The sequence below is a fragment of the Erythranthe guttata genome, chromosome 3, assembly GCF_056151865.1.
Source record: "Erythranthe guttata isolate IM_541 chromosome 3, IM_541, whole genome shotgun sequence".
Classification (NCBI taxonomy): domain Eukaryota; kingdom Viridiplantae; phylum Streptophyta; class Magnoliopsida; order Lamiales; family Phrymaceae; genus Erythranthe; species Erythranthe guttata.
Genome location: NC_142535.1, coordinates 4175811 through 4247899, shown reverse-complemented (window position 1 = coordinate 4247899; position 72089 = coordinate 4175811). Strand labels below are relative to the sequence as shown.

Sequence of the window (72089 nt, the reverse complement as noted above, 5' to 3'; positions counted from 1 at the left end):
AAAAACCGTAGGAGAAAATTCCCTCTACAATATTCAAGTCGTTCTTCATCAAATTCAAGTCGTTCTTCATCAAATTCAAGTCGTTCTTCATCAAATCGAGGGCGTTCTTCAACAAATCAAGATCGAAGGAAGATTGAAGGGCCAAATCCATCAAGAATTCCAAGATCTTCAAGTCAAAGTCCGTCAAAGTTCAACAAATCAAGATCGAAGGAAGATTGAAGGGCCAAATCCATCAAGAACTCCAAGATCTTCAAGTCAAAACCCGTCAAAGTTCAGCGTTTGATCCGAGATTCAAGTCGCAAGACCCTCGGAAGACGTTATTCAAATCCAAATCAAATCCGGAGAAGATCAAGTCAACGACCCGTCTCCGAAATTCAAAGTCAAACACATATTGTTCTTGAGAGAAGAATCAGAGGATTAAATTAGAGTTTGTAACCCGCAATATTTATTTTTAATTCAATAAATTATCTTTGTGCAAGTATTTTCTTGTTTTTCCAAATCGCACATAAGAATTTGTTGTTACAAATTTTGGCACGCCCGGTGGGACATCTCTACCTCTCATCTCTTCTCTCTCTCTCTCTCGAAGATCCTCGAAGTGTTGCAGTAACTGCTCTACGTTCGCAATGAAGACTGCTACTTCTGATTCATTAAGTGTGGGCTTAGTTACAATGAGTATGGCTAAGAAGCTGCAAGCATCCTCAGAGACTAGCTCGGCGCCCCAAACCATTCAGAAAGGCTTACCACCTCTTGTCAATACAAGCGCAGACGTGGAAGGTTCAAAACAAGAGATTTCACAGCCCACGCCTCGTTCAACATCAAGCTAGTCAGAGGTGGCATCCGTCATGACAACAAACACTACAACCATGGAAGAGCAAATTGCAAGTTTAACAAAGGCCATTGAGGGACTCGCAAAGCATGTTCAACAACGAGATTCTCAAATTGCCAAGTTGATCAACAAGATGGACAAAGCCGATGCTAGTCAAGTTGTGGAGAATCAGATAGAGGCTCAAGACAAAGTCGAGAAATCCACAAAGCAACATCCAGTTGAAAACGAGAAGGCTCCAGCTCAAGAACTTCAAGTTTCTCCAAAAGGGATGATTCATGTAGATCAAGTGATGACGCTGATCAGTGGAACCATCAAAGACAAGTTGCAAGGAAGCTCGAAGTCTCCATCAACCTATGTCAAGCCATACACGCAAAGGATTGATGATCCAAGGATGCCAATGGGCTATATACCTCCAAAGTTTCAACAATTTGACGGCAATGGCAACCCCAAGCAACATGTGGCACACTTCGTCGAGACTTGAAATGATGCCGGGACGTACGGGGATCACCTCGTCAAGCAATTTGTCTGATCGCTCAAAGACAATGCGTTTGATTGGTACATTAATTTGGGGGCAAACTCCATTGATAGTTGGAAGCACTTAGATGAAGAATTTCTCAACCGCTTTTACAGCACTCGAAGAACAGTCAGCATGATTGAGCTCACAAATTCCCGTCAATGGAAGAAGGAACCTGTCATAGACTACATCAACCGTTGGAGAAATTTGAGTCTTAATTGTAAGGATCGACTGTCTGAGACATCAGCTATTGAACTGTGCATCCAAGGAATGCAATGGGGACTCCGATATATCCTTTAAGGAATTCAACCTAGAAGTTTTGAAGAGTTGGCCACTCGAGCACATGATATGGAATTGAGCATAATTGCAAATGGAGTTAAAGAACCTTCAATCCAAAAGTCACACCAGCTCAATAAAGAACAAGTCGAAGAAGAACAAGAAGATCATGAGGATGGGGGCAAGTCTTTTGAAGAAACAACATCCTATGCAACGTGACAAGTAAAATCAAATGAAGCACTCCTTGACACGAGTTTAAAAGGTCTACATGTCCAAATCAAATGAAATACTCATTGACACGAGTTTAAAAGGTCTACATGTCCAAATAAAACGAAGCACTCCTTGACATGAGTTTAAAAGGTCTACATGTCCAAATTAAATGAAATACTCCTTGACACGAGTTTAAAAGGTCTACATGTCCAAATCAAATGAAATACTCCTTGACACGAGTTTAAAAGGTCTACATGTCCAAATCAAATGAAATACTCCTTGACACGAGTTTAAAAGGTCTACATGTCCAAATCAAATGAAATACTCCTTGACACGAGTTTAAAATGTCTACAAGTTCAAATCAAATCAAAGCTCCTTGATACGAGCATAAACTATCCAAATCAAATCAAGGCTCCTTGATACGAGCATAAACTATCTACATATCCAAGTCAAATCAAGGCTCCTCGATACTAGCATAAACTATCTATATATCCAAATCAAGTCAAGGCTCCTTGATACGAGCATAAACTATCTATATATCCAAATCAAGTCAATGCTCCTTCAACACGAGCTTAAACTGCAAATGTTTCTCCTTGTCCACATGAGTATAAACTGTGCACGACATCCCTCGAAAGGATATATTTTGAACTACGTTATGATTTGATCCCTTTAAAGGGTACGTAGGCAACTTAGAATCTCTCTAAGTGCAGTCATGATTTCAAAAGATATATGTGTTTTGCTAGATCAAGCTGCAATTGAAGTTGAGCAATTATCAAGACTCATTCACTCCAAGATGCATTGTCCGTGAACAAGTCTCGAGGGGGCATTTGTAGACGCATAAAATTAATTAATTTGTTAATTAAATTAGCCAATTAAATTGTGTCTAAATTAAATTATAATTTATCTTCCAAAATAAGTTATATAGATAATTATCAATTAATTATTGGCCAATAGGATTATTTCTTCTCTTCCAAGTTATAAGAGATAAATATCAATTTAAAGAGAGCCAATCAAACCGCGCCACATCATCAAGAAGACTTTATGTAGGACTCTTATTCTACCACTATAAATAGGGACCCCCCTACACAATTCAAAACACAACTCAAGAAGAAGAAAAACCGTAGGAGAAAATTCCCTCTACAATATTCAAGTCGTTCTTCATCAAATTCAAGTCGTTCTTCATCAAATTCAAGTCGTTCTTCATCAAATCGAGGGCGTTCTTCAACAAATCAAGATCGAAGGAAGATTGAAGGGCCAAATCCATCAAGAATTCCAAGATCTTCAAGTCAAAGTCCGTCAAAGTTCAACAAATCAAGATCGAAGGAAGATTGAAGGGCCAAATCCATCAAGAACTCCAAGATCTTCAAGTCAAAACCCGTCAAAGTTCAGCGTTTGATCCGAGATTCAAGTCGCAAGACCCTCGGAAGACGTTATTCAAATCCAAATCAAATCCGGAGAAGATCAAGTCAACGACCCGTCTCCGAAATTCAAAGTCAAACACATATTGTTCTTGAGAGAAGAATCAGAGGATTAAATTAGAGTTTGTAACCCGCAATATTTATTTTTAATTCAATAAATTATCTTTGTGCAAGTATTTTCTTGTTTTTCCAAATCGCACATAAGAATTTGTTGTTACAAATTTTGGCACGCCCGGTGGGACATCTCTACCTCTCATCTCTTCTCTCTCTCTCTCTCGAAGATCCTCGAAGTGTTGCAGTAACTGCTCTACGTTCGCAATGAAGACTGCTACTTCTGATTCATTAAGTGTGGGCTTAGTTACAATGAGTATGGCTAAGAAGCTGCAAGCATCCTCAGAGACTAGCTCGGCGCCCCAAACCATTCAGAAAGGCTTACCACCTCTTGTCAATACAAGCGCAGACGTGGAAGGTTCAAAACAAGAGATTTCACAGCCCACGCCTCGTTCAACATCAAGCTAGTCAGAGGTGGCATCCGTCATGACAACAAACACTACAACCATGGAAGAGCAAATTGCAAGTTTAACAAAGGCCATTGAGGGACTCGCAAAGCATGTTCAACAACGAGATTCTCAAATTGCCAAGTTGATCAACAAGATGGACAAAGCCGATGCTAGTCAAGTTGTGGAGAATCAGATAGAGGCTCAAGACAAAGTCGAGAAATCCACAAAGCAACATCCAGTTGAAAACGAGAAGGCTCCAGCTCAAGAACTTCAAGTTTCTCCAAAAGGGATGATTCATGTAGATCAAGTGATGACGCTGATCAGTGGAACCATCAAAGACAAGTTGCAAGGAAGCTCGAAGTCTCCATCAACCTATGTCAAGCCATACACGCAAAGGATTGATGATCCAAGGATGCCAATGGGCTATATACCTCCAAAGTTTCAACAATTTGACGGCAATGGCAACCCCAAGCAACATGTGGCACACTTCGTCGAGACTTGAAATGATGCCGGGACGTACGGGGATCACCTCGTCAAGCAATTTGTCTGATCGCTCAAAGACAATGCGTTTGATTGGTACATTAATTTGGGGGCAAACTCCATTGATAGTTGGAAGCACTTAGATGAAGAATTTCTCAACCGCTTTTACAGCACTCGAAGAACAGTCAGCATGATTGAGCTCACAAATTCCCGTCAATGGAAGAAGGAACCTGTCATAGACTACATCAACCGTTGGAGAAATTTGAGTCTTAATTGTAAGGATCGACTGTCTGAGACATCAGCTATTGAACTGTGCATCCAAGGAATGCAATGGGGACTCCGATATATCCTTTAAGGAATTCAACCTAGAAGTTTTGAAGAGTTGGCCACTCGAGCACATGATATGGAATTGAGCATAATTGCAAATGGAGTTAAAGAACCTTCAATCCAAAAGTCACACCAGCTCAATAAAGAACAAGTCGAAGAAGAACAAGAAGATCATGAGGATGGGGGCAAGTCTTTTGAAGAAACAACATCCTATGCAACGTGACAAGTAAAATCAAATGAAGCACTCCTTGACACGAGTTTAAAAGGTCTACATGTCCAAATCAAATGAAATACTCATTGACACGAGTTTAAAAGGTCTACATGTCCAAATAAAACGAAGCACTCCTTGACATGAGTTTAAAAGGTCTACATGTCCAAATTAAATGAAATACTCCTTGACACGAGTTTAAAAGGTCTACATGTCCAAATCAAATGAAATACTCCTTGACACGAGTTTAAAAGGTCTACATGTCCAAATCAAATGAAATACTCCTTGACACGAGTTTAAAAGGTCTACATGTCCAAATCAAATGAAATACTCCTTGACACGAGTTTAAAATGTCTACAAGTTCAAATCAAATCAAAGCTCCTTGATACGAGCATAAACTATCCAAATCAAATCAAGGCTCCTTGATACGAGCATAAACTATCTACATATCCAAGTCAAATCAAGGCTCCTCGATACTAGCATAAACTATCTATATATCCAAATCAAGTCAAGGCTCCTTGATACGAGCATAAACTATCTATATATCCAAATCAAGTCAATGCTCCTTCAACACGAGCTTAAACTGCAAATGTTTCTCCTTGTCCACATGAGTATAAACTGTGCACGACATCCCTCGAAAGGATATATTTTGAACTACGTTATGATTTGATCCCTTTAAAGGGTACGTAGGCAACTTAGAATCTCTCTAAGTGCAGTCATGATTTCAAAAGATATATGTGTTTTGCTAGATCAAGCTGCAATTGAAGTTGAGCAATTATCAAGACTCATTCACTCCAAGATGCATTGTCCGTGAACAAGTCTCGAGGGGGCATTTGTAGACGCATAAAATTAATTAATTTGTTAATTAAATTAGCCAATTAAATTGTGTCTAAATTAAATTATAATTTATCTTCCAAAATAAGTTATATAGATAATTATCAATTAATTATTGGCCAATAGGATTATTTCTTCTCTTCCAAGTTATAAGAGATAAATATCAATTTAAAGAGAGCCAATCAAACCGCGCCACATCATCAAGAAGACTTTATGTAGGACTCTTATTCTACCACTATAAATAGGGACCCCCCTACACAATTCAAAACACAACTCAAGAAGAAGAAAAACCGTAGGAGAAAATTCCCTCTACAATATTCAAGTCGTTCTTCATCAAATTCAAGTCGTTCTTCATCAAATTCAAGTCGTTCTTCATCAAATCGAGGGCGTTCTTCAACAAATCAAGATCGAAGGAAGATTGAAGGGCCAAATCCATCAAGAATTCCAAGATCTTCAAGTCAAAGTCCGTCAAAGTTCAACAAATCAAGATCGAAGGAAGATTGAAGGGCCAAATCCATCAAGAACTCCAAGATCTTCAAGTCAAAACCCGTCAAAGTTCAGCGTTCGATCTGAGATTCAAGTCGCAAGACCCTCGGAAGACGTTATTCAAATCCAAATCAAATCCGGAGAAGATCAAGTCAACGACCCGTCTCCGAAATTCAAAGTCAAACACATATTGTTCTTGAGAGAAGAATCAGAGGATTAAATTAGAGTTTGTAACCCGTAATATTTATTTTTAATTCAATAAATTATCTTTGTGCAAGTATTTTCTTGTTTGTCTAAATCGCAGATATGAATTTGTTGTTACAGTTGCGTTTTTCAAAGCAACCCGGTTTTATTTCGATATTTAGGGTTGACTTATGTGAAATGACCAAATTACCTTTACAAAAGAAATATTAAAAAAAATAACTAAAAAGGACACCAAAAGAGTTCCAGAGGATATTTTTGACTTTTCAAGTCAAAAAACACACTTGTACTCTCACAATCCGCCCGTGCATTACACAATAAGTGGGATAATTACACTTTTCGTCCCTATACTTTACCACTTATTTGTTTTTCGTCCCTAAACAAATTGGAGTGACATTATTCATCCCTAAACATGCCATTTTTCTGCTATTTTCGTCCCTCTGTTAATTTGGTTGGTTAGTTTGGACGGAAAATAACAAGTGCTTCGCACATGATACGTAAGAGCCAACATGTCTCTTCAAATTCAGATTGCATCTTCTTTAGAACATAAGCCTTCTTTTCCAAATTGCCAATTTCTTCAATATTACACCTAGGGGTGTGAACGAGCCGAGCTCGAGCCGAGCTCGCCTCTTTTGGCTGGCTCGAGCTCGAGCTCGAGTCTATTTTGTCGAGCTCGAGCTCGAGCTCGAGCTCGTCGAGTTCTTCTTTTTTTGGCTCGAGCTCGAGCTCGTGTTAATTTTGTCGAGCTCGAGCTCGAGCTCGAGCTCGAGCCCAATCTCTTTTTTTTTTTTTTTTTTTTTTTTTAATATTTTTTAATTATTATTTTATTATTAAAAATTATTTTTAAAAAATACAAAATAAAAACTAAATTGTGATTATATATTTTTTTAATATTTGTATTTATTTCTATAATATTTTATATTATTATACATTATTTAAATAAAAATAACATATAAAAAATAAAAAATAAAAAAATAATAAAAAAATAATAATAAATCCGGCTCGCGAGCCGGCTCGCGAGCCGGTGAACAACTAAAATTCGGCTCGAGCTCGGCTCGTCAAAAAGCTCGAGCTCGCGAGCTCGAGCTCGAGCTCGAAAACCTCGAGTCCGAGTTCGAGCTTTTTACGAGCCAACTCGTTGAGCTCACGAGCCGGCTCGACTCGTTTACCACCCCTAATTACACCTCTTTGGACTCGTAAATAGCCTCGATAAGGCCCAAAAGATAATTTTTTTCCATCATACGAATCTGATGCAATGCAATTTCTACTTTGAATTAATATATTTGGATTTGTTGAATGAAATTTATAATATGTTAAGCTACTCAAGAAGAATTATTTGTTTTGTTACAAATTAAGGATTTGCACGATTTGCAATTCTTAAAACTTTAATTTAGATTGCCTACCCTTATTAGTCATTATCTCCCCAACTGACGTTACCTACTCATTTGAACAAAAAAAAAAAAAAAAGAAAATTGTCATGTCTGGTGTAGGGGATATTAAAAAAAACTGATGTAATTGCATGTCTTCTATATTCATTAATTCTAAAGTGCGTGTACGCGCACATATTGCAAAAGGTTATTTCACTGTATGTTTTGAGTTTAAACATGGAAATTTCATGCAAAGTCATCCGAAAATTGTATCGTTCACAGTCAATTCTGAGAATTTCCTCTTAATTAGGTGGGAATGGGTCTCTTGCATGGTGGTGGCTCGTTTGCAAAGTTGAAATGGGTATTTTGGGAATATGCATGGTGGCTCGTTCTCTCTAGCAAAGTTTAGAGTTGAGTTTTGATGGGTGCCAATGCATGGGTAATTTGAGTTAATATGAGTTGGTTTCACAAAGCATATCAACAGCAGGATACATGTATGTGAGTGGCCACGTGAATTAATCGTCCATGTCAGCAACATATATTGAGATTTTCAGGTTCACGTCAGATTTTCCATCCAAAGTATCAGCAAGAATTAACGGCAGGACGAAAACTGCTTAAAAATGGCATGATTAGGGATGAATAATGTCACTCCAACTTGTTTAGGGACAAAAAACGAAGAAGTGGTAAAGTATAAGGACGAAAAAGGTAATTATCCCCACAATAAGTTCTTAGGAGTTCTTGGTAAATACATAAGGGTCTTTTTAGCAATCAGAGATTATATATGGGTAGTTTTTGTAAAGAATGGAAAAATATGTGAGAATATTGAAGAGTACTGATTCTTCGTCCGCCGATCCACACATTTACGTCGCAGCCAACAATTAGTGCAACTTCTGTGATGATAATTTGAAGGAGAAAACAGAGGAGCTACCACTACATCCATAAAATCGCATCTCCCCACTTCATCTTCAACACTGAGAAACCCCCTCACTATGGCGGTTGTAATTTTCTGAAAAGTCCAACTAAAATCGACTCTGCACAATAGTGGATTTAATAAATAAGGAGGACACTATTCACTCTGTGCAATATAGTATATATTTAATAAATGGAAAGGACAATATTCACTCTACGCAATAGTGGACTTGACTTTGCCGTCATCGTCGACAACTCCGATATGGGCGAGAATTAGGCTACAAATACTGTAAATACGAAGAGTTTCAAAGCCAACATCAGCCACTAAACAGAGGCTCCGGCGCTCTGGCGATCCAAAATTTACCCGAAAAATATGCAGTAAATCAAGATTGATTTGCACGTAATGTTGAGTTCATATAGATCAATTAGTATTTCCAACTCAAGCCACACAATACTTTTGCATCTTAAAATGGTTCAAAGATTTTCGTATATACTCTAATTCAGTGCTTCTATACATTTCTTGATAAACTATTATGTCTGCCTAGTAAAGGAGAACAAACAAGAATAACTAATTTTACAAAATTGTGATCCTCCTAAACATGTATATCAATCATGTGCTGCTCAAACGAGAAGTTAAATCAATAAATGACTCTTCACTGCAAGGAATAGTGATTCCACCCATCGGATGGTGGAATCCAAATGCTTCTTCGGCTTGAAATAGCAATTCTTGAAACAAAGGATGGTTTAAGTACGATAGTGGAATAACAAATCGCTTCTTCTCGCCTTACCCAACATAAACAGCTAAATGGCCTTTTGGAACTTCAGCTAATCTTCTTTCGTTGGATAATGACCTTCTCAAAATTTGACGGATTGCCATCTTAGCGTGAAGTGAATTTTGCTTTGGTCAAGTAAAAATAGAAACTCTTTAAGAGGTTTTTGAAATCAAGAAACTAGAGTATTTTGATCAGGAGTTGTTGTTTGTAATCAAGAAACGGTGTTGTATATATAGGCTAGAAAGAAATGATGTATTCTTCATAAATCTACACAAGTGATGTGGTCAACATAAATGTCGTTGCTGTAAGAAACTCGAGAAAACATACGAACATGAAATCACATGGATTTATCTTTAAAAAATGAAATGAATTCAAGCCAACAAGAATTTGTGTGATAGAAAATGTTGTATCCTACCAACTCTGGCAACACGGCCCCTTAAACCATCATCTCAACATCTCTATTTATTTCGATATATCTACTAATTAGGCCATCTTATCCTAAATGCCCCATTCAATTCAATGTGACGTTTTCTTGCTGGTGGTGTTAGGTATGATATGTAATTCATTATGTTGCTCTAATTTATGGACAAAACCATGTGATTTTTCATGTGCTTTTGTTTCTCTAACTTCTCCAGTAGCCAACACATATCCTCTGGCCTTTTCATCACCACTCAATCCAGCTAATTTGGATATAGCATTTACAACTTCATCTATTTATATGTTTATACGACACATATCTAAATTCACAACCACCTTTCAACTTCTCATAGTTCACTTGCTTCATAAGACTCTCATAAATTACTTTATTGTCTTTCATCTTCCGCTTCACAAAGATTTAATTTAACAAAGAATCAATGGCTATTCACAAAATTCTTAGGCGGTCTTTATCGGCCGAAAAAAGATGATCAACGGAAGTTTCAAAAGGACATTTGGCTGTTCACATCGTAGAAAGTGAAAAGAAGCGATTTGTTATTCTATTATCGTATTTGAATCATCCTTCATTTCAAGAATTACTATGTCAGACTGAAGAAGAATTTGGATTCCACCATCCAATGGGTGGCCTTACTATTCCCTGCAGTGAGGATTTATTCGTTGAGCTAACGTATCGCTTGAGCAGAGTGTTCTTAGAGCATATAAATTTTATTAGCTAGATTCTTTACATATTTTGTAAACACGGAAGATACTTTGTCGGATACAAAATGTATTCCCGAACAAATGAATCGTAATACATTAATACATGGATGCCTTATCTTCTTACAAATTTTTATCAATATTTATAGTTCTGCCATCATGAATACATGGTTCTCTTTGTCGACAAATACCATATTTACTAAACTTGAACTTAGACCTTGCAATTTTGTCTTGGAGATAGTACATGTTGAAATTTGTGAAACTACCATGACAAACGGCAATAAATCAAATAGTTTCATAACTTTTCACCAGTGAGGATATTGGAATAATCACATCTTCAGAAGGAATCCGAGGTGAACAAGTTCCACCAATCTCAAATGTTAAGTGTATATTTTTGCACTTTAGTCGTACCTTTTAATTGGGGCGTTTGGTGTGTTTTATTGATAATTGGTGCTTAAAATGTTGATTTATTGTATTTTAGGCACAAATTGAAAAATTGGATAAGTATTAGGTAAAAGCTGCAATTTTGGAGAAAATATGGGCGAAAGTCCAGACGGCCGTCTGATAAATACACTTAAGTCTCAGACGGCCGTCCGAGAAACAGAGGCAGTCTCTGGAATTGAGACGGCCGTCCAAGTTTTAGTACATAATCCCAGACGGCCGTCCGAGAAGACGTAGAAGCGCAGTAAAGGAATTCTAATTGCACAAGGAAACTACCTTCTTCTCCAAGTTTCCCACCCTATATAAGACCAAGTCAAGCACACAATTGGGGATCAATCTTCTTACGCAAATTCAAGAGCAAAGAAGATCAACGAAGATTCAAGCATAGTTTTTCTTATTTAATTTATTTATTTTATTTTCTTTATCATAAGAGTTACGAGTAACTAAGCCTTTAGTTTCTAGAATTTTATTTCGAACCATATGTGGGATTTATGAACCCAATTCTATGATTTTATGCAAGTTTTAATTCCGGATTATTTCTTCTACTTGATTTATTAAGTTCATGAAACTGGCCACCTTACGTGCTTTTATGTTATTGTTAATCACATGAATCAGAAGATCGGGTTAATAATTAGAACTGTGGTAGAAGAGCCTTTGTTTATTAACATTAGTTGTGTTCTAGAATTAATTGCGCATGAATACAGTAATTGAATCTAGAGTATTAGAATCGTAATACACGCGGAAGCGGGTTATGATTAATATAGCTTCTCAGGTTAATAATCCGAGTTAATTACTTGCATAATTGAAGGAATTTAGGAATTAATAAGCACATAGGGAAATAATAAAATCCTAGGCTGGTTTACTTTGATTAAATTTTCGTCTAAATTGTTTTCCTGTTTTTGCCTTTTTAATTTGTTTTAATTGCTTTAGTTTATTAATCATTTTTCGAGTGTGTAGGGTGAGCTTTATAGCAATTCGTAGAATTTAGCGTCTAGAATTAGATAATTTAATATTCTCTATGGGATGGATACTTGGACTTAAAAATCCACTTTATTGCTTGTACGATACGCGCACTTGCGTGTAGGTATTTCCACCGACAAGTTTTTGGCACCGTTGCCGGGGAATGTTTTAATTATTTATTTTTATTCTAGCTCTAAATTTGAACAATTTTCACGATCCACCCAAATTAATTTTTATTTTTATTTTTATTTCTCGTTTTTATTTTTTTAATGTTTTTTTTTTTCTCTTTGGTTACATGTCAGGTTACAATTTTTTAGCAACTCAAACGGGATATGTGTTGAGTGTAGATTTTACACTCGATACGTTTACTTTACGTGGATCTTTTGTTTAGATTTAATTATATTTGTGCTTTAATTGATTGATTTTGTGTTTTATAGGAGAAAAACGAGGATTAGTTGTCCATGAAGGAAAAAAGATAAAAAAAAAAAGAAAAAGGAAAAATTTGCAAATAAGGAAATTAAATCAAATCGGAAGAAGGAATCTTGCCACAGCTTTGGCAGTGTCCACCATTTCTAGCATATCTCTCCCATGGAGCTCCAAATCAGCTGATTTTGGCGGCATTGGAAAACTAATTTCAAGGGCTACAACTCTTATTCACTCAACATTCCAAAATTCGGACTCCAACATGGCAAAAATCGAAGAAAAAATCCTGATGGGGGAAAGTGGCGGGAATTGAATTCTATTAGGTTTCCACTACTTCCTTATCAAGAAAAGCCTATAAAAGCAACAAGTCTCTACACCATCAGAACGAAATTTTACACCATAAAACGCCACGAACGAAGATGACTCAAACATAGTTTTTCTTATTTCATTTATTAATTCTATTTAGTTTACCATAAGAATTATGAGTAGCTAATTCTTTATTCTAGGATTTTATTTCGAACGCTATGTGGGATTTATGAACCTATTTCTATGATTGTATGCGAGTTTAATTCTTGATTATTTCTTCTACTTGTTTGATTCAGTTCATGAAACTGGCCACTTTATGTGCTTTTATGTCATTGTTAATCGCATGAATCGGAAGATCGGGTTAATAATGAGAACTGTGGTAGAAGAACATTTGTGGTACTAACATAGGAATATAGTTAATCTCTTAGCTAGCCATTATTGAGATTTGTGGTTAATGTTGTATTATAGAATCAATTGCGTAGGAATACAATAATTGAATCTAGAATATTAGAATCGTAATACACGCGGAAGCGGGTTATGATTAATTTAGCATCTTAGGTTAATAATTCGAGTTAATTACTTGCATAATTGAAGGCATTGAGGGACTAATAATCACATAGGGGGAAAAATAAAATCCTAGGCTTGCCTTCTCTGATTAAATCTTCGTTTTTATTTGTTTCTTGCTTTTGTTCTTTTTAATTTGTTTTAATTTCTTTAGTTTAATTTAGTTTTTTAATCCTCTTTCGACTGTGTAGGGTGGGCTTCATACCAATTTGTAGGATTTAGCGGCTAGAATTAAATAATTAAGTATTCTCTGTGGGATTGATACTTGGACTGAAAAATCCACTATTTGTAGGATACGTGCACTTGCGTGTATGTATTACAACCAACAAGTTTTTGGTGCCGTTGCCGGGGAATATTTTAATTATTTATTTTATTCTAGCTCTAAATTTGAACAATTTTCACGATTCACCCAAATTAATTTTTATTTTTTCGTTTTAATTTTTCTTAATATTTTTTTTTCTCTTTGGTTACATGTCAGGCTACAATTTTCGTGCACCTCAAACGGGAAATGAATGGCTTCTGTTTGGCGAATACCTCAAAATACCTATGATATGCCGCTATTTTGTTCAATATGTGGTGGGGATCATTACACTAACCAATGTTGGTATGCACCAAAGACAAATAATTTCATAGATAATACCAGAGGTTATTGGAACACATACACAAACACGTACGAACAAAGCATTCCGAGCCAAGCTTTAAATAATTTTCAACACCGAGAGCCGCACTTTGATGATTTTCAAACCTATTATGAAAGGCCACGAGAACCCACTATTGAGGAGTGTTATAGGAAATCCATCCTTGAAGAATTTATGAAAGAGATCAAGTTCAAGATGTCTCTTGAAAATATTCCAAACGATATCGAGAAGGGTTGCAACAAAGAAAATCCGTCCGAAACATGTAGTGAGAAAATATCGATGAGAAGGAAAAATAACTTATGAAGACGTTTAAGGATGATGAATATGAGAATGCAATCGAGCTAAAATCCAAAGGTGTCTCAGAACAAGAGAAGAAGGAGATGGATGTGGTTAGTGAAAATATTCAAATTGTGGATCTTATCTTTGTTCCTGACGTAGCTTTGAAGGCATCAATAGAGGTTGATGAGAAGACGAATGTGTTTGAAGTGGAGGTTATACGCAGACTTGAGGTTTTTGTGTACCGATTTGAGGGGGCGGCTGATGAACATCCCATCTTGGCTTCATACCCATTGATTACAACCAAACAAGACTACAAGCTAAGGTGGACTCTGACATATTGCAATCATATCCTTGCATTGGTTCCAATTGAAGTTATAAAGCCAATGAATGGATGCGCAATCTACAAGGCTTTGGATTGGACATAACAATTTCAAGAAGCAAGTCTGGATGAAGACTTAAAATTTAGCGCTTCTCGGGACGCAACCCGAGCATTTATCGTTTTTTTCCTCATATTTTTCGTATTTTAAGTTTTTTTTTCTTAGAATACATATAAACTTGCAATCTAATAATTTAATCATGTTTGAATTTTTAGGTCGAAAAACAGACACAAAAAGCCCAGACGGCCGTCCGAAAATCAAGCCAAAACCCCAGACGGCCGTACGGAGAAGTTACGACGAGTTGTGAACCTTCTGGAATTGAGACGATTCTAAAAAATAGTGCAAAAGTTCAGACGGCTGTCCAGAACACCCCCGGAATTTTTTTTTTCTTCCGAAAAATTGAAAAAAAAAAGGTTTGCTTGAAAGAGGAAGAGATGGAGGAGTGCAACACGTGGAGGACATTTCGACTAATCAAGGTGTATTCTATCCTTAAACTTCGTTTTAATTACCTTGAGGACAATGTAGATTTTAAGTTTGGGAAGGAAAAACACTTTTTATGTGCTTTATATGTTTTAGATTGCATGCTTTAGGATTTTTTTTCTTTTTAGTCGTTTTTGTTTATTTATTGTTTTCTTAAAAAAATGTTTGGGTTGAATGCATTAATGAATTTTGATAATGAAAGATGGACAATGTTTGATGATGATATTACATGCTTTGTGGTAGCTATACTTGAATTTCGTTGAGCTTTTGATTGAAAGTAATTTATGAGTGAGTCATTGTGGAGAATCATGAATTATGTGTTGCATTTGTTAAAAAATTTGTTTTATTAAAAATGGAGTTAATTTATGCTATATCATATGATGTTCGGTTTTAGAACTCACCTGAGGAATTTGCAAAGTGAAGTATTGAGTCGTTGAGTGATTTGGGCCTTCTTAGAACCGTTTGAGCCTTTCAAGCCGACCTTTTATTGAAATTTTTCCTAGAACCTTGATTGTGCCTTGGAGAAACGGTGTTCTTTCTTTTAGCCAAAATAAAGTGGGTAGATTAGAAGGATATTTCTTGATAAATTATCCCTTGGAGTTTGGTTGAAAATTTGTTACGTTTTTCTTCTTCTTGTCAAATAAAAATATAAGTATATATATATAAAAAAAAGAAGGGAACTAGAAGGGAAAAGGAGGACATGCGCAAATATTCGAATAAAAACTCGAACCATACCTCAAGAGCAAAAGTGGAGACTTTTGAACTCTAGAGAATCGAGTAGGATAATTAGTCCTTAGAGGTGAATAAGCGATTCGAAAAGCCTAATCTTCAAATTTTGGCGAAAACACCTCGATTCAAGAAAGAAAAAAAAAAGCATCTTTCTTAGTGCAACTATATATTCAATAATGAGAAGATCGAAAGGAGAAGAGTAGCCACTTATACCCATATTTCCTACCTTGCACCAAAGAGCCCAACAATTGAAAGCCAAAAAGTCTCAATAATCCCAATAGCTCAATTATTCGATATTAGCGGAGTAGAGAAATTCGGTGAGTCTTTGGAGTCAAATATTATTATGTAGGGGTAATATGCATGACACCCCTTAAATCAAACCTAATTAGATTTAAATGACAACCTCAATTAGAATATTTGAACTAAATCTTTAGTTCAAAATAAAATTTTACATACATCCTTTTATTTTCTTTTAACCCCAAAATACCCTTAATATATACCTAATAAACACGTAATTTCCTTACTCTCTCTTGCGCCGCCACACCTTCTCCCCTTCTCTCTCTATCTTTCTCTTCTTCTTGTGCTACAACTATATTATTCCACCCACCATCGCCTTTTTACTCTATTTTTTTTTTCTTTTTATGTATCTTTAATTTGGTATATCTGTTTTTGATGTTTTGAAATGGAGAGCAACAGATCTGCAACCAGCGGTGGCGGCAATTCCGGAAAAGCTTTGCGCGGCGGTGCTACGAACCTCGACTCGCCTAGGTCTGGTGTGGAACGGGCGATTGCATCAACGTTTGTTCGTCTGGTTATGGGGCAGCAGGGAAGGGTTGCTGATTCGACATCTTGTTGCACGTTTCGACAACGACTAGGGCTGGTTGTGAATTCATGGTACGTGTGTGTCTAATTTTTTACGAGGCGATGACGGCTCAACGGTGGTCGGTCTTCGTCTGCTGGCGGCGCTCGGGTTTAAAAGGGTGAAATTAGAATTTTCAAAATGACTAAGGTCGTCTACAGGGTCTGGCGGCGTTGTGAATCAAAAGATCGGGGTAGGGTTCAAGAGGGCGTATCTAGGGTTTCAGGATGACAATAGTTGTCTACGGATTACTACAAGTGACTATGGGTTTCTACGGATGACTACGGATTACAACAAGTGACTAGGGTTGCTACGGATGAAAATGATATACGTATATAAAGAGTGTGCTATGAAGTTGGATACATGACTTAGATGACTATAAACGATTACGTAACTATGGGTGACTATATTGTGATTCATATTCTGCATTTATCGATAAAAATCAACTACATAGTTGTTAAAAATATACAAATAAAATTAAAAAAATATGAAAATATTAATTTTCAATATTATATCAGACAAATAAAAAAATACAAAAAAAAAATGAAAATGTTAAATGTAAAATAAAAAATAATAAATGCAATGTAAATATTACTTGGTGCATATTTCATTTTTTGAATAGAAGGGCACTTTTGGAATGAAATTTATAAAGGATGTGAAGCAAAGGTTTAGTTTGACTTGTCATTTAGTTCAAATAAGTTTTGTCACCAGGGACCTATATCTTAAGGCCCCTATTATGTATGTATAAATTTTCTCTATTTTTAGATTACAAATATTAGATGCTTGAAGCGATAACATGATTTTTGGTTAATGGCAATGGTAAGCAATTAACTTTCTTTGAATTTTAAGCTTGTGAATATTCGAGAAGTGTCATAACAATTTGAAGTTCTAAAAATGTGAAGTTGACCATATTAATTTATATAATGTGATGCATTTATTGATTTCGTGGCTTTTCAAGTTGCTAGATATTGCTTGAGGACAAGCAAAAGTTCAAGTTTGGGGGTGTGTTGAGTGTAGATTTTACACTCAATACGCTTACTTTTACGTGGATCTTTTGTTTAGATTTAATTATATTTGTGCTTTAATTGATTGATTTAATGTTTTATAGGTGAAAAACAAGAATTATGTGTCCATGAAGGAAAAAAGATCAAAAAGAAAGGAAAAAGTTGCAAATAAGGAAATAAATCAAATAGGAAGAAGGAATCTCGCCATAACTTTGGCAGTGTCCACCATTTATAGCATATCTCTCTCATACGACCTCCAAATCAGCTGATTTTGGAGGTATTGGAAAGCTAATTTCAAGGGCTACAATTTTTATTCACTCAACATTCCAAAATTCGGAATGCAACATGAAAAAAATCGAAGAACAAATCCTGATGGGGGAAAGTGGCGGAAGTTAATTTCTATTAGGTTTCCACTACTTCCTTATCAAGAAAAGCCTATAAAAGCAACAAATCTCTACACCATCAGAACGAAATTTTACTCCAGAAAACGCGAAGAACGAAGATCGAAGACTCAAACATAGTTTTTGTTATTTCTTTTATTTATTCTATTTTGTTTATCATAAGAACTACAAGTAGCTAAGTCTTTATTCTAGGATTTTATTTCGAACCCTATGTGGGATTTATGAACCGAATTCTATGATTTTATGCGAGTTTTAATTCCGGATTATTTCTTCTACTTGTTTTATACAGTTCATGAAACTGGCCACTTTATGTGCTTTTATGTTATTGTTAATCGCATGAACCAGAACACCAGGTTAATAATTAGAACTGTGGTAGAAGAGTATTTGTGGTATTAACATAGGAATATAGTTAATCTCTTAGGTAGCCATTATTGAGATTTGTGCTTAATACTTTGTTCTAGAATTAATTGCATAGGAATATAGTAATTGAATCTAGAATATTAGAATCGTAATACACGCGGAAACGAGTTATGATTAATTTAGCATCTTAGGTTAATAATCCAAGTTAATTACTTGGGGGAGTAATAATCACATATGGGGAATAATAAAATCCTAGGCTTGCCTTCTCGTATTAAATCTTCGTTTTAATTTTTTGTTGCTTTTGTTATTTTTAATTTGTTTTAATTGCTTTAGTTTAATTTAGTTTGTTAATCCTTTTTCGACTGTGTAGGGTGGGCTTGATAACAATTGGTAGGATTTAGCGTCTAGAATTAAATAATTAAGTATTCTCTGTAGGATCGATACTTGGACTTAAAAATCAACTTTATTACTTGTACGATACGTGCACTTGCGTGTAGGTATTACAACCAACAATATGAATGGCTTCGGTTTGGCGAATACTTGCAAAATACCTATGATATGTCGTTATTTTGTTCAATATGTGGTGGAGATCATTACACTAACCAATGTTGGTGGTATGCACCGAAGGCGAATACTTTCATAGATAAAACCAATAGAGGTTATTAGAACACATACACCAACACGCCACGAGAAACCACTATTCAGGAGTGTTATTCGAACTCCATCCTTGAAGATTTTATGAAATCCACTCAAGCATCTATCCGAAGACTGGAGATACAGTTGGAAGAATTCAAGTTCCAGAGGTCTCTTGAAAGTACTTCAGACAATATCGAGAATGGTTGCAACAAAGAAAATCCGTCTGAAACTTGTAGTGAGAAAAATCCTTCAGACCTAAAAAATAGTGTCGATGAGAAAGAAAAAGAACTTACGAAGACACTTAAGGATGATGAATATGAGAATGCAATTGAGCTAAACTCCAAAGATATCTCGGAACAAGAGAAGAAGGAGATGGATATGGTTAGTGCAAATATTCAAATTGAGGATCTTATCATTGTTCCTGACGTGGCTTTGAAGGCATCAATAGAGGTTGATGAGAAGACGAATGTGTTTGAAGTGGAGGTTATACGCGGACTTGAGGCTTTTGTGAACTGATTTGAGGGAGCGGGTGATGAAGATCCCATCTTGACTTCGTACCGATTGATTACAACCAAAAAAGACTACAAGCTAAAGTGGACCCTAACATATTTTAATCCTATCCATGTATCGGTTGCAATTGATGTGAAAGATCTCATGGATGGATTGGACATAACATTTTCAAGAAGCAAAGTCTGGCAGAAGACTTTAAACTTAGCGCTTCTCGGGAGGCAACCCGAGCTTTATTGTTTTTCGTATTTTTTTAATTTTACGTTTTGTTTTTATTTTCATAGGCATGCATATTAATTTTGAGGGTCGAAAACGTGGTCAGAGGGTCCAGACGGCCGCCTAAAAATATTCTCATATCACGGGACGGCCGTCCGAAACACATTTTGAGCGAAAAAATAAAAAATTACAGATTTCTTTCCCTCAAATTCTCACACCCCAAATACAACGATTCCGACTAAATCAGGTGTTCTTTATCCGTAAAATTTGTGCTAATTTCGTTGAGGGCAACGAAAATTTTAAGTTTTGGGGTGGAAAAACATGCTTCTGTGATTATTTGCTTTAGTTGCATGCCTTAGGTTTTTATTTTAGATGTTTTATTTTTCTATTTTTATTGCTTTTATCGTTTGGAAAAAAATTAAAAAAAAAATTGCTTGAGTCTAATGCATCGATGAATTATGATGATGAGAGATGATCAATGTTTGATGATGAGATTTCTTGTTTTGTGTGATAAGGATTATATGTTGTTTAGCTTTCGATTCAACGGAACTTAGAAACGAATAATTGCTAGGAATCACACTTTGTGCATTGCTTTGGTTGAATGTTTTGTATTTTGAATTTTGGAATTAATTTGTGTTATATCTTGCTATGTTCGGTTTTAAAACTCACCTTAGGAAATTTATGATACGAAGTATTGAGTAGTGAGTAATTTGGGATATGATTTGGGCCTTCTTGAAACGTTTGAGCCTTTCAAGCCGACCTTTTTATCGAAATATCCTTAGAACCTTGATTTGAGCCTCGGAGAAAAGATGTTCTTTCTTTTAGCCAATGTGTATAAGGTAGAATGGATGGAGAATCTTGAAACATTATCCCTTGGAGTTCGATTGAAAATTTTTATGAGGTCCTTCTTCTTCTTCTTAAAAAAAAAAAAGAAAAAGAGAAGAAGAAGAAGAAGAGACTAAAAGGGAGAAGTAAATACTAGTTGTTGAATTGTTTTTGAAAGCTAACTCGATTCATTGTCTTAAGAGCAAAAGTGGAGACTTTTGAACTCTTAAGAATCGAGTTTATTAAAGTCCTTAGAGGCTAATTCATTGATTCAAACGCCTATCTTTCAGATTTTGACGTAATCACCTCAAGTCAAGAAGAATAGCCACATATACCAATATTTCCTACCTCGAACCAAAAAGCCTAACAGTTGAAAGCCAAAAAGCCCAAATGATCCCAATAGCTTAATGTTCGATATTTGTAGAGTAATATAATTTGGTGAGTATTTGGAGTCAAACATATGCATGTAAGCATAAATTCTGTCTATCTTTAATTTACAAATATTGGATTCTTGAAGCAATTGTATGATTTGTGGTTTTTGGCAATGGTAAGTGACTAAGTGCTTTTGAATTTTGAGGTTGAAAATGCCTAAGAATTGTCATTATAATTACAAGTTCTGAAAACGTGAAGTTGATCATTAATCTATGTAATGAGATGTAGTAGTTCAGTTATTTGCTTATGAGTAGATTTTGCTTGAGGACAAGCAAAAGTGCAAGTTTGGGGGTGTGTTAATTGTATATATTTGCACTTAATCGTATCTTTTAATTGGGGATTCTGGTGTGTTTTATTGATAATTGGTGCTTAAAATGTTGATTTATTGTATTTTAGGTACAAATTGAAGAATAGGATAAGTATGAGGTAAAAACTGCAATTTTGGAGAAAATATGGGCGAATAGTGAAGAAGTCAAAAATCTGAAGAATTTGATAACACCGAGAATATTTGGATGATATAGATGGATAGATTAGATGTTATCTTGATGGCAAGAAGGCTATTAGAGCAACTCCAATGCTAGATATCAAAATTGAGTTATCAAATACTCATTTGATATTTGAGAATTATTTTAATATTGATTTAAAATTCATCTACTCCAATCATGGTTATCAAATTAATTATCAATTGGAAGTTTATTGATGGTTTTATTTGTAATTGCCACATGTCAACTTATGATTGGATAGTTAGGAGGTTACATTTTTGATAACTAAATTGTCAGCAAGTAACCCAAAAGGTGAATTATCAAAATGGAAACCTCTTTTGATAACTCCATTGGAGTTAAAGATTTTTATTTTTAAGTATGTAAATGGGGGTTAAATGTTTGAATACTCTATTTGATAAAACCATTGGAGTTGCTCTTATATAAGTACTATGTTAAGAATTTTACTGTCACACTCCACCTAATGTCAAGGTCAAAAAAGGTGAAAGCCAATGAAAATATTAAATAGAATTTGTCTTAGTACAACAACAATGTTCAAGATGCTTTCACTAGCAAAACTTCATTGGTAGGTCGACGAGAAAACAGAGAGAGAGAGAGAGAGAGAGAGAGAGAGAGAGAGAGAGAGAGAGAGAGAGAGAGAGAGAGAGAGAGAGAGAGAGAGAGAGAGAGAGAGAGAGAGAGAGAGAGAGAGAGAGAGAGAGAGAGAGAGAGAGAGAGAGAGAGAGAGAGAGAGTTCATAAACTCTATTCCTAATGGTATTGATCCTGCAATCATGATGCGAGAAAAAAATTAACTAGTCTATGTTCCTTAGGGTGCTTTTGGATGGGACGATTAATTGAGGAGGTATTTCAGATCCGTAACAATAAACTCATTGTACTTGTTCGGACATAGAGATTCATTGTGGATTTCAAATCCAGAGTTCTCATTTTTAGTTTTTAGTTTTTTAGCAATTGTGGTGAATTTCAAACCCTTTCCTAATTATAACCGTTTCAAATCCTCCCCAATTGAATTGATTTAAAACCATTCATTTCAAATACCTCAATCTAAACACAACCTTAATGAAATTTGGTCTATCCTTATAAGCATGAATATAGTTCAAAGATGCTTCTCTATTTCAACTCATTCATCATTCAACAACAAACTACAAAGAGAACAAAGTTCAATAAATCCCATTCATAATTAACTTCTTAAGTTATTAAAAACAAGGAAAATAGTACAAAGGACCATAGTGCATCAAAAACTAGTTATGTTGGATTCATAAATATTTTTTACCGTTGTTGTGTTGAGCATTAGAGCATTGTTAACGATGCTTCCGCTACCTCCACCCTCCAGTAAAACTTTTTTGGTTGGTCAACAACAAAAGGAAAATGAGAGAAAATTCATAAACTTTGTTGATCATGAAAACTATGATTTCACAAACATGGTGCAAGAAAAAAGTTTACATTGTTAGAAAACTGGTTTAACCACTATGTCGCTGACGAAAAAGAATATTGTTCGAGATGCTTCTCTAGTGCATCTACATATGTCTTCCATCTTCTGTCTTTGGGGAGGCAACCAACTCAATAGTATCCCTTCCCAAGGTGAAAATGAGGTCCCGAGGAAAAATCTCAAAGAAAGGAACGACCTCTTACGCGACAACCGGCAACAAAAAATAAATAATAAAAAATAAAAAATAAAAAAAATGAAAAAGAGAGAGGAATGAACTACGCTCATAATTAACTTTAATAGTTATTAAAATAAGAAAATTAGTGAATTAAGAAACAATGAAGGTGCAAAAGGCGACAAATTTGTGGCCGTAAATGTTTATAAACAACAATATTTCGTTCTACATTTAAAGATCAAAGACATATTCGTTTGGCATTTTGCTTACAAACTCTCTATCTCTACCAACTTTAAAAGTATGAATGTTTTTTGTTTCTTAACATTTTTTGTGCTTGCTATTATGCACCTTATAACAAAGTTATACCGTCAACTAGTTGGGGTACTCAATTGTGTAATAAAAAAATGAAAATAATAAATTAACATAGCTTATAATGTAGTTTAAATATCAAATGTCTTTTCATGTGCTATATTTATATGAAAGTGAGAGTTTATTTTATTCTTATTGTAATTTTTTCTACATATTGATATTTTTGATGTAATTTAATTTTGTATAAAATTACATTTGGACAACTTTCCACTGATATATTATAAGCATATATATTAATTTTTTTTTAAATAAATCATTTATTTTAGGGAAAGTTACAAATAAGCCCATCATGAGCTACTCATTCATAAAGTGGCCAAGACAAAAAACTATTTTATAAAAAAATCCGGGTTAATTGCATTTCGCCACCTAGACTTTGCCCGTTTTTGCACTTTACCACCTTCTCTAAAAAAATTTGCACGGTCGCACCTAGACATTCATTTTTTACGCACATAACCACCAGGAGGGAATATTCTGGCAAATCTTTCCACTTTCCGGCGCACGCACGCTGCACATGCCAAAGTATATGGGCTTTTTCGTCTTTTCCTTTAACATCCTTCTAAATGCCCTAGCAGTCGTTGACCTCCCCCATTTCATTTCAATTTCACACCTTCCCAAAAAATCCTCTTTTCTATCTCAATCTAGGGCTAACATTGTCGACGATAAATTGCAATAATCTGAAGATCTTCTTAACTCTATCATGACTTGGAAGTTAAGGGAGGGTAGTGACGAGGACGATTTTCGAAAAAATGCTCCAGAATACGGTATGCGTTCTTAGAATTCATATTATTTGTTTTTTTTTTTAATGTAAATAGTTGTTTGATGTATTCAATGTGGTTGCACATGGGGTGTTCTTGGATTTGTTTATAATATACTATAGTGATTTCTTTGTTTGTTTATAGTTTTTTCTTTATTGTGTGGACCACATTGGTTTTCTTGTCTCCCATATGTTTATGCCAACTTACAATACATGTTTGGACCACATTTCGGTCTCCCACTTTGATTTTAGCATGTTTAATTTTTTTTTTCTTATTACCACATCAAACAGTTTTTTATTAGATTCACATGTTCGGAAAATGTGTTTTATATATTTTTTGGCAGGCCGCAATAGTGATTATTTCACAATAGTAATGCACCATTCTGGAAAAATTATGGATTTAGGTAAGATCTGTTATGTGGGTGAGAAAGTTAGTTATTTTGACTACTGTTGTTATGATGAAATGTCAATGACTGAAATAACTGAAATGACAAGGGAATTAAAATTGGAAGATTGGGAAGATTTCTATCACAGTAGAAGTGCATTACAAGATTGTAGTGTTCTTTATTTAATGGAGCATGAATATGATGCTTTGGAATTAGTGAACTATCTTGACAAAGACAGAGCCACTACAATTTATGTGAAGCACCTACAAGCAGTGTTCTAAAAATCGGCCGAGGCGGCCGATTAATCGGTCTCCGAGGCGGAGGCGGTCTAAAACCTTTACGATTTTAGTGTAAAGGTTTGAAAAATCGGTTTTTTGCCAGTGAGGCGGTTTTAGGCGGTCTGAGGCGGTCCGAGGCGGTCCGAGGCGGTCTGAGGTGGTCAAACCTTTAAGGCGGGTCAAACTCGGTGGCAAAAATCGGTTAAAAATCGGTTGTTTTTTTTTTTTTTTTTTTATAATTCAAAATAAAAGTTGGATTTTAATAAAAGAAAATATGATTTTATGCCTTATTTTGTTTATGTTAATTATTATTGTTAAAGAACTAATGATGTATGCCAAGAATGTTCAAGAATAAATGTAAATTTAAAAAAATAGTTTTTTTTTAATATATACTTTATAAGGATATTTATGTATTATGATCTTATAATTATTAAACTTTTATTATGTTATTAGGATATATAGATGATGGAGATATAACTATGTTTAAATATCTTTTTATATATATTTGGAGTATTTATAAATTATATTTAGAAATATATTATATTAAATTTTAAAAACCGATTTATTTCCGATTTATCACCGATTAATCACCGCCGCACCGATTAATCGTGAGCCGGTGCCTGACCGACTCGGACCCGATTACCGCTTTTTACAACCTTGCCTACAAGTAATAGAAGATGAAACTGAAAAAAGTCAACCTGATTCCTTTGATTTAGATAATCTTCCATATGTAGATGAAGCAGTAGGGTATGTGGGCGATGTTGATGAAGTTGATGACTTAATGATGTGTGTGAGTCTGATGTGCTTAAATTTGAGGTTCTTGATAGTAATATGAATGTGAATCATATGACTGATATTTTTGGTGATAATGATGGTTTGTTTGATGATAATGAAAGTGGTGGCAGTGATGTTCAGTCAGTTGGAGATGATTCAGAGCCCTCTGACTTTTTGGTTGGTAGTGATTTTTTTGCATCAGATGATGATTTTAAATATGATAAAAATATTGATCATGGGGTAGAGTGGGGTGGACTTAAGTCAGATGAAGAAGCTGAAGAACCTAGAAGGTCTAGGAGATTAAACAAGGGGAAAGAGAAAGTGGTAGAAGATTAGATTCATGAAACTGCCAAGAAAGATCAATGGAAACACCACAACTTTCCAGTTTTTAATCCAAAGATAGACATGGGTGATCCTAACTTTCATCTTGGTGTTTGCTTCAAAGATGCACAGAGTTTTAGAGATGCCATAAGACAGCACTCCATAGTTAATGGTAGGGACATAAAGCTGAGGCTTAATGAGAAGTATAAGATTCAAGCGATATGCAAACATCCAAGTTGTCACTGGCTAGTCTATGCTTCTCAAATGAGAGGTTAATCAACCTTTCAAATCAAGACAATCAATGCAGTCCATGAATGTAAACGAAAGGAGAAGGTGGCTTGTGCAACTTCCAGGTGGTTGGCCACTAAATATGCAGACAAAATAGTTACTGATCCAAGATGGCCATTGGACTCTATGATGACTGTGGTCCAGAATGACTGCAAATTGTTATAGCAGACACCAATTATACAGAGCTAAGCAAAAGGCAATAGAGAAGAGTACCGGGTCTAATATTGAGCAGTATGGACTCATATGGAGGTATGCTCAGGAAATTAAAAATTCTAGTCCTAGGACCATTGTTAGAATCAAATGAAGTGGTGCAACAGATCAACTGAAGTTCGAAAGAATTTACATTTGCTAGGATGGATTGAGAATGGGTTTCTTGATGGGTGTAGGCCAATCATCTTCTTAGATGGTTGTCACTTGTCGATATATGGTGGGATTCTTCTATGTACAGTAGGGATAGATGAAAATAATGGCATGTATCCCTTTGCATATGCTGTTGTAGAAAAGGAAAAGAAAGAAAGTTGGTTGTGGTTTATGAATTTGCTGAAAGAAGACTTGAAGATTGAGGAGAGTCAGCACTGGACCATCATGAGTGACAAGCATAAGGGGTTATTAGATGTTGTGGAGGAAGTTCTGCCTAACAGTGAGCACATATTTTGTGCCATGTACTTGTACTGTAACTTCAAGGTATCACATAAAGGATTGGCACTCAAGAACATTCTGTGGCAAGCTGCTAGAGCTTCAAGAGTGGTAGATTTTGAAAGAGTGATGAGAGATTTGGCCTCCAAAGATAAAGATGCTTTCAAATGGCTTGCAGAAAGGCCTGCTGCACATTGGAGTAGAGCTTTTTTCAATACAAATTCAAAATGTGATACACTTTTGAACAATATGTGTGAAAGCTTTAATGCAATGATTCTAAGGCCTAGAAATCTACCAATAATTGATATGTTGGAGGCAATCAGAAAGACCTTTTTGAAGAGGCTACATGTGAAGAGGGATAAGATGGCAAGCCACAACGGTGACATCTGTCCTAACATTCAGAGACAGATAGAGCTGAAGAAAAAATCAATGGAGTTCATAGCTAATTGGAATGGTAAGGATCAGTTTAAAGGTGATAATTGCTGTGATGATAGATTTAAGGTGCATTTGGGGGATAAAACTTGCAGTTGTAGAAAGTGGTAAATCTCTGAAATTTCTTGTGCACATTCCATTTCAGGCATGTACTATCTGCGGAGAATACCTGAAGAGTATGTTGAAATTTTTTATAAGAAGAACACCTATATGACAGTGTACAACCACTTACTTGACACACTTGAAGGAATTGAATCTTGGCCTGAATCTGGAAAGCCACCCTTGCTTCTTCCAGACATAGTGAAGATGCCAGGCAGGCCTAAACTGCACAAAAGAAGAAGGCAACCAGGGGAGATCAATGGTCCAACGGACATCCCACCACCAGTTGCCAAAACAATAACAAAAATTGAGAGTTTGGGTAGATAAGGTGTCATTATGACATGTAGTTCATGTCAAAAGAAAAACCACAATGCAAGAACTTGCCCCTTGAAGAAGGCAAGATGTGTAGTTAATGATAAAGGCCAGGTATATGCATAGTTTTCAATTATTCATTATTTTATTGAGTAAGTTAATTGTTAACTAATGCAGTTGAATTTGTTTCAGTGCTAGAGAAAGAAGTCAAACACACAAGCTACTGTTACTCAACAACAAAGACAAACTGTGACAAAACAACGAAGTCAAACTACATTTGCACCTCATATAGAAGTTCAAACAAGTAATGCTATTAACAGAAAGGTACTTAGCTTTTGTGATTTGTAGCCAAACTACTGTTTCTATGTTAGTTTATGATTTTGTGATTTTTTTTTATTTCTTCCATTTCTGTAGAGGAAGCTTGTTTCTGACATTAACCAGACTCAAGAAAGTGTAGCTGAGCCTTCACACTTTTTCAAATCATCTTCACACTTCTTCAACTCATCTTCGTACTTATTCAACTCATCTTCGTACTTGTTGATCTTCCTAAGTAAACCAAGAATTATGTTACGAGATCGGTCACACATTGAAGGGTCAATCCACAAATAGTATTTGCAACCACCCCCAATTAGCTGGAAAAAACAGAACACGTTACAAGAATTCAAAATCAGCAAATCTCTTCCATGGATTCAAAATAAGATTGACGAAATTTACAATAAATTCATACCTTATATTTGGGACATATAGCAAATCTCCTCACTGGATTCAAATCGGTCCAAGATGTTTTCATTATTGTCATTCTTGCAGAGTAGCATGTATTATTGACCTGGACTCAACTACTTTGTAACATATCCGGAACCTAAACAAAAGAACAAAAGAACGAAGAGAGAGCATGGAGAAAATCAAAACCTTAATTTCAATGGGTTTGTCCACCTCCCCAATTGCAAACAAATCAAAGTTATAGTGAGTCTCATCTTCACCCTTGCTGGGTTTGTCCACCTTTCCATCCGCAAGCATCTTCCTTACCATTTATTTGGATAATATTGTATGAAAAAATGTGGCAAATAAAAATTCTGCACTTTGCCCTCTCCAGAATCCCAAAAATTTTTACCAACAAAATCCCAAAAACAGGCCTATCCATCTCCAAAAACATCAACAAAATCCTGAAACACCTTCTTTCTTCATCCATCAATTCATCAAATTCAGCCGTTATTTCACATCATCGAGACAAATTTGCCATGGCCGCCAATTCACAAAGCCTCAAACACGGAGTTTCTTCAGAAAAGATTGATTCTTGAGAAAAGCACAAAACAAAGAAGAGAAGAAGAAGATGAAGATGATGATGTGGCAATTTTTGTATGAGAGAGAGGAGAGAGAAAAAAATAGGGCCCACACATTATTTGAGTTGAAAGACCAAAAAACCCCTTACATTAAGCATATTAAGCATGTGCATGGCGCGTGCGCCGATAAATGAGAAGATTCGTTAGAATATTCGCCATAGGTAGTTATGTGCGTCAAAAAAATGGTTTCGTTGTGCCCGTCCGAATAGTTAATGTAAAAATGTGCACAATACAGATGACAAAATGCTATTAACCCTTAAAACTATTGAGTCTATGAATAATTTGTAGTAGCAACTCAAAACCAGATGATTTTTCATCTTAAAATTGATCAGCAATATTCGTACTGTAATTTTGTCCAACGAAACATATTTTTCCAAGACAAAAAAAAATTCAAAAAAAAAAATCAAAATCTATGTTACACTAGCTAACTAATATAGTGTGTTTTTCTACATCATAAACTGATCGTGACTCTTCACTGCAGGGAATAGTAAGTCCGCCCATTAGATGATGGAACCCAAATTCTTCTTCGACCTGAAATAGCAATTCTTGAAAAGAAGGATGGTACAAATACGATAATGGAATAACAAAATGCTTCTTCTCATTCTGCCCAACATAAACAACTAAATGACCCTTTGGAACTTCATTTGATCTCCTTTCAGATGGTAAAGACCGTCTAAGCATTTGTCGAATCGCCATTATACTATTCAAACTAAATTTTTTTGATGAGGCGAAACCTCTGTTACACGGATACGCCTAATATGAGAAGTGTCCACGTGTCGTACGAAACGCCCAAATACGCGTATAATACGCTTGGGGGCCGTGTCAGTAATTATGAAATAATTGGACACGCGTATCCAAAATTGATACGCGTGTCAAAGAGGAAAAAAAATTCGCAGCCTTTTTTTGAAAAGCCCAAAAGGCAAAACTCAAAAGTCAAAACCTATTTTACCTTTTTTATTATAGGTTGTAGCCTAGCCGGAATTTCTTTCTTGCAAATGACTCTCCAGAAAGCCATAAACTAATATATTATATATTAGTTTTTACTTTTTGCTTTTTTCTTTTATACATGATTACAAGCTATACAACAATAATATTATTCTTTTTTTCTGTTTGTTATTTTTTTTGGTTTTTTGTGTTTTTTTATTTAACTATGGATCATATTAGAAGTAGAGACGAAGAGAATAATATTCTGTGGAAATATGTCACTAAAATCGGGAAATTAGGGGACGGTGGTGGTAATTGTAAATGGGTTTGTAATTTCTGTCATCAAGAAATACAAGGAAGTTACACCAGGGTTAGGGTTCACCTCTTAAATATTAAGAAGCAAGGGATTGGAGGTTGCACGAGTGTTGGCAAGGATGATATTTCTTAAATGAAGAAGATGTAACACAAAAAATTCTAAATTCACAACCTAAGAAAGTTTCTTTACCGAAAACTACGATGAATCCATTGTCTGGTGAAGCAGGTGGTTCAAATCTTTTGAATTTGAAGAAGAGACGAGCAGACGACTCACCTATTGCTAGAGCTTTTGATTTACAAACTAGAGATCAATTGGATGCAGAAATTGCTAGGATGTTTTATAATGGGGGCATACCTTTTAATCTTGCTAATAATCCTTATTTTCTGAGCTCTTTTGTATTTGCTTCTAATCATTCATTGGGTGGTTATGTTCCTCCCAGCTTCAATAAATTGAGAACCACATTGCTCCAGCAAGAAAAGGCACACGTGGAGAGGTTGTTGGAACCTATTAAGAGCACTTGGTGCGAAAAAAGTGTTAGTATTGTGAGTGATGGTTGGAGTGACCCACGGAGGAGACCTTTGATTAATATTATGGTTTTTTCTGAGTCTGGTCCTATGTTTGTCAAAGCCGTGGATTGTTCTGGTGAGATAAAAGATAAACAATTTATTGCAAAGTTGTTGAAAGAAGTAATCCACGAGGTTGGACATGAAAAGGTTGTTCAAGTTATTACAGATAATGCTAGAAATTGTAAGGCCGCTGGAGAAATTATTGAAGGCATGTTTCCTAATATTTATTGGACTCCTTGTATTGTTTATACTCTCAATCTTGCATTGAAAAATATTTGTGCAGCTAGAAATGCGGAAGCTAATCAAGTTACATATGACTTGTGTAGTTGGATAAGTATCGTTCATGCAGATGCTATGCAAATCAAGAATTTTATAATGTACCATAACATGAGGCTAGCTATTTTCTATCGGTTTAGTCATTTGAAGTTGCTTTCAGCTGCCGACACTCGTTTTGCTTCTGTTGTTGTCATTCTTAAGAGATTCAAGCTTATTAAACGTGCTTTAGGGTTAATGGTTTTCAGTGAACAATGGGCACAATACCGAGAAGATGACCAAGGGAAAGCTATATTTGTTCGCGATACGGTGGTGAATGAAGATTGGTGGAAAAAGGTTGATTACATTCTTTCTTTTACTGCCCTGATTTATGAAATGCTTAGAAATTGTGATACAGACAAGCCATGTCTTCATTTAGCTTATGAGATGTGGGACTCCATGATTGAAAAAGTGAAGAAGACTATTTATGAGAATGAAGGAAAGCAACGAATTGAATCTCCTGCTTTTTATGATGTGGTCCATGAGATTCTTGTTGATCGTTGGGCAAAGAATAATACCCCTCTTCATTGCTTGGCTCACTCATTAAACCCAAAGTGAGTTTTTATTTTTATCAATATTTAATTTTTTTTATATCAACGTGTTATTTATTTTTTGACTTCTTGTTATTCGCTTTCTTGTTTTTTCCCTAAGGTATTATAGTGATAAATGGCTTCGAGACGGAGAAGGTAGATTGCCACCTCATATGGATGGAGAAGTTTCAACTGAAAGAATCAAGTGTTTTAAAAGAATGTTCGGAAACGAAGAGGATCGTGCAAAGGTCAATGATGAATTTGCCAATTTTTCTCTCAGGAGGGGGGCATTTGGAGATCCAGATTCTATTGGCAGTAGATTTGATATTGAGCCTAGAAAGTGGTGGGCATGCTATGGTTCAACTTCTCCTTTGCTTCAACGATTGGCATTTAGGGTTCTTGGACAACCTACTTCCTCCTCTTGTTGTGAAAGGAATTGGAGTACGTATTCCTTTATTCATTCATTTAGAAGGAATAGATTAACTTCTAAAAGAGCAGAGGATTTAGTATTCGTTCATACCAACCTTCGTCTTTTGTCTAGAGGCACTTCCCAATACCACGATGAAAAGACAAAGATGTGGGACGTTGGTGGGGATGAATTTGGAAGTATGGAAGATACAGGAATTCTTGAAATTGCCGACCTTTCTTTAGATGAACCAGAATTCGAGACCGTACTTTTTACTGAAGATGAGGCGGCTGAAAAGTAGGAAGTGATGGAAAATGCTCGTTCAATTTTATTATTATTATTATTTTAAAAGCAATACTTTATTAAGTATTGGATAATTTATTTTGATTAGTTGAACATGGTTTTTTTATTTTATTTAATTTGATTGTTTTTTTTTTAATTTTTAGTATGATGTGAAATTGGCTATAACATATGCTAGCTCCTAATCTATAATTTTTTGCTGATTTAAAGTTGAAAACTTGAAACGTTATTTGAATAAATATATATATGTGAATTTTAAATTGTAAAAATAAATATTTTAATAATTTCCAAGTAGACTCCTATGTTTTCAATATTTACACGTATCCCCACGTTCCCGTGTCCTACTTTTTTTTATTAAAAGTTTCCCGGTGTCCGTGTCCGTGTGTCGCCGTGTCCCCATTCCCGTATCTGTTAACCTATGGCGAAACAGAAAACAAACTTATCGAAAGTTATTTTGAAATAAGTGAAATCTGAGGAAGCTAGTGTTTTTTCGATGACTTGTTATGACCAAGAAATGTGTTGTGTGTGTGTGTATATATATATATATATATATATATATATATATATATATATATATATATATATATATATATATATATATATATATATATATATATATATATATATATATATATATATATATATATATATATATATATATATATATATATATATATATATATATATATATATATATATATAGGTGTAAATAGACTTGTTGAGTATTTCATAAATTTAGATACGAGTAGTGGATATGTGATGGCATGTTAAACTCGAGGGACATAAGTGATAGAGCACAAAATCAGGAACATAATATTCCTTGATAGAGCATAATCAATAATGACATAATTCTCTCCCCATTACAGTAATTACATTGATTTAGTTTCCTATTGTACAAACTAGATTAGTGGGACTCTTTTGTATATATTATGTACAATATCATTCTTAATAATATATAATGAACATTACAGCAAATCTCTTTATGGTACCAGAGCTCTCTCTATCAATTGAATAGAGTTTGATCCTTTGCCCACCTACTTAGTCTCCATTACAACTACAATGGAAAATCAAACACCACTAAATACAACAATACCTCCCCAAACCATTTCTGCAGAACCTACTCTTGTGTCAACAACTCCACAAATGACGACTCAAGGTGATTTATTTTCTAACGGTGGAAATCTAATATCTCTTAATGCCTCTTCCCAGATTCCATTCAAACTTGCAAAGAATGGGGTAAATTATGCTTCTTGGAAGTCGCAAATGACCAATCTTCTCTTCGGTTATGGACTTCTTGGCTTCGTTGATGGAACACATCCATGCCCGCTGCCAACCGATCCAGAATATATTTATTGGACTCGTCAAGATCGTCTTGTGCTCCTCAGCATCCAGGCCACGGTTAATAGCACAATCAGCCCGACGATCAACAATTGCACCACTTCTGCTGATGCTTGGAACTAATTGGAAACGAGTTTTGCTAATCGTTCCAATACAAGGATGCTCTCTATTATGTCATCCCTCATGACAAACAAAAAAGAAGGGAAGACCGTTGCTGCCTATATGAGCAGGGTAAAGAGCCTCGTTGACGACTTAGCTCTTATTGGACACCCTCTAAATGACTCTCAAGTCATGTCCTATGCCTTAAATGGTCTGGGTGACGAGTTTAAAGAACTCACTGCAGCCGTTCGTGTTTGCGACACTCCACTCTCGTTTGAGGACCTCTATGATAAATTACTCGACGAGGAACTGATTCGTAATAATGGAGAATTAAAGGACGAAGAAGTACAAATCACTGCACAATTCACTCAAAAACAGGCTATGTATAAAAATCGTGGTACTCGCGGAGGACATCGTGGTGGTAACAATAGCTCATCACACAACTCACATAACACTCCCAGCCACATGCATTTTAATCGCCAACAACAACCTTCTTCTGGACGAGGTATACGCTCATCAAATTTTCAACCACATTTTTCCTCATGGAATTCAAACTCTTATCAGGGAAATCAAAGCCAACATCGCATTGTTTGTCAACTCTGTGATAAACCGGGACACAGTGCAAAAACTTGTTACTCTCATGGACAACCATCTTCTCAGTTATCTCGACCGCATGCAAATCTAGCTGAACGAGACACAACCCATAACAATAAGAATTGGGTGCTCGATTCAGGTGCCACGCACCATATCACTTCCGATCTCCAGAATCTCTCGATGCACTCAAACTATGTTGGAAATGAAGACGTGGTTGTCGGCAATGGTAATGAAATTCCTATCTCTCATATTGGTTCTGGTTCAATTAATTCTCATGGTTCCTCTTTTGCATTAAACAATGTTCTGTGTGCTCCATTAATAAAGAAGAACTTGATATCTGTTTCCCAATTTTGCAAACAAAATAATGTTTCCATTGAATTTTTTGCTAACTATTTTCTTGTGAAGGATTTGAATACGAGGGCATCCTTGGCGAAAGGCCGGAGTAGACATAACTTGTACGAATGGTCATCTTCAAAAACGAGTCCATCCACCCTCAGTCCTTCTACCTCTATTGCTCTTTCCTCTCAGTTATGGCACCAACGTCTTGGTCATCCCTCTCGTTCCATCCAAAAAAGGATTCTAACAAATAATAAAATTCCCTCTTCTGTGCTTTCTTCTGATAAAGTGTGTGACTCTTGTATGTGTAACAAAAGTCATAAACTATCTTTCAAAAGTTCTTCAATTAGCTGTAATGCACCATTTCAAATTATTTATTCAGATGTTTGGGGACCTTCTCCAGTGATCTCTTTTGGCAATTACCGATACTATGTTATTTTTATTGATTATTTCACTAAATACACATGGTTTTATCCTCTAAAGTCCAAATCCGATGTATTTAGTGTTTTTGAAAAATTCAGCAAGTTGATTGAAAATTTCTTTCACTCCAAAATTAAAACCATATACAAAGATGGTGGTGGTGAGTACAAAGCTCTTGCTCACTTTTTATCTACACAAGGTATCCAACATCTCACATCTCCACCTTATACACCTGAGCATGTTGGCTCCGCTGAACGGAAACATCGTCATATAGTGGAAACCGGCCTCACGCTACTCCACAATGCTGCCATACCCTTACGATTCTGGTCTCGTGCTTTCCAAAATGCCATTTATCTTATCAATCGTATGCCTACACCCGTACTCAACTACGATACACCTTACCAAAAATTATTTGGTCACATACCAAAATATACTTCACTTCGAGTTTTTGGCTGCCTTTGTTATCCATGGCTTCGACCATACAACAGCCACAAACTTGAACCCCGCTCCCGTCCATGTGTGTATCTTGGTTTTTCTCTTTCTCACCACTCATTTCTTTGTTTTGATATTAAGTCGAATCGGCTCTTCATCTCTCGACATGTTGTCTTCTTTGAGCACGTCTTTCCTTACAAAGATAAATCATATCCTGACTTATATATCTCAAGCCACAGTTTTTCCAAATACCTATCTACCTTTACAGACAAGAATGTCGACAAAGCAACAGCACCCCCATGTGACCCTTCGGATTCTGTCATTCCACCCTCTCATGAACCATACTTGCTCCCTACACCATCTCGAAGATGTTCTTCTCAACAAGTTGTCTCTACTTCGTCTTCTCCCACGGCTGCTCATCGATCATCTCCACCACAGGTAACTAGTTCTCCACCCTCACCCATAAGTTCTCTTAATCCCACCCCTACTACTGCAACTCATACCCCAGGTGAATGTACCACCAGCTACTCTACCCCATGCCAAAATATTACCATCTCGGATCAGCCCACTGCACCAAATAATTCCCCTCCCCCTCCACCAATTCAACCATCCCCCATAATCACTCGTGCCAAAAATAATATTCACAAACCAAAAAACATTTCTCTCTTCATACAACTACGATTCCGTCTCTACTCGAAACAGAACCAACCTCATTTACCCAAGCGAACTCACACTCTCATTGGCGTGAAGCCATGAGCGAAGAGTTTCTAGCCCTTACAAAAAATAAAACTTGGACCCTTGTACCCTCCTCCCCTACACAGAACATTGTTGGATGTAAATGGGTCTATAGAATTAAAATAAATCCGGATGGTTCTATTGCTCGCTACAAAGCCCGTCTTGTGGCTAAGGGATTTCACCAAAGACCTGGTATTGATTTTACCGAAACTTTCAGTCCAGTTGTTAAACCAGCTACTATTCACCTTGTTCTTACTATTGGTGTGACTCGTGGGTGGATTTTGAAACAATTGGATGTTAATAATGCTTTCTTGCAAGGTACTCTTTCTGAATCTGTTTATATGCAGCAACCTCAAGGCTTCATCAACTCTCACTATCCTTCACATGTATGTAAACTGCATAAAGCCATATATGGTCTTCGTCAAGCTCCTCGGGCATGGTACAATGAGCTTCGCTCTTTTCTTCTTGATTATGGTTTCGCAAACTCAAAGAGTGTTACTTCTCTCTTTATTTATACTACGGGGGCGAGAATCATGTACTTGCTTGTGTACGTGGATGATATAGTTATCACCGGCAATCATCCATCTACAATTTCTACCTTCACTACTCGGCTCTCTAATCGGTTTTCTCTTAAGGATCTCGGGAATCTCAGCTATTTCTTAGGAGTTGAAACATCTCGAACCTCCCGGGGCATGTTCCTATCTCAACAAAAATATATTAGTGATCTTCTTAGACGCACTAATATGCATGAAGCCAAAGAAGTCCACACTCCATTGTCTCCTTCTGAGACACTCAAACTTGACGACAGCTCCTCTAGCCATGATCCAAAAGAGTATCGCCAAGTGCTTGGTTCACTTCAATACCTCTCTCTTACCAGACCGGATGTTAGTTATGCAGTCAATAAGCTAGCTCAATTTATGCATCGACCAACCGAGAATCATTGGCTTGCGGTTAAACGAGTTCTTCGATATCTAAAGGGCACGTCCCATTATGGTTTTTTCATTGCTGCCAGCTCTCCTCTAGCACTTCATGCTTTTGCCGATGCAGACTGGGCTGGTGATGCCGACACCCGACACTCAACATCAGCCTATGTTGTCTTCCTCGGCTCAAATCCCATTAGTTGGAGCTCCAAGAAACAATCGACCATTGCACGGTCATCCACCAAGGCAGAATATCGTGCCATAGTTGCTGCCACTGCTGAAGTAATGTGGATCACGAATTTAATTCGTCAACTATCTCTCTCCTTACAAGCTGCTCCAACAATTTATTGTGATAACATTGGAGCTACTTACTTATGCTCCAATCCTGTTTTCCATTCACGAATGAAGCACATTTCAATCGACTTTCATTTTGTACGTGATCAAGTTTCTCAAAAAAGGCTTCGCATCTCCCATGTTCATACAACAGACCAGCTTGCGGCTCCCTTACAAAACCTCTTTCTCGGAAGTTGTTTCTAATTCATCGGTCCAAGCTTAGTGTCCTTCCCGGACCCTTGCGCTTGCGGGGGCATGATAGAGCACAAAATCAAGAACATAATATTCCTTGATAGAGCATAATCAGTAATGACATAATTCTCTCCCCATTACAGTAATTACATTGATTTAGTTTCCTATTGTACAAACTAGATTAGTGGGACTCTTTTGTATATATTATGTACAATATCATTCTTAATAATATATAATGAACATTACAGCAAATCTCTTTAATAAGCATATGATGGAGATGAGAAATAGCCCTCAAAATACCCCACAAAAGTAATCAATTTTTTATAACAAATTGTGAAGCATTCATCTCACCGAAAACAATAACAAGTTCAATTAATTTCATGTTACATGTCATAATAATACAGAGGAAACAACAACCGTAAAATCCGTATAAACATATTGATGACAATACCTAATAATGGCTTTTGAACTATAATTTACATATTATCACCATTAATTTTTTTTAACTAATGTAAACATAATGGTCCACACAGATGCGTTAGCCACGTACAGACAAGAGGTGATGGTGCTGTACAAATTGGCAGATCATGTGATTGTGTTTTGTGGTTTATATGAAAGTTTTGAACTCCAAATAGTACACGTTGGATATATTAATTGACTGGAGAAATTTATTCTGACATTATGATACGAACCCCGTAGAACTTGTTACGGGACCCAATAATCTTATGCGGAAGCAAGAACGGAACGTCCAAAAAATAAAGGATTCCATTGGCGGAATTCGGAATATTGACCCCGTAGCTATAGAGAGCTAGACATCAATATTATCAAGGTGGAAGTATTGACCCCGTGATTATAATGAATCAGAAACCAATACTATATTGCTAAGAATAATTCACAAGAATCCACTCGCAAAATATCCCGAAGAGTTGTTGAAGAACAACGAAGGAGAATTTTAATCTCTCAAAATAATACTTAAAAATGTCCAAATAATAATGACCTAAAACAACCTATTTATAAGTGTCAAAGAGACATAATCTAACAAGGAAAATAAATCATAACTTATCTATTATAAGGAAATAACGAAATAAACTAAATCTAGTCCAAATCGGACTCTATATAACAAGAAATAAATTGTCCAATAATAAAATACGAAAATTAATAATAATCATCTTTTCCATGTCACGTCTTCTTCGTCTGGATGACTAGACGGGCTCAAGTCCTTGAGCTCGGCTTGCTTCACAATCTGGCCCGAATAATTCGCTCCAATTAAGCTCAGCTGGGATCGAACTAGACTTCGTCAATTCTTCCTTTTGGAGCTTGTGTTCTACTAAGTTAAGCATGGCTGCTTCAATGCGCTTGGCCCGAGCTCGGGTAATTGGTCCTCTTGGTACATGCAGCTCGTCCAAGTCACCAACTCCTTCATCCAGCTCGGCACTACCTCGCGTAATTGGATGGATCGTATCATCCTCCCCCTCTTGAAAATGATTCGTCCTCGAATCTGAACCTACATCAAACGGAGATAGGTCAGAAACATTAAATGTCGAACTAACTTGAGACTCACTTGGAAGGTCGATCTTATAGGCATTATCGTTAATCTTCTCCAGCACTTGGAAAGGTCCATCTCCTCGTGGCTTAAGTTTTGAACTCCGCTCATTGGGAAACCTTTCCTTTCGAAAATGAACCCAAACCCAATCTCCTTGCTGAAAGGTAAGGTGCTTTCGCCTCTTATTAGCTCGGTTCGCAACTTGGTCATTCTTTTTCACAATGTGCTCGCGTGCTTCTTCATGGATTTTCTTCACTAACTCAGCCTTACGGTTCCCATCTAGACTAGAAATCTCATTAACAGGTAAAGGCAACAAATCCAAAGGAGTTAGCAGATTATTACCATAAACAATCTCAAAAGGTGAAAACTTTGTAGAAGAATGCACAGATCTATTATACGCGAACTCAATAAAATGAATACATTCCTCCCATGACTTCAGGTTTCTTTTAAGAACAGCTCGCAATAACATACCTAAAGTTCGATTAACTACATCGGTTTGACCATCGGTTTGTGGATGACAAGTAGTAGAAAAGAGTAAAGTCGTACCTAACTTACCGCACAAAACACGCCAAAAATGACTAAGGAATTTAACATCCCTATCACTAACAATAGTACGAGGTACCCCATGTGTTAGGTGCTAAATACCAACACGCAAGTGCACGTATCGCAAACAAGTAGTAAAGTGGACTCGTGAGAGTCCGATGTCGATCCCACAGGGAATACGCAAATTACCTAATCCTAAGTACCAAATTTTAACAATTATAATTTTATCCAGCCTACGCAGGGTTGTCAATTTAATTAACTAAATAAATTAAACTAATTAAGAAAGCAATTAAACACGAGAAAATATCAATATAAAACGGATCTAGGATTTTATCTTCCCCCTATGCGATAATTCTTCACCCAATTAATCTCCTATCATGCAAGTTACGATTCCCGATTATTAACCCTTGACACGAAATTACTCATAACCAGCTGTCGCGTGTATTATAAGTCTATTATTCATAAAAGATTAACTATATGTCTATGCAAAGCTAGTATGAATAAAGCATTAAATAACAAGTCTCGAAAACGGCTACCTAAGGTATTATCTGTATGTCTACGATAATACATGCAATCAACACACACATTCGGTGAAAACTACTCGAAGGCTCTTCTATCCCTGTTCTAATTATTAAAACAATCTGTCAATCAATTCTAACAATAACACATAGCAACATAAATTAGCTATGTTCATGCGCTAAATAAGATCAAAATAGAAGAAATAATCGAAGAATTAAACTTGCATAAAAGTAGAAAAATAGGTTCGAATCACCACATAGGGTTCTAACAAAACCCTAGAAAAAAAACTTAGCTACTCATGTTCTTAGCGAAAAGCATAATAAAAATACGAAAAAACATAAAAGCTATGAATAAAAATAAAAGAGGAGAACTATGATGAAGATTCGTCAAGTCTTCGTCTTCGTTCTTGTGCTTCTTGATCGCGTGTAGAAAGATGAAAGATAAAAGATAAAAGATAAAAGATAAAAGATAAAAGATGGATTCCTAATTGTGTGCTTTTTGGCCTTTAAATAGGGTGCAAAAATATAAAAGGGCGGTTTCCTTGTGTAATTAAAATTCCTTCACTGCGCCACTTCGTTCATCCGGACGGCCGTGCGAGAATTCCTTCTTAAATCCGGACGGCCGTCCGGTCTTTAATTCCTCAGAGTTCTGATTTTTTCACTTTTGGCCCACTTTTTCTCCGAATTTGCAGTTTTCACCCCATAAGTTGCCAATTCTTCAATTTGCACCTAAAACACAAATACTACCAATTTTAAGCACCAATTGTCGTAAAAACACATCCAAAGTCCCAATTAGAAGGTATGATTAAGTGTAAAAATATACACTTAACACCATGCAATCGCACTACTTCGCTAAAGAATAAATTTGATACATGCGTAGAATCATCAGTTTTATGACATGGAATGAAGTGTGCCATTTTAGAAAAACGATCTACCACAACAAAAATAGCATCTCGACCTCTACTAGACCTCGGCAACCCTAAAACAAAATCCATCGATACATCGGTCCAAGGGTGAGTAGGAACAGGTAATGGCATATATAATCCATGTGGTTTAACCCTAGATTTAGCTCGCCTACATGTTAGACACTTCGAACAAATCCTCTCAACATCTCGCTTCATACGCGGCCAAAAGAAATGTTCTTTTAAAATATCTAATAATGTTTTAGAAACACCAAAATGTCCCATTAAACCACCTCCATGTGATTCTCGCACAAGTAATTCATGAAGCGAACAATTAGGCATGCAAAGTTTGTTTTCCCTAAACAAATAATCATCATGCTTGTAGAATTTTTCAAAAGTTCCTTTTTGACATGCTGCAAATATAGTAGCAAAATCATGATCGTTCACGTACATCTCCTTAACACGCTCAAAACCTAAGAATTTAGAACTAAGGGTCGACACGAGAACATACCTGCGAGATAGTGCATCAGCTACGACATTATCTTTACCTTGTTTGTACTGTATCACAAAAGGAAACATCTCGATAAACTCCACGCACCGAGCATGTCTTCGGTTCAGCTTGCCTTGGCCCTTAAGATGTTTTAGTGATTCGTGATCTGTGTGTATAACAAATTCCTTAGACCACAAGTAATGTTGCCAAGTCTCCAAAGCTCGCACCAACGCGTAGAGCTCTTTGTCATAGGTCGAGTATTTCAAGGTTGCGCCATTGAGCTTCTCGCTGAAATAAGCGATAGGTCGCTTGTCTTGCATAAGCACTGCACCAATACCAATTCCAGAAGCATCACATTCGATTTCAAAAGTTTTAGAAAAGTCTGGTAAAAGTAATAAAGGAGCGGAACTTAGCTTATCTTTCAAAGTGTGAAATGCATTCTCTTGCGCCTCGCCCCACTTGAAGCCAACCTCCTTCTTGATCACCTCGGTCAAAGGTGCTGCAATTGTGCTGAAGTTCGGTACAAATCTCCTATAGAATCCCGCTAGGCCATGGAAGCTTCGCACCTCGGATGCGTTCTTGGGTGTTGGCCATTCACGAATTGCTTTAACATTTTCCTCGTCCACTTCAACGCCCCTAGAACTCACAACAAAACCAAGGAAAACTATCCTATCTAGGCAGAAATCACATTTCTTTAAATTAGCATATAATTGTTCTCGCCGTAAGGACTCTAAGACACACCTCAAATGCTCAACATGATCATGCAAATTATTGCTATATACTAAGATATCATCAAAGTAAACGACAACAAATTTTCCTATGTAAGATCGCAGAACATGATTCATAAGTCGCATAAACGTACTTGGTGCATTAGTTAAACCAAAAGGCATCACTAACCATTCATACAATCCGTGCTTAGTTTTAAATGCAGTTTTCCACTCATCTCCCTCTTTCATGAGAATTTGGTGATAACCACTTTTCAAATCAATTTTAGAGAAGATAATGGAACCATGTGGTTCATCTAACATGTCATCTAATCGAGCAATGGGGTGTCGATACTTTACCGTAATTTTGTTGATGGCTCGACAATCAACACACATTCTCCAACTCCCATCATTCTTTGGTACTAGTAAAACCGGCACTGCACAAGGACTCATGCTTTCTCGAACATGTCCTTTAGCTAACAGGTCGTCCACTTGCCGTTGTAACTCCTTCGTCTCCTCGGGACTACTTCGGTAAGCTGGTCTATTTGGAATTTGGGACCCTGGAATAAAATCAATTTGGTGCTCGATCCCTCGAATTGGTGGCAACCCCGTTGGCATCTCGTCCGGAAAGACATCATCAAACTCCTGCAAAAGACAAATAACAATACTAGGCAAAGAAGAATTAAGGTTAGCCTTAGAAAAATAGGACTCCCTAAACACTAACAACATCATTGTTCTTTCACCCTTACATGCACTCTTAATCTCTCTTTCTTTTGCATAAACACTCACTTTTCTCTCATCTCTCTTTATTAAGTCTGCACTCTCTTCTTTTTCTTTTCTCACTTCCGCTAAACTCTCTTGTTTTACCTCTCCACTACTACTAACACGTTCAATCTCATTTTTTTTTGAACTTGCAGCAATGGACTTCTTGATCTGGTTTTGCTCCTCAAACACCTGACGAGGTGGTAAAGGTGCAAGTGTGATTCGCCTGCCATCCTTAGGAAAAGTGTAGCGATTTTTGTAACCATCATGGACTGTTCGTCGATCAAATTGTCAAGGTCGCCCAAGTAAGATATGACTTGCTTGCATGGGCACAACATCGCACATCACCTCATCATTGTATTGTCCAATACTAAAGGAAATCAGTACTTGTTTTGTCACTCTCAACTCGCCACTTTCATTCAGCCACTGAAGTTTGTAAGGTCTCGGATGTTTGGTGACTTGTAGGCCTAGCTTGTCTACCATTAGCTTGCTCGCTACATTCACGCAACTTCCTCCATCAATTATCAATCCACATAATCGGTTTTGAACATGGCAGCGTGTATAGAAGATGTTCTCTCGCTGTATGACATCACCATCTTCTTCAGCTTCCACGTGAAGAGTTCGAAGTACAACAAGTGTGAGTCCATCAACAGCTTGTACCACGTCACCTTCAATAGGTGTTGTTTTTGAAGTTGACTCGTCCTCCTCCTCGGACTCCAGCTCGCCATTATCCAATAAAATCATAGCACGCCTGTTAGGGCAGTCCATGGCGATATGACCTGCTCCATGACATCTATGGCATTTAATATCACGTGTTCGTTGTGGTTATGATGAATTATTACCTCTCTCAGGTGGTGCTCGGTTGATTGGATTTTCATTGGAAGGTTTCGTTGTCGATTTCTCCTCGGGTTTCGAAGTAGGATTCCATCGCGGTTTCCAGCTTGTAGTTCTCCCTCCTCGCTTAAGCTGCCTCTCAACTTTCATGGCCATATGAACGACCTCCTCAATCTCAACGTAGTGCTGCAACTCCACTACATTAGCGATCTCCCGGTTCAGCCCGCAAATAAATCTTGCCATCGTGGCCTCTCGATCCTCCTCAATATTGGCTCGAGTCATTGCAATCTCCATCTCATTATGGTACTCCTCGACTGATTTAGTACCTTGCTTCAAGCTTTGCAATTTCAGATGTAAGTCTCTATAATAATGTGAGGGCACGAACCTCCTCGCTTAAGTTGCCTCTCAACTTTCATGGCCATATGAACGACATCCTCAATCTCAACGTAGTGCTGCAACTCCACTACATTAGCGATCTCCCGGTTCAGCCCGCAAATAAATCTTGCCATCGTGGCCTCTCGATCCTCCTCAATATTGGCTCGAGTCATTGCAATCTCCATCTCCTTATGGTACTCCTCGACTGATTTAGTACCTTGCTTCAAGCTTTGCAATTTCAGATGTAAGTGTCTATAATAATGTGAGGGCACGAACCTCCGTCTCATAAGTGCCTTCATAGACCCCCAATCGACAATTGATGGTTCGCCGGTTCTGCGTCTAGTCACTACCAATTGATCCCACCAAATGATAGCATAATCGGTGAACGCTACAGCTGCAAGCTTCACCTTTTTTTCCTCGGAATAATTGTGGCAATCGAAAAGGATCTCAACCTTTCTTTCCCATTCTATGTATGCCTCGGGATCACTCTTCCCTTGGAAAGACGGTATACTCAATTTGATCGAGCTGAGGTTCGATCAACTTCATCTCTTTCTCGTCCCACATTACCTCGCCTTGGTATGTCAAATCTGCCACCTCTGTTCCCTTGTCATCTATGCCATCGTCTAGAAGTATTAGACTCTGCCTCAGATTCTTCATCGAAGAATTGTTCATCGAACTCCAATTCGTCACGTTGGCGTACAACAAGTTGACGAATAGGTGGCCGCAGTTGTGGCGCCGGTGCAGGTCTTACCCTACTCAACTCATCGATTTGATTTTGCATCCTTTGAAGGGTTATATGCAGACGTTGGAAGTGCTGCTCCGTGGTTTCGTCCGTTTCATCACCACTCTCATTCCTTGACATGATGTTCGAACTGCAAAATATTGTTAAAGAAAAAAAAAGATTTTCCTCACCACTCCCACACGTGTATCACTCAATATGATGTTCACTCAATGCACTCGTGTTTCACACAATTAGGATTTTACCCTCTTTTGATCTCACACTCTCTTGCCTTTTTCCACTCGTAAACTCCCTTCGAAGTTCTAAAGAAACTAATCGAGAAAATATTAAGTGGATTTTCGTTTTTTTATTCAAAGCTAAATAGTATTTTATCAATTCAGAAATTATGTGTAGGCAAATAAAAGGAATTTCGAATTTAATGGTAAAAGGAAACAAAAGGAATAAGAAACAAAGAAACAACGTGGAATTCAATTAGGAGAAAGGTAGACAGGGAAACAAGATATTCAAGGAGTTGCCCAAGTCTATTAAAACTCTATTTGTGTTGCCCAAATCTATTAAAACTCCTTACAAGGAATTTTCCTTGGTTGGATTTCGAATTTTGCTTCTTTTTTTTTATTTTTCTTTTTTGTTTTTTAACTAACAAACCCTAACGTGGGCTGGAAGTAACTTTAAAGAGAAGCACAATTCGAATTCTTCTTCTTTTTTTTTTTTTTTTGACGAAGACTCTAGAGAACACAATTCAAGAAAATATGAGATAGAGAAGACACAAATAATGGAAGAACGAAAACAAAACAAGGACACGAAAAAAAAAGGACAGGTGAAACCTTTTCTTGGAAATTGGCTCTGGTTACCAACTGATACGAACCCCGTAGAACTTGTTATGCGACCCAATAATCTTATGCGGAAGCAAGAACGGAACGTCCAAAAAATAAAGGATTCGATCGGCGGAATTCGGAATATTGACCTCGTAGCTATAGAGAGCTAGAAACCAATATTATCAAGGTGGAAGTATTGACCCCGTGATTATAATGAATCAGAAACCAATACTATATTGCTAAGAATAATTCACAACAATCCACTCGCAAAATATCCCGAAGAGTTGTTGAAGAACAACGAAGGAGAATTTTAATATCTCAAAATAATATTTAAAAACGTCCAAATAATAATGACCTAAAATAACCTATTTATAAGTGTCAAAGAGACCTAATCTAACAAGGAAAATAAATCCGAACTTATCTATTATAAGGAAATAACGAAATAAACTAAATCTAGTCCAAATCGAACTCTAAATAACAAGAAATAAATTGTCCAATAATAAAATACGAAAATTAATAATAATCATCTTTTCCAAGTCACGTCTTCTTCGGCTGGATGACTAGACGGGCTCAAGTCCTTGAGCTCGGCTTGCTTCACAATTTGGCCCGAATAATTCGCTCCAATTAAGCTCAGCTGGGATCGAACTAGACTTCGTCAATTCTTCCTTTTGGAGCTTGTGTTCTACTAAGTTAAGCATGGCTGCTTCAATGCGCTTGGCCCGAGCTCGGGTAATTGGTCATCTTGGCACATGCAGCTCGTCCAAGTCATCAACTCCTTCATCCAGCTCGGCACTACCTCGCGTAATTGGATGGATCGTATCACATTATTGTTGGAATTGATCATCAACTCATCAAAATGAAGGCCTGAGATACAAAAGGAATCTAAGGAGTGCCACACATTCGTTTCAAGATTTGATGTGCCAAGCTGAAGAAGAACTTGGCACTAGTCCGTTGAACAATAACGCCAACTTGTCCGTCGGTGAATTCAGTCCATGCAAATATTGTAAACTAGTCGCAAATCATTCAGGCGTGAAAGATTCACACAGCCCGAACCAATAGCAAACACATCATCATAATTGTGCTTGGATTTTGATTTTATTCATCTTAGGGAATATGAGAATTGAGAAGAGGAATTGGGGAAATTGTACACGAATAGGGGATGATGGCTAGAAGAGGAATGAGATAAGGAAGAAGATTGTGTGGAAGAGGAAGCAGATAATGAATTGGGGTAAAATAGTTTTTTTTTTTCTTTTTTTTTTTTTTTAAATTTGCAAAGGAAAAAAAAGACCTTCTAAATAGTATGTGCAATGGGCGTGTGTCCAATTCTAGCCATTTTGGCCTGAAAATGGGCAATGTGCCACAACTTATTGAGTTTCGGCGGGATCGGATTTTTTTATTGAGGTGGTAATCCGCAAAAACGGGCAAAGTTCAGGCGGTTTAATACTATTTACCCATAATTTTACTACGATAGCTTGCTATACCATTTGAGAAAGGACGCGGCTAGTCGCAATACTAATTTCGATAAGTGTAAGATCAAATTAAAGAAAGATCCTAAAAGATTCTATTTTATTAAGTATTAAAATGAAATGATATATATCCACAAGTTAAATTGTGTTTTGTTTGTTCATGCAAGACCAAATAACAAATAACTTGCAAACAAAAAATAAAATTAACCCCCCTCCCCCCAAATCCCCAACAATGACCTAAACCTAATCCATTACTAATTCCTTATTTTGTTCAACCTTCAAAAAAAAGAAAGGAAAAAACTTAAATTTGAAACTGGTTATTTTCGACATCAAGATGTCGAAAACCTATGCTTCAAATCGACATTTTAAGCATCGAACAAAAAGAATAGAAATCAACATCAATGATATGTTGAATTTTGCGAGCAAAAATCGACATTACAATGCCGGATTTGTAGCACCAAATTCGACATATCCAAATGCCGAATTTTGTGCTACAAATTCGACATTGTAATGTCGATTTTCACCAATGAAATTCGACTTTTTTTTCGGAAGCAATATCCTAGCTAAAATACATATAAATACGGGTTTTTTCCACCGTAGAATCTTCCATTTTCAAAGTCTTCTCGCTCCATACTTGCCATCGTAGTAAGGTTTGTTGAGTTTTGAGGGTGTTGAATGTTTAGGTTTTGTGGGTTTATGGATGAGGAAGAAGAAAGGTTTTGGTGGGTTTGGAAGATGGAGAAGATGAGAGTTTGGTCTTGTGATTTTATAATAGAGTTTTTGTAGTTTTTGAGTTTTTAATATTGCATCATTTTGATTTTTCTATTTTTTTAACAAGTAAGAATATTATAATATTTATACATTAAAAAAATTAATTTGGTCTAACACTTATTGAAATTAATTTTTTTTTTTAAATTTGTAACTATTTCTTCTAATTGTTGGTTTGAGATCTTCGGCTAGTGAACTTATTTCACTACTGCAACTTAACAATTTTGGCTTCACCTCGAAATGTGGAACATTTTTTTCTTTTCGAGATTGACTCATTAAATATGCTAAGAGCTCGAGCATACGATCAATATTCAGCTCGACTAATTTTTCTAAAACCGGAGCATATGCGCAAGTTCGAGTCCTTACTCGTTGTGCCACCACTCGAACCTAAAATCATTTCTTTAAAATATAATTATTTTAAACCCATGTTCTTTAGTAATTCGAAAAGCCTACTTCAAAATATCATTTTTTATACTTTCCTTCTACAATCATAAACACGTGGTGATATATAGTCATATATAAGCTCCGTAGTTTTTTTTTTTCTTCTAATGTATAGTAATTTTGATGATTGTTTTATTTGAAAAATCTATACATGTGATTTTTTGATTTAGGGTAAATTACAAACACCCTCCTGAGGTATGGTCAAATTACAAAAACACCCCTCTTGTTTGGTTATTTGAGGGGGGTTTTTGTAATTTGACCATACCTAGGGGGTGTTTGTAATTTACCCTTTGATTTATACTGTGGGATACAAGTTGTAACAACAAGATTGAAATTGATATTTTTTATTTAGGTGTGGATTGAGGTTTTTGTACACAATACATGATATTCGTTTTGTTAGATAACTGGTATAAATGATTCTACTACACTATATACGAGAATACTATTTTAGGTTAAAATTGTAAAAAAAAAACAAAACCGATAAATATAAAGAAAGAAGGGTAAATAGCATTTAACCTCCATGTGGTTTCACCATGTCGTAAATAGCATTTAACCCCCTTGTCATTTTTGTGACTTCTCTATGAAGTGGTTGAAGGGTTTTTCCTATTATAAAAATTGAAATTGAAAGAGGAATTTGATAGAATTGCTGATGCTTGAAGGGTTTTTCCCATTATGAAAATTGAAACTGAAAGAGGAATTTGATAGAATTGCTGATGCAGATGAATTTGATAGATGCAGATCACAAAGTTACTAATGCAAATAGGCGTGATTTATGTAATTGATGTTAATTTTGGAATGCAAACTACGCGAGATATTGATGCTGCTCAAATGTGGATTGGGCAACCCAAAAGTCTTTGACCTCGCAATAATAGAGAATGTCGAGAGGGACATTGCGACGTGTCTCGAGGTAATCGATTGATCCACTCGTTAATCCTACAAAACAATTTAAAATACTAGATGACACACTAGGATTGGCCCAGCGATTATCCTCTGACGCTCAAGTCAGAAACTATATAATATATGAGTCAATAATAATGATTAATTATCAAATTATTGTGTACCTTGTTATGTGAATTGAAACACATATTTATAGGTGGATGAGTAGATAGAACTTTTGTAAAAAACCAATGTGGGATAATGAGGTGTGGTTTATAAGTAAAAGGTGTTGATTGGGTCTTCATATTAACTTGGGCCTTTTGGGCCTAATCTCAATCAGGCACATCATTAAGCCCCCACTTGCAAGTTGGATCACGGTCCCGTGGGCATACTTGAGAGTAATATATAAATACCAACCTGTACTTGTATGGTTTTTCCTTCTTTTTGAAATCTCTTTTTCGGGAATTGTGCTAGCGAGATTCAAAGATATTTATTATGTTCAGGTCCAAAGGTCCTTTTCTTCTGATTAATTGGCCTGAGCTTCGGGTTGACGTCGAGCCGATGGATAGCTTTAGGCGGGGGAATGGATACCTTCGAGCTTCCGCCTTCCAGGCATAAACATCACTCTTTTTTTCGGAAGAAACCTATGAGCTCCGCTTCCGCCACAGACTCAAGGCTTGTTCCCACTCGGAGCAGCTTGTCTTGATTGTCCTGGACCAATTCTATGCTTTTCAACTTTTCTACGAGTCTCATGCTATCGGTCGCTGATCGGTCGAAGAACTGATGAGCTCATTTTCGACAGCCATCATCCATTTTCTCTTTAGAAGATTAGGGGTGTCATCCCCTCCCCCCACTTGCTTCTTGTTCTGAAGTTGAGGTGTCTTCAAGGTATTCGCATAACATTCCCGAGCTACGCATTGGTCACCTATGGCTTCTCCGATTCCACTAGCCGTAGAAAATTTCAACTTCATATGATATGTTGAGGGGATTGCTCTGAAGAGCTTCAAACTTGATCGCCCTAAAATGACGTTACATGTAGATGGTGCCTTGACGACCAAGAAGTTAACGGAATTTGTTGTCGGGAATGTGAATGATCCCAAAGACAAGATGAGCGAAATTTCTCCTACAACTTCGACGACGTGTCCTGTAAAACCAACTAGAGGCATTTGCACGGGTGTGAGTTTAGCATTGGCTATCCCTAGTTTTTCAAAAGCTGTAATGTCCACCGAACTACCGCCGTCTACTAAAATTTGCATTTCCAAGTAATTGGAAATTGATGCAGAAATGACCAACGCATCATTATATTCACTACGTGGCCCCTAGAGGTCAACATCGTTAAAGGCTATCTCCAAGCTTGGGTGGTGAACATGGTAAACATGTCCCGCTGGACGTTCTGATGTAGAGTAGGATCCTCGTGATGCCTGCATTGATGCGCGACAGGCGCTAGGGTGTCACCACTTGATGGTATTCCAGAAATGACCGCAGTTACTCCTTGAGTCGGAAGATTATCGGCCACAATCTTTCCGAGGATTGGGACACTTTTCTTTATGTTGAAAATGTGGTTAACCTTTGAATTTCGGGTGTCGTGGTGTATCCACAAATTCACTAAGGTGTCCCCTTCTTAATCAGTCTTTCAATTCTTGCTTGAGTTGGAAGCATTCGTCGGTAGTGTGGCCCCGGTCTCGGTGGTACTCACAATATTTATCCGATTTTTTTCCTTTTTGGATTTTCTTTCATGTATCGTGGAGGTTTGACCTAACCTTTCTCTTCTGCATACTTCCATGAGTTTTGATTTTAGGGGAGTGAACTTTGGATATGTAAGGGCGTGGTTCGAGCATCCTTCTTCTCTCCTTTTTGCCTCGTGGTGCTCTTCTTCGCGTTTCCTCTTGACGGGGAGCCCCATCTCTACGGCTTCCTCTATCCGGATATATTTCTCGGCGTGGTTTAGAAGTTCCTCCAAGGTTTGTGGAGGTCGGCCCGCAATGAACTCTCGGAAGCGAACATGCTTTAAATCGTATTGCAGTATGTCGGCTAACAGGTCGTGGTTAATATTAGGCACCTCGTGCACAGCTTTGACGAACCGTTGCACATAATCTCTGAGCGGTTCTCATTCGCGTTGTTTGAGTCTAAAGAGTTATGATCCAGTCTTGGCGTATTTCTTGTCGATGGAGTACTAGCTAAGGAAATGTTCTAATAGCTGGTTCAGGCCGTCTAGGGATCCTCTAGGCAGGCCGTTGAACCAAGTTTGTGTCTGGTCAGTCAGCATAGTTTGGAAAAGTTTGCACAAGGCGGCGTCGGTGAGGCCATAGAGATCGATATTGGCAAAGAAATTGTGTAAGTGACTTTGGGGATCTCTGGTTCCATCGAACTGGGGTGGATTAGGGATCCTAACTTCGAGTGGTAAAACTTCTTCCATAATGGCCGAAATAAAGGGGCTTATTTGGGCGGCGAACGCTCCAAAGCGAGCGGCCGTTGACCTCAAAGTTTCTCGTCAATGGCTCCTTGAGTTATGGTCATCCAAGTCCTAGCGACGCCTTCTCGTCTCAACAGGTTGGGAATATCTACTCCTAGGTTCGTTTCAAAGGGAGTTGCCATGGCGAGAGGAACGTTCGCGGTATCTATATTCTCTGGACTCGTGGAGTTGTGGAACACCCGGCCGAGAAGAACCATTTCTCTCTCGACGGCTACACGCCACCCTCCCCCTAACTTGAAGGAGCCCTTTTCCTCAGGGGGCGCGGTGATTGACCATGCACTTCATTTCACGGGGCCTGGTCCGAGGATCACATGCGTTGAGGCAACCCGCATTGAGCGTACCTTTGGGGAGCACATTCTGGTCGTTGAGTGACACTCTCTCCTCGGAGTCGTGGAGCTCCACGATAGGTGGGGTCGCATGGACGTGAGTGAAATCCGTAGGGTCGCCCCTTGACGGAGTCGGCTCTTAAAAATTGCTAACACCTTGAGCATTGATGTATTTAGCTACCGCCTTTGCCGCCTCCCAAGTCGCTTCTTTGGCCGCAGTCTTATCCATCATGGCTTGCAATTCCTCCGCCGTCATCTGAATGATCGGCGCTGAGGATCTCCCATGGTTGGTCGCTCCGGTCGTTCTCTTTCTTTGAGGCGGATCCGGGATCCCGCCGACTCCTTGATGGGGCGGACTGAGATTTCTTTGACCACCTCCTTCCGTGTCACGTGATCGAATGTGCATTCCCACAGACGACGCCAAAATGATGTTGCTCAAATGTGGATTGAGCAACCTAAGAGTCTTTGAGCTCGCAATGATAGAGAACGCCGAGATTCACTGCCACGTGTCTCGATGTAATCTATGGATCCACTCGTTAATCCTACAAAATAGTTGAATACACTGGATGAAACGTCGGGATTGGTCCGTCGATTATCCTGCGACGCTCAAGTAAGAAACTATAATAATATAAGTCAATAATAATGATTAATTGCCAAATTAGCATGTACATGTTATGTGAATTAAAACACATATTTATAGATGGATGAGTAAGTACAACTTTTGTTAAAAACCAATGTGGAACAATGAGTTATGGTTTATAAGTAAAGGGGCAATTTGCTATAGGTCCTCTTATAAGAGATTATATGTGTTAAAATCCATCTATTAAATTCTAATTTCCAGCAAATATTTTTATTTATAATTTGTCAAAAGTACCCCTATCAATATCCCTATCAATATACGGTAAAATAAATCTTCAAAATCAAATCCCCTATTTTTCTCCCTTTTATACTGCAAATCCGAAAATTAGAATTGAAAAAATCAGGAAATAGATTTCTTCCCTGTTTCTTCGAAGCCAAAATCTCTCCACAAATTCTGAACCCTTCCATAGGTTTGGGTGTCTGAGCGTTTGCAGTTTTACCAAGTCGTTTGTATTTTGCCTTCGTTCGAATTGTTGTTACCCTATTTGCCTTCGTTTGGTTTGTTGTTTACAAATTGTTTGTTGTTCGGAAACAACGGCTGGTGTTTAGGGTTTGTTGTTTGAGCGTGTGAGTGTCTGAGCGTTTGCAGTTTTACTAGGTCTGAGCATTTTTCCTTCATTTCGTTTGCCTTCGTTCGATTTGTTGTTTCCCAATTTGCCTTCGTTCTGTTTGTTGTTTACAAATTGTTTTTTTTTTTCGGAATCAACGACTGGTGTTTAGGGTTTGTTGTTTGGAGTTCGTACGATGGCCAAAACACGATTAAGTCTTGGTAAGCGATGATCCTTTCTGTAAAATTTTATTTGCATGTTGGGTTTTTAATTTTGATTTTTTTTCTTTCATTATTAATTTTGTATTTTGTTCCTATTTTGATTTTGCATTTTGTTGTTTGCTATGTATTTCAAATATTTCAATAATAATTTGAGAACCCCTTTTTTTCCCCTTAACATCAAAGGAGGATGATGATTTCCAATCCCCGAAATCAGGTAAAAAAATTGAAGGGTTTGTTTATGTTACAACTTTGGTTATGTTTATTCTAAAACAAAATGTGAACTATTTGTTGTTTGCACATTTTACAATTTGTTATTTGCACATTTTATTTTTCATTTGGGTAATCAGTTAACTAAGTTGGATGTTTTGAGTTAGGTGTTTGCAATTTGTTATTAACTGTGGTTTGCACTTTAGACATGAATATTTGTCTTTTGTTATTTAAGTTTAGTGTGTCTATTGTGATGTTTACATTTTATATTTGTGGTACTTATCATGTTGGTTTTTTGCAATATGTTTTTGTATTTTGGTGTTTGCAGTCTGTTATACAATGTTTGTACATTTAAATTGTAGTTAACATTTGCATACCGTATATTTGTACGTACATTTAGATATTTTCTCATATTTTGCACGTTGATTTATTTTTGATTCGAAATGCTTGGTTATTATGGCATTGATTCGAAATGGTTGGTTATTATGGCATAAGCAGATAATGGACTCTTGTGCGTACCTTTTGGTGAAACAACAAGATGAAGAGCATTTTGCAAGCGGCGTAGACCCCACACGTATGGGGAATAGTCTGATATTCCCCAGCTTGCTTCTGGTATATATAATCTAATCTTTTTTATAAGTCTTAAACACAAAATTGGTAATCTAAGTAATATCTTATGTTTTTTCAGGGAGTTATACGAAAAATATGAAACCAACTCAAATGGTACAACACTTCATGACGGGAAAGGATGTGACCAATTTCCGTTACTTACTTTTCCCGTTAAACTCAGGTGAAGGTCCCATGAACATAATACCCCAATGGACTCTACTTGTTTATGATAGGATTAACTGCTCGTGGGAGCATTTCAACTCCTCATTGCCTAGAAGATTGGACGGAAAAGAAGATCCATTCTTGGTTGATGCCAAATAAATGAAGAGTTTCATGCAGATTGCAAATGGGAAGATGAAATTTGGTATTAAGTCAAAGGCCAAATTAGTTTCCGTTTTGACATCACCACAACAAAAGTTTGATTCAGTTGACTGCGGGATGTTCGTCCTTTACATCGCACGACAATGTTGTCGCCAACAACCCTTAGACATTAAAGATGCACAAAATGGGGTATGCGCATTACGAAGTGACTTTGTTCATCAATTCTTAAACGATGAAGACACTGTGAACTTAGATTAGCGCATAATGATCAGATTTTAGAAACTACCTTGAACTCTTGCTATTTTGGATTTTTAGTTTGGTTGCATTTTGATACAATTATAATTTTGCAGTTGGTTAAACATCCTTGTATTATCCTATTATTTGACGTACTCTACTAATTGTTGCTATTTTGGTACCTGAACTTAGTTGACGTACTTTTCTCGTTGTTTATGTTACTTTTTTATGTTTGCAATTTCAATTTTCGCTAATTACTAAGTAGGACAGTTTAAAAAAATAAGACAATTACTAGTTTTACACGTTTGCTCCTTAAAGTATAATATTATGCGCTGTGTTTTACACATATTGTTTGCTAACTAGTGCAACGAGCGATGTAATGAACCAAACAAAGTCGGCAGTTTCACTGAACACTGTAAAAGTTTATAGTTTGTTATTTGTTTTTTGTTGTTTGCTGTTTACAACATAAAACATGGAGGTATGTATTTGTTGAATAACTTCGTGTTTGTTGTCTGTAGCAAATTTACCATTTGCTAAATTGTAAAACATGAACATAAGCTAATCAAAACATGAACATAAGCTAATCAAAATTTACCATTTGCTAAATTGTTCATTTCATTATAAATGGTAAAACATCTACATAAGCTAATCAAAAATAAACAAAAAAAAAATTCAAAAATAGAAGCTTGAAAATGATAGCACAAGTTCTTAAATGAAACATAAAAAGCATAACCAAAAAGCATCACCCCTAAAGAATACATCGGATTTGTACAAGACTTTTTGTTGTGTTTACCGAGTTCTTTACATCTCCCGCATCTTATTTTCCTCTTTATCTTCTCGCCAATAGACGGTATCCTCTTCTTCTTTGGTCTACCACGTCGTGTTTTAAATTCAGGAGGGCAAACACAATACATCATACCTGAACACCAATTTTGTGGAGAACGATAAACTGCAAACAATATTGAACGAAAATTAAGTTGTAAAAACGACAATTAATAAATCGAAAATTCAAAACAACAAACATCAATTGACAACCATTTGCGTATAATTCAATTTCATGTTGATTGCATCCGACACTTTCTTCGTCGATACCAATGCATCATACCTGAACACCAATTTTATGGAGAACGATAAACTGCAAACAATATTGAACAAAAATTAAGTTGTAAAAACGACAATTAATAAATCAAAAATTCAAAACAACAAACATCAATTGACAACCCTTTGCGTATAATTCAATTTCATGTTGATTGCATTCGACACTTTCTTCACCGATACCAATACATCATACCTGAACACCAATTTTGTGGAGAACGATAAACTGCAAACAATATTGAACGAAAATTAAGTTGTAAAAACGACGATTAATAAATCGAAAATTCAAAACAACAAACATCAATTGACAAACCTTTGCGTATAATTCAATTTCATGTTGATTGCAGGCCAAAAAAAAGGATTGACTAATTATCAACACCGACTCTCGCGTTTAATTATAATACGATCGTATTGGTCTCTCGAACTCTTCATGATGATCTCATATTTCACTTGAATCGACTAAGATCTGTTTTCCAAGCGTCTTACACGATACTCTGCCTTCAATCGTGATTAGTGGGATTTGATTTCCCAACTTTACGTAAATAACTGAATCGCCTAAAATATGTTCATTCAATAGGGGTACTTATGTCTATATATTCTTTTTATTATTTAATTTATATTATTTTTTTTATGTGAAAGGACCTAGGCCTATATTCATCTAGCAACTAGGACTTCTACCTATATAAGTCCAAAATAAGGGGTGTCTAGCAAATTTCCCCATAAGTAAAATGTGTTCATTGGATCTTCATAATCAGTTAGATTAACTTGGGCCTTTTGGACCTAATCCAAATTAGGCAAATCAGATATCATTAATGACATTCATAGGGATTATACAAACAAGTATGTGGTCCAGTTCTATTTTTTCAGCTTTGTTATAATTATAATTAATGATCTTTTATGTTATCATGATACTTTTTAATTTCTCTCCTACTTCTCTTCATTATAAATACCCCGAAACCCGAATCGAATATTCACAAAGCAAATCAGTATCTCCTTCCAATATACAATTGCTAAGAGTATATCGACATTAGTCGAAGTATCTATATATGGCTGCAGTTTCTCGATCACCATTGTCGCTTAACAAGGTTGGTTGTGCATTATTGATGATGATTTGCTTCTTGGTAATTATAATTACATGTCCGGCTGAGGTAGAATCAGCCGCAATCACGTGCAGCGCAGTTGTGACGAGGATCACTTCGTGCATCGGTTATGTCCAGAGAGGCGGTGCAGTGACACCTGCTTGTTGCGACAGTCTGAAATTACTGAACGACGAAGCCAAAACAACGGCTGATTTACAAGCCGCATGCAGATGCCTCACAGCGCTTATACCTAGCGTTTCGCCTAACCCTAGTTTGGTTAACAGCCTTCCAGATAAATGCGGCATCCCTTTTCCGTACAGATACACCCCATCGCTCGACTGTTCAACGTGAGTACATTAGTCGATCAACCGTATAACAAGATCAACATTTCTCTTTCATACATATATATTATTGTAAGCAAGAAATTAATGCATGGATTATGTTTTGTGGCTTTGATTTATTGCTGCAGGTTAACACGTTGATTAGTTGACGAGACTTGCAAGAAGAGAATATATCTGTGACGTGCGTGCTTATAAATAAAAGAGTGAATAAATATATACAATAAGATGTATATATGTATTTACTATCTCTATCTAATCTCGTGCTTGTAATAAATAAAAGTATGTGCCTGTTGATGTTGCTGTGCTAATTACGTCCTTGTGAAAAAAAAAATACTACAAAATACGCCCCTATGTTTTACGTCAGTGAAAAATACAGTAAACAATATACAGACAATCCTGGGGTAAACAGCATAAAACCCCCCGTGTTAAGGAAAATCAGCGCCAAATCTCCCTGTGTATGTTTTAATTATGAAATTTTATGGTAGTCTAGATAATACTTTTATCTTCATTTTGATACAAATCATGCATAGATATGATTTATATTGAGTGAGTTATGGATTGCTTTCTGAATCTGCACAGTTTTTGAGTCATTCATGGATTATGTGTTGAATACGACTTAAAACTAATCTAATTTATATGATTCCACTTGGATATGATTGTATTTGATCTACGATATAAGAGATATGATTTTTCTAAGTTAAAGAACCAAAAACGTCAGATTCTTCTAAAATAAATTATTTGAATGAAAAGAGATGTTTGAAAGAATAGTCTAAATCTTTGAGGCTAAACTCAATAAGACGAATTGAACATAGATCAAGTTACAAAGAAGATTAAGACGAATTGAACATAGAATAAAAATATTGTATTTGTATGTGGTGATATGTGCTCTTACGTACATGATCGAATGTCTTCATCTAGAGGAATAAATTGAATATAGATGACATAGAAGCTTTAGGCTTATCCCTACACGAAAGAACATAGAGACAAGTACTTTAGGGCACTTATAGGACGTGAGTGACACGTTAAGAGAGGCGCGAGTATCGTCGGGCCAAAGTTATTAATGAGCCACTGGTTGGGCTCACGCTTTATGAAAATTCACTTTTTCAGGTTCTCGAAGTAATCACAGTGCGCATCGAAGCGAAGTTCGAGGAATCACAAACCTTGATGCCTAGCATGCCTTATCCGGAAGTTTATATTTTCACTTTCGCTTTTGAAAAGGTCTTATACAAAAATAGAAATTTTCATGATTTTAATTTTTACTCTGATTTAGGAATCTAGTCTATACTTTCTATAAAAGTGTGAATGATATGAATGTTTCTACCATTTTTTGTATGGACAAAATATCCTTTGGGTATGGAAAATTTGAAGGACAATTAAGTACTATGCTAATAATAATAGCAATTAATTAATACTTATACAAATATTTTCACACATCTTCTTCATCTTTTTCTAAATTTATTATTATTCTTTTCCATGGTAAATAAACGACCTTTCATTTTTATGTACAAGGTAACACATTTAATAGTTTTGACGGACAACTAAGAGGGTGTTTGGCTAAGCTTATTTTAAACAGCTGATAAGCTCTTACGTCTGATAAGATGTTTTTAGAGCTGATAAGTTGTGACATCTTATTTTTAGGATTAATTTTTAGAGTGTTTGGATAATGAGCTTATTTCCTATTTTTACTCATTATAAGATGTTAAATAAAAAGGTGGGGTAGAGGTACTTATTTAAAAATATCTTATTTGGTCTCCAACAGATTATTTAAAAAAAATATAAAGATCTTTTTTTTAAAAAATACCAAACACCTTGGAAGAGCTTATAAGCTCTAAAACATCTTATAAGCTCCTTTTAACATCTTATAAGTTTAGCCAAACACCCTCTAAGAATGAAGTAAAATTTATTCATAGTTATTAATTAGTACGCCATACTTAAATAAGATAATTAACACAAAAGAACAGTTTTTACGTTTACAGTTTTCACATCTTCCTGATCTTTTTTTTTTCCTTTAATTCTTTCCTTGGTAAATGACCTTTTTGTTGGCACGAGATTTCTATTTGTGAAGATTGAAGAAATCCGCCATACGTGGAAATTAAAGATTGGCAAAGATTTGTTTTCCATGTTTATTTTGGAATTAATTGGAGTCCTATTTTTGTAATATTGTTATTAGGACTTAGATTTATTTCCATGTATTATATTCTAGTTAGGTATCTTTTGTACTTATCTAGAATAGAAGTAGAAATCGACTAGGATTCTATTACCTAGTTAATCGATTTCTTAGGGCACAAGTTAGGTTTAGGGTGGTGGATTCCGTGCCTATATAAGGCCCTCAACCTCATATGAGTCCGATGGAGCTTTAATAAGAAAAATCCCAGCATAAAGGCTTTGAAGGGTGCAGCCCGTGCTGCAGCCCTGTCTGCACGGCAGGTGTGGCAACAGAACAGGTTTCTTCTACCAGGCCATAAAGAAGATCGGCGTTTCGGGAGAAGTGCTTAAAAGATCTCGGGAGAGGTCGATCCGCCGTTTGAAGGAGGTTCAACATTGGAGGAAGTCCAAGAGTGCGGAGGAGGAATTGCTTTGATTATCAACAAGTTCGAGTCGTGTGCAAGAACGGCGTATCACATAAAGAGGGAGTCTTTAGTGTTTTATTAAGTCCTATTAATGTACACTTAAATCTGAACTAGTTTTGCAAGTCCTCGTGGATGTAGGGTACATTTGTATCTGAACCACATTAAATTGTTGTGTTCTTTATTCTGCTTTTCGTAGATTTATTACTGTGACAACACAACAATTCTGTTACGTCACCTAATGTCGTAACATGTAGTCTGTCTCAACAGATGAGTAGATATCCATAGGCATTTAAAATCAACAATTGGTATCAGAGCGGGTCACTAGATATACTTAGTGTCCGATTTTGGGTTTTGATTTGTTTGCTTTGCTTATTGGATGACGTGTGTTCACAAGGAAGGTTGAGACGGAAGTCTGTCACGGCATTCACCCAATTCCGCTGCGTTGTAACGTGCCCCGTGATGGGACACTCTGATAGAAGACCAAGACGGGTGAAGAAAAGTGGCATCTCTGTTGCAGGGGGAGTAAATCTCATCTGCAGGGGGAGTTCTTGTTAAACATGGATTCTAACCAATCTATGCCAAAGGGGGAGATTGTTGGCACGAGATTTCTATTTGTGAAGATTGAAGAAATCCGCCGTACGTGGAAATTAAAGATTGGCAAAGATTTGTTTTCCATGTTTATTTTGGAATTAATTAGAGTCCTATTTTTTTAATATTGTTATTAGGACTTAGATTTATTTCCATGTATTATATTCTAGTTAGGTATCTTTTGTACTTATCTAGAATAGAAGTAGAAATCGACTAGGATTCTATTACCTAGTTAATCGATTTCTTAGGGCACAAGTTAGGTTTAGGGTGGTGGATTCCGTGCCTATATAAGGCCCTCAACCTCATATGAGTCCGATGGAGCTTTAATAAGAAAAATCCCAGCATAAAGGCTTTGAAGGGTGCAGCCCGTGCTGCAGCCCTGTCTGCACGGCAGGTGTGGCAACAGAACAGGTTTCTTCTACCAGGCCATAAAGAAGATCGGCGTTTCGGGAGAAGTGCTTAAAAGATCTCGGGAGAGGTCGATCCGCCGTTTGAAGGAGGTTCAACATTGGAGGAAGTCCAAGAGTGCGGAGGAGGAATTGCTTTGATTATCAACAAGTTCGAGTCGTGTGCAAGAACGGCGTATCACATAAAGAGGGAGTCTTTAGTGTTTTATTAAGTCCTATTAATGTACACTTAAATCTGAACTAGTTTTGCAAGTCCTCGTGGATGTAGGGTACATTTGTATCTGAACCACATTAAATTGTTGTGTTCTTTATTCTGCTTTTCGTAGATTTATTACTGTGACAACACAACAATTCTGTTACGTCACCTAATGTCGTAACATGTAGTCTGTCTCAACAGATGAGTAAATACCCATAGGCATTTAAAATCAACACTTTTCATTAGAAATTGAAATTTCTATGCAATCTTAAACAAGCACCGGCATCGTTGCCGCAGTAGCCACCATAATCGCCACAGACATTTATTCATCCAAAGGTAAATCCCTCTTTCATAACCTCAACGTGATTTTGAAATTTGGTATATATATATTTTTTGAGACTACTATTACTACCCTGTGTATTTTTATTTGATTTTCAGTGTTGATGTTGGTGTTTTTATTTTATTTCCACTAATGATATTGTCACGACACGTGCAACGCACGTGCACATGCCTAGTCTATTAAAAGGGGTATTTAAATCAAGTTTATTTTTCTTCCGCTGTCTAATATTTTCTAAACCCTGATGATGTTTTAGTTGTGGGTTATATTTAAAGTAAAGGAAAATAATTTGATAAATTCTAAACTTTTTATCTCAAAGTTCAAATTGAATCCGAAATTTTTAGTAAAGTTAATTTTTTTTAAATCGTATACTTAAATATTTCTTATTTACGTAAAATTCATGAAGGGTGTTACACAGTGAGTGATTCCTTCTTCCTCTAAATCTGGTCAATACATTGTCTGGATTTCTGAAGGGTTGCTCTGAGGTGTTACCAGGCCTAACATGCTCCTTCCCTTTGTCGTTATTCATGGGTCTAACCAGATCTTCTACTGCTGTGTTCATGTCATCCATCTCCATCTCAGATCTTAATACAGTGAGATGTCCTTGGATCTTGTCATTGAAGGCTAGTTGTTCTTCAATGAAAGTATCCACCTCAATCGGGTTCGTTTCTCCTGCCTCTGTCATGTTCGATGATCGAGTAACCATGTTCAAAGTGTTGGGAATCAATTACGTGTACGCGGCGAAAAACCAAACAAAAAAATTATTTGAAACACAATTAATCAAATAAACACACCTGCACAATTAAAGTAATTAACTGTATACCTGATTTCTTGCAATCACCATATACATACTAGCGATTAATTTAAATTGCATAAAATTAAATCAATTAGCATGCCCGGTAATTTAAATCTTATAATAAGCTTGTTCAACATACGATTTCACATAAGCACGCAATAATACATGCAATATATGTGATTCGAAATTAATTGATATATACTAATCATAATTAATATCAATTAATTAAAACTAATAAAGGATAATCATATAATTACCCTTGAAGCGTGAGATGTATGTATATGGCTAGCATCTCAACAACCCCTTTGGATCTGTTCCGGATCAACGGGGGCGCGGCGGCGGCGTGTGATATTCACACGCTGACGGTGGCGGCACGTGGGAGCACGTGCGGCGACGGCGGCTGCTGATTTATTTTAGAACTTACGTGGCACTAGATACCCAGATGTGAGAACAAAAGAATCGAAAAAAAAAGAAGAAGACTACCGACAAATCGGCGGCGTGTGGCGGCGAGGGGCGACGGTGGCGGCGGTTGGAGAGGGGCGGACAAGAGAGTGTGAGAGAGGGAGGCTAGGTTTTTAAATGAGTCTTGTGTTATTTCACAAGACCTATTAGTTCGTATTCATAGTGTCTTGTGATATAACCCTATTGGGCTTAAGTCGGACTGACCCCAACAGTTTAAGTCCAATATAATTCATTTGCTCGTTTCTCTCAAACTAACGATCGGAAACCCTAGTTTAGTGGAACTGCTCAATCGGGAAACTTTTCGATTTAGAAAGTTTGCTAAATGTTTGCCCATTTCTTTTTCTCTGTTCATTCTTGTTCATAATCAACAATTACGAATGTTGGACTCATTCATATTTAGTTCCAATTATGCAGAGTTAACCTCTGACCCTTCATTCAAGGAATTCAATTAAACGAGAAGTCTGACCCTCGATGGTTCATGTATAAGCTAGTCGTGGGCCCACAACAAATTGTGATTCAAAGTCGTCCCCAGAGTTATGTTTGAGGTGAAACTAATTTCAACTCAAATACCCAACGAATCAAGATTTGCGCCTAGCAGCAACACATAATGATTTTCTAGATACAAATGATGTAACACCCCACGTTTTCAAAACACGATAATTTCTAACTCATAAATCTCTAGTCACGTAAATACTAAATTTTGCTAATAATAGGGCTATACGTGAATTATTATGTGCCGAATTATTAGATATCGAATTTTATACGTGACCTTATGTGCCTATGTGTTTACGGGTAAATTATACATGCATGCTAGGACTTAGCATAATTATCATAATACATAATATATATGTATGTATATGTGCCGTATATGTGTGTGTATTTTAGGGGAGGATTATTTAATAATTATAAAATAAATACGTGATAATCCTAAGCCTAGCCTAACCCCTATTAAAACCAATCCTACACTCCATCTCAAGCATGCCTATTTAGAAGGCCAAGAGTCCCTTCTCTCCCCCTCATTTCGGCTGCACCAAACCCCTCTCTCTCTCCCTTGTTCTTTCCTTCTTTAAACCACCGAAACAACCATTGTCATCAGCTCCACCAAGCTCGAACCACCCCCAAATCAGCAAGATATTTCTCAAGCCAACAATGAGAATTCCCTATCTCACCCTTGCCCTTGAATACTCCAAGAACACTATAAATACATGGTGCCCCTTCACTAGTGAAAACACTTCTCACCTTGAAATTTATACCGTGTCCTTCCATATCAAAGTAGCTTGGTTTAATCTCAATGCTTGAAGAGGTAAGAGCTGCCATTCGAAGTCTCAAACTCTTCCTTCTTCTTCGTTCATTTTCTTCCTCTAACTCTCGGTTTTTCTTTGAAGGTTCCCTAGAACCTTCCCCTTTTCAGCTAGCTTTTATTCCTTTCTATTTTTGAGGTAAGGAATCGAAATCCTTGCTGCAAATGGAGGTATCAAAGTATCAAGAACAAAAATTTCGAAATTAATTAAAAAAAAACACCCCTAATTCTTGTTTTATGTTTTTCTTGCATTTAATGGTTCCCTTTTTGTTAGTTCATATGATTTATGTTATTGCATGTATGATCAGAGGTCTTAAATGGTAGATTTGAGTTAATGGCTTTTCAAGAAATTCCAGTTATTTCGGAAATGGTGAAGAAAATTTAATTTGGGAAAATTTTGTGGTTGCATGTATAAATCTGCATTCTTTTGGGCCAGATCTATAATTTGTGAGAATTCAGACTCATATGAGTTTTCAAAACTGGTTTTTAGCATTTATTGAACGGAAATTCCAGATTTAAGAAAGTTTTGCAAGAAAAAGTAATTTTTGAAACTACTAGTGGTCTTGCATGTATGGATCTAAAGGTTTTGGGGTGAAAAATGGAATTTTCGAAGTTGTTGCATAAATCAAGTTTTTTTTTTAGTTTCATTTTCTGCATATATTGAACAAATATTTCGGTTTTGGGGGTTGTTTATGAAGAAATGGATTTTGAAATTCTAGTATGGATGCATGTGTAATCCGAAAGATTTTTGGGGCAAATCTGCAATTTTTGAGAAATAAAATTTTAGTGGTTTTCCAAATCTGTTTTTCAGCACTTAGTGAAAGACAATTCCAGTTTCTAAAAAGTTTGTAAGAAAAAGGATTTTTGGGGATTTCTAAGGGTCATGCATGTATAGATCTAGAGAGTCTAGGGTGAAAAATGTAAATTTCGAAAAATCTGCATAAATAAACTTCTAACTGTATTTTTCTGCATTTATTGAAACTTAAGATGGATTAAGGGTTGAATTCATGAATATCTGAATTAGGAACTTTTAGCTTAATTGCATGTTTGAGTTTTGAAACTTTCGGGGTCAAAACTGTAATTTCCAGAAATTTAGGGGTATTGTGCTGAATACTCGAACTCTTTTAAGTTGATGTATTTTTCTTGATCCTAAATTAATTAGCAAAGAAAATTTGGGATTTAGTAGCTTAAGGAAAATATAGGAATTAAATGGATCTTTACTAGTCTTGTTTAGAATTTTGGTTATATATGGGTAAACATTCATGAATGCATAATTCGATGTGTGATGATGGTAAATTCTTGTGTGTTATGTGGTTGTTTGTCACTTGATTGATATTTGTGATGTCTTGTGGTGTTTTAAATTTCTTATGGGTTGTTGTGGAATATTGATACCTTTATGTACTCAACCGAAATTCTAAATACTTCGGCCGTGCCATTTTGTAATTAAACAAAATAAATTGGGGAGATTAATGAAATACTTAGAAAGGATGAGAAAGGATACGGGGGGGCGGTATTCCAACCATAGATACTACAGTTGGGTGGTTTGATTCCACCGAAAACGGGCTCAGAATAATCTTCTTACTTTCTAAGTAAAGGAGTTAATTTCTCATCGGATCCGATAAACTGAAAAAGCTTTCTTACGTACACGAATTTTGAATGCTAGAAATATGCGTTATATTTAACTTCATTTCATTTGTGTGGCTATATACATATAATATATGTAGTACGACTATATTTTTAAAGTCTCGGTATCTTTCGAGATCCTTACTGAGCTTTGTTAGCTCATATAGATATTCTTCGTTTGCAGGTATTAGTACTACTCACTCCACCGGATTGGACTAGTCGACGGTTCGAGAAGCCGACTCCGGGTTTTTGGCTCGTATGGAGGATCTACTTATAATGCTTGTAGTGTTGTCTTTTGTGTATATTGTCCTTAGGACAATTACTATTTCCGTAGTAGCTCATGTGTATTATTATCCGTGGTAAAGGAGGCAAATTCCTCCGAATATGGGCCCCTTTTTGTTAAACTATGGTCCATTTATGTAGAATGAACATGTTGTTTTGATTACGGACTCTAAACCCCTTTTTTTTACTATGTTTTATCAAGGTGACACCACTTATAGTCTATATTAGGGAATAATCGAGTAGTTTAGATATATGTTCCTCCATCCCACTAAATCATTCGCCGAAAATTCTTCCGAAGTCAACCCCGTCTTTAAGTCTTAGGTCATGTGAAATATATCGGTTCGCTAATTCTTGCAGTCTTAGGAATATCTGCTTCTTTGACTTTCAGCTGGTGGTAACCTGACCGGAGGTCGATTTTGGAGAAGACGGATGACCCTTGGAGTTGGTCAAAGAGATCGTCGATGCGGGGCAGAGGGTATTTATTCTTTATGGTCACCTTATTTAGCTCTCGATAGTCGATGCAAAGGCGGAACGATCCGTCTTTCTCCTTAACGAATAGTACCGGGGCTCCCCATGGAGAGTGACTGGGGCGGATGTAACCCTTATTGAGTAATTCTTGAACTTGATCCTTCAATTCTTTGAGTTCCACCGGAGCCATACGGTACGGAGCCTTTGAGATTGGTTCTGTTCCCGGCATAAGACAAATTTCGAACTCGATTTCTCGATCGGGCGGTAGCCCGGGTAGGTCATCGGGGAAGACGTCAGGAAATTCTTGAACAACGGGAAGTTCGGACATCACCGGTTGAGGTTTTGAGCTAGTCTCCAGAAGGTCGACTAGATAGCCGATATGTCCCTTGTTGATGAGTTTGGTGGCCTTGATTGCGGGTATTATGGGAATTACAGTCTCGGTGTCTCTTCGAAACTCTAAGAGGGTGTGATTTGGGAGAGAAAAGCTTACGGTCTTTAGGGCGCAGTTGATTTGGGCCTTGAACTTGGTCAACCAATCCATTCCCATTATGAGGTCAAAGTTCTCGATTGTTAAGACGATGAGATCGAATCTCATGGGTTGGGATTGAATTCGAATAGGGCAATCCTTCACTATTTTGTCAGTGATCATTTCTTCGCCCGGGGGCATAGAGATGCGATATTCGTGGCTTACTTGAGTTGGTATTAGTCCAAGACGTACGCACACATTGGTGGAAATAAAGGAGTGTGTAGAGCCTGAATCAATCAAAGCATACACGGGTTCTCCAAGAATAAGAACAGTACCTGCGATCATCGTCGGATCTTGGCGCACTTGTTCCCGGGTCATGGCAAACGCGCGGCCTGGGACTCGAGTTTGAGCGTTGGGGCAGTCTCTCGCCTTATGGCCAGGCTTTTTGCATTGAAAGCACAACTCGGTATCCCTTACGCAGATCCCAAAGTGAGCCTTTCCGCAGTTCGAACAAGTGGGCTTGGTCGTCGGTGCTACTGGTTTAGAGTTTGAAATTTGGACCTTCTTTCCTTTGAATTTGTTATTTCCGAAATTGGCCTTCTTCCATGGTCGTGGTGCGGGTGTTTGGGGCCGTTTCCCTTGTTGAATTTCATCCTCGTCTTGAGCAGCCGTTAGTGCCTTGTCCACCATTTGCCGAAAGGTAGTGGCGTCGGACATGCGGATGTCCCTTCGAATTTCGGGTTGTAAACCCCTTGTGAAGTGATTTTTCTTTTCCTCAACGTCCTTGGCGATGAATGGGGCGTACAGGCATCCTCGTTCGAATAACCGAACGTATTCGGTCATGGTAAGATCCCCTTGGCGGAGCTCCAAGAATTCCTTGAGTTTGTTGGCCCGGACGTCCTTGGAAAAGTATTTCTCGAAGAACTGGACCTTGAATGCTTCCCATGACAAGTTCTCGAGTTCAACACCTTCCTTAGCTCCCTCCCACCAGTTTCGGGCTTCGTTTCGAAGTAAAAAGAGGGCACAGTGCACTCGTTCACGGTCATCCATTTGCATGTAATCAAAGATCACCTCCAAGGATTTGATCCACTCCTCGGCTACGACCGGGTCGGGATCACCGTGAAAATCAGAGGGCTTCATACGAAGGAAACGTTCGTATAGGCTTTGGGGGTTTGGTTGAGGCGTAGGTGGGGTTCGTTGGCTTTGAAGGAGTTGTTGGATCTGGTCATGATGATTTTGCGCTTGTTCGCGGATAAGGTTAGAGAGACCGAGAATAACGTTAGCGGTGTCCGGGAGATTATTTGTGGCGGCGGCGTTCCGAGATTGTCTTCCTGTCATGTCTTAGTGTGTGTTGCAAAAATTTTAGATTAACAGAAATTATAAAACACAAGTAAGCACATAATTACCGGACATACCGAGTCTTCACGCTTCGAGGGTTCCGAATTCCGGTTCGGTGTTCGTATAGAGTTTCTACAAATTTTGCTCTGATACCATGTCTGTGACACCCCCTAGAAATCGTATAGCAAACCGATGAGGGTTTGCCATGCACGGAAGCTTTAAGGTGTTAAATAAGTGTTGAGATATATGGGAAGACTCCAAAGATTAGCGAACCGATATAATTCTCATGACCTAAGACTTAAAGGCTGGGTTTACTTCGGAAGAATTTTCGGCGAACGATTTAGTAGGATGGAGGAACATATATCTGAACTACTCGATCATAAGTGGTGTCACCTTGATAAAACATAGAAATAAAAGGTTAAAGTCCATAATTAGAATGACATATTAATTCTACATAATTGGACCATAGTTTAACAAAAAGGGCCCACGTTCGGAGGAGTTAGCCTCCTTTACCACGGGTAATAATACACATGAGCTACGACAGAAATAGTAATTGTCCTAAGGACAATGTACACAAAAGATAATACTATAAGCATTATAAGTAGATCCTCCATACGAAACAAAAACCCGGAGTCGGCCTCTCGAACCGTCGACTAGTCCAATCCGGTGGAGTGAGTAGTACTAGTACCTGCAAACGGAGAATATCTATATGAGCTAACAAAGCTCAATAAGGATATCGAAAGATACCGAGAATTTAAAATATAGTCGTACTACGTATATGATATATAATCACACAAATGGAATGAAGTTAAATACAATGCATATCTCTAAAATTCCAAATTTCGTGTACGTAAAAGAGCTTTTTCAATTTATCGGATCCGATGAGAAATTAATTCCTTTACTTAGAAAATAAGAAGATTATTCTGAGCCCGTTTTGGTGGGATCAAACCACCCAACTGTAGTATCTATGGTTGGAATACCGGCCCCCCGTATCCTTTCTCATCTTTTCTAAGTATTTCATTAATCCCCCCAACTTATTTTATTTAATTACAAAATGGCACGGCCGAAGTATTTAGAATTTCGGTTGAGTACATAAAGGTATCAATATTCCACAATAACCCATAAGAAAATTAAAATACCACAAGACATCACAAATATCAATCAAGTTACAAGTAACCACATAACACACAAGAATCATCACACATCGAATTATGCCTTCATGAATGTTTACCCACATATAACTAAAAATTCTAAACAAGACTAGTAAAGATCCATATAATTCTTATTTTTCCTTAAGATACTAAATCCCAAAATTTCTTTACTAACACATTTAGAATCAAGAAAACATATCAACCTAGAGGATTTCGGGTATTCAGTACAGTACCCCTAGTTTTCTGGAAATTACACTTTTGACCCCAAAAGTTTCAAAACTCACACATGCAATCAAGTTAAAAGTTCCTAATTCATATATTCATGAATTAAACCCTTAATCCATCTTAAGTTTCAATAAATGTGAAAAACCAGTTTAGATGTTATTTATGCAGATTTTTCGAAATTTACATTTTCCACCCTACACTTTCTAGATCTATACATGCATGACCCATAGAAAATCCAAAAAATCCTTTTTCTTACAAAATTTCTTAGAAACTGAATTTGCCTTTCACCAAGTGCTGAAAAACAGATTTGGAAAACCACTAGAATTTAATTTCTCAAAAATTGCAGATTTGCCCCAAAAATCTTTTGGATTACACATGCATTCATACTAAAATTTCAAAATTCATTTCTTCGTCCACAACCCTCAAAATCCGAAATCTTTGTTCAATATATGCAGAAGAATGAAACTAAAGACTTGATTTATGCAACAACTTCGAAAATTCCATTTTTCACCCCAAAACCTTTAGATCCATACATGCAAGACACTAGGCGTTTCGAAAATTACTTTTCTTGCAAAACTTTCCTAAATCTGGAAATTTCCGTTCTATAAATGCAAAAAGAACAGTTTTGAAAACTCATATGAATCTGACTTCTCACAAATTACAGATCTGGCCCAAAAGAATGCAGATTTATACATGCAACCACAAAACTTTTCCCAAATTAAGTTTTCTTCACCATTTTCGAAATACCTGAAATTTCTTCGAAAGATATTAACTCAAATCTACCATTTAAAACCTCTGATCATACATGCAATAACATAAATCATATGAACTAACAAAAAGAACAAATAAATGCAAGAATTAACACAAAAACAAGAATTAGGGGTGTCTTTTAATTAATTTCGAAATTTGTTCTTGATACTTTGATACCTCCATTTACAGAAAGGATTTCGATTCCTTACCTCAAAAACAGAAAGGAAATAAAAGGCTAGATGAAAAGGGAAGGTTCTTGGGAACCTTCAAAGAAAAACCGAAAGTTAGAAGGGGAAAAGAACGAAGAAGAAAGAAGGGGTGGAAGAACTTTGAATGGCAGCTTCTTACCTTCTTCAAGCTTGAAGATTCAGCCAAGCTACCTTGATATGGAAGGACACGGTATAGATTTCAAGGTGAGAAGTGTTTTCATTAGTGAAGGGGCACCATGTATTTATAGTGTTCTTGGAGAATTCAAGGGCAAGGGTGAGATAGGGAATTCTCATCTTTGGCTTGATAAAAATCTTGTTGATGTGGAGAGGGTTTGAGCTTGGTGGAGCTGATGGCAATGGTGGTTTCGGTGGCTTGGATGAAGAAAAGAAACAAGGGAGGGAAAGAGGGTAGGTTGCAGCCGAATGGGGGAGAGAGAGAGGACTCTTGGCCTTCTAAGTAGGCATGCTTGAATGGAGTGTAGGAGTGGTCTTAATAGGGGTTAGGCTAGGCTTAGGTTAATCATTTATTTATTTTCTAATTATTTAATAATCCTCCCCTAATTATACACACATATACGGCACACACATATATATTCATATATATAAGTACTATGGTAATTTCTAGCATGCATGTATAATTTACCCGAAACACATATGCACATAAGGTCACGTATAAAATTCGATATCTAATAATTCGGCAATTAATAATTCACGTATAGCCCTATTATTAGTAAAATTTAGTATTTAAGTGACTAGAGGTTTATGGTTTAGAAATTATCGTGTTTTGAACACATGGGGTGTTACATCTTGACCTATTAGTAGGTCATGGGTTCGAAACCCACCCTCACAATAATGGATTTTTTTCGAAATCTTAACATTTTTCAACTTTTTGGTTTTTAAATATTTCCACAATTCACCTAAAATTTGTAAATTATAAATTTTTGGTCCACTATTTTTATAAAGTGATATTTTAATTTTTTATTCTACAATTTCGAACCCCCTTGGCAAAAATCCTGGATCCGCCACTGAACATAACCACTTGATGGTTTTCAACTTCCCACTAGTTTATTAACTTCCCATATATGGTGTTAGTGGCGATGTAACTTCTACGTAACTTCCACATGTAACTCCTTTGTAACTTCCCGGTGGTTACCACCTATATAAATGAGAAACACTCCCTCCCCACGTATCCCACAATTTTCTCTCTACGGATTGTTGTTCTTTGCATTATTTCTTTCTCTCTTTGTCTTGTTATTTACATTCTTATGTATTTTCACAAACACAAACCAAAGAGCTAGATAAATAGGCCATTT

At 36.8% G+C, this 72089-nt stretch overlaps 3 protein-coding genes, 1 long non-coding RNA gene and 1 pseudogene across 4 annotated transcripts; 2 read left to right on the top strand and 3 right to left on the bottom strand.

The window, feature by feature from the left end:
* Positions 1 to 25963: 25963 nt before the first annotated feature.
* Positions 25964 to 27661, top strand: LOC148771579 (uncharacterized). Its single transcript, XM_088815120.1, has 3 exons — positions 25964 to 26150; positions 26520 to 27275; positions 27381 to 27661. The coding sequence occupies exons 1-3, from the start codon at positions 25964 to 25966 to the stop codon at positions 27659 to 27661; spliced, it is 1224 nt and encodes a 407-aa protein (XP_088671246.1).
* Positions 27662 to 30378: 2717 nt separating this feature from the next.
* LOC148771578 (uncharacterized) lies at positions 30379 to 32341 on the top strand. The gene is made up of 2 exons (XM_088815119.1): positions 30379 to 31658; positions 31756 to 32341. Exons 1-2 carry the CDS (start codon positions 30427 to 30429, stop codon positions 32339 to 32341), a joined length of 1818 nt encoding a protein of 605 aa, XP_088671245.1. The 5' UTR covers positions 30379 to 30426.
* Positions 32342 to 38941: 6600 nt separating this feature from the next.
* LOC148771577 (uncharacterized) lies at positions 38942 to 45272 on the bottom strand (annotated as a pseudogene).
* Positions 45273 to 55699: 10427 nt separating this feature from the next.
* LOC148771576 (uncharacterized) lies at positions 55700 to 56745 on the bottom strand. Its single transcript, XR_016030482.1, has 2 exons — positions 56315 to 56745; positions 55700 to 56042 (listed from the first exon to the last, which is right to left on the bottom strand). It is a non-coding gene; the product is annotated as an uncharacterized LOC148771576 (long non-coding RNA).
* Positions 56746 to 66491: 9746 nt separating this feature from the next.
* On the bottom strand, positions 66492 to 68441 carry LOC148771575 (uncharacterized). Its single transcript, XM_088815118.1, has one exon. The coding sequence runs from the start codon at positions 68439 to 68441 to the stop codon at positions 66492 to 66494; it is 1950 nt and encodes a 649-aa protein (XP_088671244.1).
* Between the last annotated feature and the right edge of the window lie 3648 nt (positions 68442 to 72089).

Excerpts from the sequence above, each read along its gene's own strand:
- LOC148771578 (XM_088815119.1), top strand. The coding sequence starts at position 30,427 with ATGAATCCATTGTCTGGTGAAGCAGGTGGTTCAAATCTTTTGAATTTG. Across the intron at positions 31,659-31,755 it reads GCTCACTCATTAAACCCAAA|GTATTATAGTGATAAATGGC; the intron begins GTGAGTTTTTAT and ends TTTTTCCCTAAG.
- LOC148771575 (XM_088815118.1), bottom strand. The coding sequence starts at position 68,441 with ATGACAGGAAGACAATCTCGGAACGCCGCCGCCACAAATAATCTCCCG.
- LOC148771579 (XM_088815120.1), top strand. The coding sequence starts at position 25,964 with ATGGGTGATCCTAACTTTCATCTTGGTGTTTGCTTCAAAGATGCACAG. Across the intron at positions 26,151-26,519 it reads CTATGCTTCTCAAATGAGAG|GATGGATTGAGAATGGGTTT; the intron begins GTTAATCAACCT and ends TACATTTGCTAG. Across the intron at positions 27,276-27,380 it reads TGGTAAGGATCAGTTTAAAG|GCATGTACTATCTGCGGAGA; the intron begins GTGATAATTGCT and ends ATTCCATTTCAG.